At 47.8% G+C, this 70,264-nt stretch overlaps 4 protein-coding genes and 1 long non-coding RNA gene across 6 annotated transcripts; 3 read left to right on the forward strand and 2 right to left on the reverse strand.

Moving 5' to 3' along the window:
* The first annotated feature begins 39,649 nt into the window (after positions 1–39,649).
* Positions 39,650–43,142, forward strand: LOC100285199 (uncharacterized). Its single transcript, NM_001158093.2, has 9 exons — positions 39,650–39,911; positions 40,116–40,796; positions 40,870–41,019; positions 41,224–41,494; positions 41,587–41,697; positions 41,789–41,963; positions 42,055–42,327; positions 42,398–42,592; positions 42,665–43,142. Exons 2-9 carry the CDS (start codon positions 40,173–40,175, stop codon positions 42,879–42,881), a joined length of 2,016 nt encoding a protein of 671 aa, NP_001151565.1. The 5' UTR covers positions 39,650–39,911; positions 40,116–40,172; the 3' UTR covers positions 42,882–43,142.
* On the reverse strand, positions 39,821–40,458 carry LOC118476293 (uncharacterized). Its single transcript, XR_004856161.1, has 2 exons — positions 40,096–40,458; positions 39,821–40,024 (listed from the first exon to the last, which is right to left on the reverse strand). It is a non-coding gene; the product is annotated as an uncharacterized lncRNA (long non-coding RNA).
* Position 43,143: 1 nt separating the features above from the next.
* LOC100281164 (uncharacterized) lies at positions 43,144–46,245 on the forward strand. Its single transcript, NM_001154083.2, has 6 exons — positions 43,144–44,308; positions 44,401–44,490; positions 44,861–45,042; positions 45,227–45,347; positions 45,614–45,682; positions 45,773–46,245. Exons 1-6 carry the CDS (start codon positions 43,208–43,210, stop codon positions 45,869–45,871), a joined length of 1,662 nt encoding a protein of 553 aa, NP_001147555.1. The 5' UTR covers positions 43,144–43,207; the 3' UTR covers positions 45,872–46,245.
* Positions 46,246–46,556: 311 nt separating this feature from the next.
* On the forward strand, positions 46,557–49,013 carry LOC100281579 (uncharacterized). Of its 2 annotated transcripts, none has more exons than NM_001411830.1 (2): positions 46,557–47,123; positions 47,196–49,013. In NM_001411830.1, exon 2 carries the CDS (start codon positions 47,480–47,482, stop codon positions 48,830–48,832), a length of 1,353 nt encoding a protein of 450 aa, NP_001398759.1. In that variant the 5' UTR covers positions 46,557–47,123; positions 47,196–47,479; the 3' UTR covers positions 48,833–49,013. The 2 variants fall into 2 exon arrangements, with proteins under 2 accessions (NP_001398759.1, NP_001147970.1); NM_001154498.3 differs by having other exon boundaries at positions 47,340–49,013.
* A 105-nt stretch (positions 49,014–49,118) lies between these two features.
* LOC100282884 (Dolichyl-diphosphooligosaccharide--protein glycosyltransferase 67 kDa subunit) lies at positions 49,119–52,662 on the reverse strand. The gene is made up of 8 exons (NM_001155790.3): positions 52,360–52,662; positions 52,098–52,142; positions 51,379–52,016; positions 50,660–50,807; positions 50,350–50,529; positions 50,150–50,218; positions 49,701–49,790; positions 49,119–49,563 (listed from the first exon to the last, which is right to left on the reverse strand). Exons 1-8 carry the CDS (start codon positions 52,504–52,506, stop codon positions 49,435–49,437), a joined length of 1,446 nt encoding a protein of 481 aa, NP_001149262.1. The 5' UTR covers positions 52,507–52,662; the 3' UTR covers positions 49,119–49,434.
* Between the last annotated feature and the right edge of the window lie 17,602 nt (positions 52,663–70,264).

The following is a 70,264-nucleotide window of genomic DNA, read 5'->3' on the forward strand; positions in this document are numbered from 1 at the left end:
CAAGGTTAGGCTTCTACTACACTATTAGCCTAAGTATGTGGTATATAGGATTTGACCCCTATCTAGGATTATTTGGCAATAAATTTATTGGATATGTAGGATTAGACTTCTGTCAAGGAATATTCAGGAGTAAATTTATGACGGGTCTAGGATTTGAAGGATGTGTATTTAAAATTATTAAGGGATAAAAAGAATTTGGTATGTCTAATATCGTATAAAGTCTAACTATTAGATATATATATATATAATACCCCAATATATTACATATTTACATAGCATACACATGATAAATATATCAAACAAAATGAAGTCTTAGACGAGCATAAGATCGATAAAAATGAAATTATTCATAGTGATAAGAGCCAATATTTAAAATATATACATGCTCATAATCTTGTTTTAGCTGAATTAATTTTTATTTTTTTGCGGAAGTGATATCGAACTTATAAGAAAAAAAGTTATGGAATGCTCTACTGATAAAGTTTATACTTTGGAGCCGAAGAGCGGGTGAGGGTCATTTTCAAAGTGCATCATCTCTCAAAGGAGCAGGAAGTTTTTCAAAATAGAATCAAATCCCCTGGACTAAACCATCTAGAAATCTTGGTAGTTTCCCACTGGTTTTTGAAAGTCGCATAGAGGGGGTGAATAGGCGAAACCTGAAAATTATGAACTTTGAACGTGCACTTTACCCGAGGTTAGAGTTAGAAATAAATACTAGTGAATTCGGAGTGTGGAAGATAGTTCCTCTTGCTATGAGTTGCTCAATCTATGCAGATAACTTTGGGATCAAACTTAAAACGATGTGAGCAAGAGAACTTTAGAGAGAGAGAAGAGGGGAGAAACAAATCGAGTGGTGAAGATCAACACAAGTGAACATGACGATTTGTTTCCCGAGGTTCGGTTCCAAAGAACCTACTCCCCGTTGAGGACCACAAAGGCCGGGTCTATTCCAACCCTTTCCCTCTCTCAATCGGTCACTTAGACTGGTCGAGTGCTTCTTCTTAATCACACGGGTCACTAAGACCCCGCAAGGATCACCACACAATTAGGTGTCTCTCGCTTGCTTTACAAAACACTTGGAAAGTTTAGTATGAGAATAACAAAGCAACCAAGCAACAAGATCAACAAAAGAAACACAAATCACCCTCTCTCAAGTCACTAAGGACATTTGATTACTTGACTTGATTTTAGAACTTGGAATGATTTGATGCTTTGATTGTGTCTTTGGAGTCTATTCTTTTGCTCTAGTATTGAATGAGGAAGTTGAAATACTTGGATGGCTTGAATGGTGGTGGTCGGGGGTATTTATAACCTCAACCACTATTCATGTCGTTGCTGTCGATGGTCACACCGGACAGTCCGGTGGTGCACCAGACACTCCACTATTCACTATCCGGTGAGTGCCACGTCAGCTGACCGTTAGGGCTTGGAGCTGTTGACCATTGAAGTCTTCTGTCTTCTTGTGGCACCGGACAGTCCGGTGCGACCTATCATCGCAGACTGACATCTGACTTCTGCGCTGCAAACTGCGCCACAGTCAGCGCAGTCGACCGTTGGGCAAAGTTGACCGTTGCTTCGTTGTCTCACTGGACAGTCCGGTGGTGCACCGGATAGTCTGATGAATTTTAGTGGATGAGCGCTGAGAAACCCCGAGAGCATCCAGTTAGCGGAGGGCTCCCGCTTGGGCACCAGACAGTGTCCGATGCGCCATAGGCTGCGCCAATTCTGTTTTGCTCCAACCATGTAGAATTCTCAACGCCGAACCTTTCAAAACTATTTTCTAATATTTTAGAAAACAAAAGACTAATTGTCAAATCCATGCTATAACTCATCTATATCTGTAGACACAAAATATTCGAATAGATTTTTGAACTCTGAGAAGAGGTGTACACTTTACCCACTAGTCTGGTTTCTGCAATCCCACCATCATGAGATCCGAATACTAACACTCTCTCCTCCCCTGCACGACTTTACCCAGTTATACCGAAAGGAACAAGGCCACCTCCTCGCCCAAACCAGGATAGAATTATTCCCCCTCCTTGTCCTTTTGGTGCTCCCCAGCCACCATAACCATGGGGTACAGACCATGCAAGGTCAGATCAAGCGACTGCCCATACAGTCTCGAGTGGTTGTACTTACTAAGAGTATAGGTAAGGAGTGATGACAAACCGATCCTTATGCGAGAGGGACAATCCTGCATGCTCACACCTAACATGGCTGAGCCAACACCTTAAGGCCCTCCCAAACCAGGGAGTCCCTAATCATCCCGCTCAAAGGTGATAAGGATGATAACCTTTCATCATACCCATTTTGATAAACATTGTCTTTTGAAAAACTCACTCATTTTGTCAAATCATTTTGTAATAAAAATGTCAAGGAGTATAAAGATGAATTACAACAAAGTTCTAAGATGGGTGGCCATATTACCATGTCTCTTAGCAAAAATCATATAATGCATAAAATAACCGATTGAGGGATGTGTTTAAAAACATAGGTAATTTATGCTTCAAAGGGATCCAATGAGCTTTTCGTGCTTTAACTAGCGAAAGGGTGAGAGCTCGTGAAACCGTCTGACGTAGGCTCGTGGATCTGGTGCCTGGGTTATATGGAAGCATAGGAATGTGTGTTTTTGATGGTTGTATTCCTAGTTTACTTGTCACCCTCTGGGTGGCCAGGGAGTAGGCTTTGTATTGGTCCTTGGCAGCTGCAAAAGCCCTGTCCTCCCTTCAGGTTGGAGTGTTGTTTGTGTAATAGAGCTCTAGGTCATTGTTTGTTTTCTATAGTCGGTGAACAATCCACTATGTAATCCTAGGTGGGATGTGTGCTGCCGTACCGGGAATCTATTCCTGTCACACCCGGTTCTGGGATAATCATTCACCATTACATACACATTCATACATCACAGATTTACACTCATAAATACGTCTTAAAGCGTAAATACTTAATAATTCATTATAACTACTATTGCGGGTCATTATTGATGAGTTATGAGTAGGTGGCTATAATAACATGTATTTACATTATTTATGAAAATAAATGCTAATTATTTTCTTTATTACTAACAATAGACTTATAAGTTTTATTCCTTTTATTTCTAAATAGAATTTATGTGTATAGCTAAAAATGGTTTATCTATGATTCTTCTAACATTAATATTCCAAAAATTAAGGTAAATCACGAATTGGACTTTTAATAATATATTCATGGTTATTATGACATTTCTAAATAGAATTTATGCGTATAGCTAAAAATGGTTTATCTATGATTCTTCTAACATTAATATTCCAAAAATTAAGGTAAATCACGAATTGAACTTTTAATAATATATTCATGGTTATTATGACATAAACAAGTGTTTTACTAAATTTAAGAAATTAAGTGCTATACTCATGAACACATTTATTTTGGCTAGTAAAAACCTATTTTCATTACGACTAGTGATATTCTTTTAGTTTTATATTTTTTTCTAAAAGAAAGTATCAATAATAATCAGAGGTCAAAACATCCAATAAATAACTTAGACCGATGATTAACCTATAATTCTAGCACCAAGATAAATTCTACACCACATACTAATTCCGTGCTCAAGAATTTCTATTATTTATTTAGTGAGCCTAAATGAACCTTTTGATTATAACTTCTAAATAAACATTAAAATTCATCCTAAACAGAGTTAGTTATAAAATCACTTATTTAGTATTTTTACCACATGTCTACCGAATTTCGTCATTCTTTCTAATCCAAAAAACCATTGCGAACAAATAACATGTCTAATAATAATTCATACACATATACTCAATGATTCACATACACATGAATCGCCAAATCACATCATCCCAATATTACAACGATAAATTCACAACATTCATAAATTAATTCAAACATGATTTCAAAAATACATTCAAATTGTTTTGGGTTGTCTTCAACCTTAGACGCACGGACGATGGCGGACGGTGGCGAGGCACGGGGGCACTCGGCGAGGCTAGCCAAGCAGGGAAGGGGCGCGGGGTTGGCGACCCTCGATCTCGGCAAGGTGGTGTGTCCCGGCTTTTATAGAGAGAGGGAGGGGAGAGGAAGAGGTGCCGAGGGGAGGAAGAACGGCCGGCGGCGGCATTACTTGGCCATTAATGGCGTAGTTACCTCCATTAACGGGGAGAGGGAATGGTGGGAGGAGAAGAGGCGTTAGCGGTTCAGCTCCGGGTAACGGTCGGGCGCGGTGGCGTGGGGGCAGGCGCGGTGGCGGGGTGCGCAGCACGCGCGCGCGCGTGCCCTTACGGCGACACGGGGAGGGAGAAGGGGCCGGGGCCGGGTGGGCCCAACCTGCAAGTGAGAGGCGGCGGGAGGGTTAGTGCGCGGTGGTTGTTGGGCCGCTGGTGGGCTGAAGTAGTTAGGGTTTCAGTTTCCTTTATGTTTTTTATTTTTTGTTTTTTTCTATTTCTTTTCTATTTCAAAATATATTTTAAATAACCCTAAAATCATAATAATTATACCAAAACTATTTATAAATAAAATATTTATTTTTGGACCAATAATTATTATATTATTTAACTAGATTTTCATTAAGAAGGAGATTATACTAAATAACCAAAATCAAACATGAATAAAACAAAAAAAATATTCTCTATGCAAAATAAAAATCAAACATTAGAAAGAAAATTTATTACCCTAATTATCATTAATAATCTTAAATGTACTATTTTAGTTGATGGTTTTTATAGTGTTACAAACCTACCCCTCTTAAAAGAATCTCGTCCTCGAGATTAAGGAACTTCTGAGAATAACTGGGGAAATTCTGCCCTGAGTTCATCTTCTCTTTCCCGAGTGGCCTCATCTTCTGAATGATGACTCCACTGAACTTTACACATGTTAATAACTTTACTCTGTGTAATTCTACGAGATGTTTCAAGGATTCTGACAGGGTACTCTGAATAAGTTAAATCCTCATTAACATTCAGTTCTTCCATGGGTAATTGTTCCTCCGGTACTCTTAAGCACTTCTTGAGTTGTGACACGTGAAATACATCATGCACATTCGTCAAACTTTTGGGTAGCTCTAACTAGTACGCTACTTCACCTTTTCTTTCCAAAATCTTAAATGGGCCAATGTAGCGCGGAGATAATTTCCCCTTAACCTTAAATCTTTTCATTCCTCTCATTGGTGAAACCTTAAGGTACACAAAGTCTCCTACTTCGAATATCAACTCTCTTCTTCTATTGTTAGCATAGGTTTTCTGTCTTGACTGTGTCGTCTTCAGATTCTCTCTGATAATCTACACTTGCTTTTCCGCTTCTTGGAGAATTTCTGGACCAAACACTTGAGTTCCTCCGGTCTGATTCCAATAAAGCGGTGTTCTACACTTTCGTCCGTAAAGTGCTTCAAATGGTGCCATTTTTAGACTTGCTTGATAACGATTGTTATATGAAAATTCTGCATAAGGCAAACTTTTATCCTAGCTTCTACCATGCTTTAGAGCGCAAGCTCTTAGCATATCTTCTAACACTTGGTTTGTTCTTTCCGTTTGCCCATCCGTTTGCGGATGATAAGCTGAACTAAAGTTTAGCTTGGTATCCATGGACTCATGTAGTCTTTTCCAAAAGCGCGAGTTAAACTGGGTCCTCGATCTGATACGATCTTCTTCGGTACTCCATGCAGACAAACAATCCTCGACATGTACAATTCTGCTAATTGGGCTCCTGAGTAAGTTGTCTTCACAGGTATAAAATGTGCCACTTTAGTCAATTTGTCTACTATGACCCATATTGAATCATAGCCATCCCGAGTACGGGGTAGTCCAACTATGAAATCCATACTGATTTCTTCCCATTTCCATTCAGGTACCTTGAGAGGTTGTAATAATCTTGTTGGCCTTTGGTGCTCGGCTTTAACTCGTTGACACACATCACATAGTGCAACATGAGTGGCAACATCTCTCTTAAACCATACCACCAATATTTTTTCCTTTAGATCCTAGTACATCTTTGTGCTTCCAGGGTGAATAGAGTAAGTCGAATCATGAGCTTCTCTCAAAATAAGTTGGTGTAGGTGTTCGATTTCCGGTACACATATTCTCTTTTTAAACCATATCATGTCTTGATCATCTTCCGTGAAATATGGGGCTTTACCCAACCCAATCAAAGTTTTAATTTCCTTAATTTTCTCATCAGCTTCCTATCCTTTACAAATCTCTTGTTCCAAAGTAGATTCAACTTCCATAACCGTTGCTTCCATATTATTGAGCATACCAAGGTTGAGTTGTTCCATTTCCCAACACAATTCCTGTGACATCAAATGAGTAGTGATGTTGTTCACTTGACCCTTACGACTCAAAGCATCAGCCACTACATTTGCTTTTCCTGGGTGATATTGTATTTCCAAATCATAGTCTTTGATCAACTCAAGGCATCTTCTTTGTCTTAGGTTGAGTTCTTTCTGAGTGAATATATATTTCAAGCTTTTGTGATCCGTGAAGATTTTGTACTTGTTTCCAATCATATAGTGTCGGCGTTTCGGACCCCGGGGGACCGTCAACCGGGCCGACCAGTGAATTTATTGCTGCGTGCCCCTGCCCAGATGGGTTGGCGCAAGATGGAACACAAGAGGGAAAATTTGGCTCGTGTTATCTCGCACCGGGGTGCTTGTAGTAGGGGTTACAAGCGTTGCAAGAGAGAGAGAGAGAGAGTGAGCCTATTCGTTTGCTCGTCCCCCACGCGACCCCCTCGCAGGAAGGCCATGGACCTCCCTTTTATAGATGCAAGGAGAGGGTCCAGGTGTACAATGGGGGGTGTAGCTATGTGCTAACGTGTCTGGCAGAGAAATGCCTGAGCCCTGTGTACATGCCAACGTGGCTGTCGGAGAAGTGCTTGAGCCCTGTGTACGTGATAACGTGGTCGTCGGAGAAGTGCTTGAGCCCCATAGAAGCACAGCTGGCGGTGCTGTGCGGCTGGGATCCTGCTGACGTCTCCTTGCTTCCGTAGGGGGCTGAGAACCACCAACGTCATGGACGCACGCGGGGAACCATCATTACCTATTATCGGGACGAGCCAGATGGTCCACCGATCTTGTTCCCTTGTAGCCTGGGCTAGCTAGGGGTAGGGTAATGATGTATCCCCTGTGGCGCGGTCGGTCCGAGCCCAAGGTCGGGCGAGGCGGAGACTTCTCCCGAGGCTGAGGCCGGGGTCAGGCGAGGACGCGATTCCTCCCAAGGCCGGGGCTGAGGCCGAGTCTTGGGGTCGGGCGAGGCGGAGACCTCCTCCGAGGCCGAGGCCTAAGGTCGGGCGAGGCAGAGCTTCCTGTTGCGCCCGAGGCTGAACTTGGCTGTTGTCAGCCTTACCCGGGTGGGTGGCACAGCAGTCGGAGCGGGGTGAGCGGCGCTGTTTTCCTGTCAGATCGGTCAGTGAAAGGGCGAAGTGACTGCGGTCACTTTGACCTTGCCGACTGAGGCGCGCGTGTCAGAATAAGGTGCCAGGCGATCTTCGCATTGAATGCGCCTGCGATATGGTCGGTTGGTAAGGCGATTTGGGCAAGGTTGCTTCACGGCGAAGCCTGCCCGAGCTGGGCTTTGTGCGAGCTGAGGGTGCGCCCACTGCCTGAGTAGGCCCTCGGGCGAGGCATGAATTCGTCCGGGACTACTGTTCCCGCCCGAGGCCGGGCTCGGGCGAGGCGAGATTGCGTCCCTTGGTAGACGAGGTCTTGACCTGAACCTTGCCCATCAGTCTTCGCAGTTTGTGCTGAGGGTGGTTACCAGTTGTGTTTAGGAGTGTTGGGGGTACCCCTAATTACGGTACCCGACAGTAGCCCCCAAGCCTCGAAGGGAGTGTTGGTACTCGCTTGGAGGCTTTGCCGCACTTTTTTGCGAGGGGACCGGCCTTTCTCGGTTATACTTTGTTCTGGTGGGTGCACGCAAGCGCACCCGCCGGGTGTAGCCCCCGAGGCCTCGGAGGAGTGGTTTGACTCCTCTGAGGTCTTAATGCTTTTCGTGATGCCTCGGCCAACTTTGTTGTTTCCTCATGCGGCCTGGCCGTAGCCCGGGTGCATGGTCAGGTTCCGAGTTTTTAGGCTGGTTTGTTGACGCTGTCAACAGTTTGGCTGTAGCCGAGTTGCGAGAGTAGCCCCCGAGCCTCTGCACGGAGCGAGAGGACGATCAAGGACTGTCTCGACTATTATTATACGCCCCTTCGTCGCCTTTCCGCAAGGAGGAAGGGGGGGAAGCGCCATGTTGCCCTCGGGGGGGGGGGGGGGGCGCCGAACATGGTGTTTCCAGTGAGTTGCTAATGGGTGATCCGAGTGGATGCTCGTGCCCCGTTCGATAAGGGTTGGCTAGTGGCCCAGAGGCATGCTCCAAAAGTACCTGCAGGTGATTTGCCGGACCCGGTCCCATTCGATAGGGTCCGAGGGCTCGATGCCTCCCTCCGATGGGATTCCATTACAAAATCATTCCCGCTGGTCTCGGAAATGTCCTAGGGTACCTCGGGAGCATAGCCCGAGCCTCGGCCATGTAACAGACGTACCCAGAGTCATCCCTCACTCTACGTGCTCTGGGGCGGCTATCGAACCCTTCCGAGGGGCCAGCCTTCGAACCCCTAATCAGTAAAGGGCGTGGAGCCCGTGTGCTCTAGGGCGGCTGTCGAACCCTTCCGAGGGGCCAGCCTTCGAACCCCTGATCAGTAATGAGCTCGGAGCCCGAGTGCTCTGGGGCGGCTGTCGAACCCTTCCGAGGGGCCAGCCTTCGTACAACCCTGATCAGTAGGAGGGCTCGGGGGCTCGTTTCCTTCGCTAAGAAGGATCCTTTTCGAAATATCCCCTTTCCCGGTCCTTGTAGCAAGAGAGAGAAAGAGGAAGAGGAAAAGGATATGAATTTAAATAGCGTGGCGCACCTTTTCTGACACGGTCATCATGGCAGAGGTGAAACGACGCCCGCTTCGCCTGCCAGAGGTGTCGCCTGCCCTGCCGAGGAGTTAATGCGACGGGACGGGCGATTCACGGGGCGGCTGTTGCGCGTGCGCGAGCCGTTCAGGAACGGAACACGGGCACGTCGTCTTTACTCCGTGGGAGAGGGCTCCCCTGTCGCTTCAGGAGGGGACGCGAGCCTGCAGGCGATTGGACCGCTGCTTCCGCCCGTCAGCTGCTGCAATTACTGCCGGTCCGCTTTTGGCCATGTCGACCGTCGCGCCTCTTCCCGCGGCTGACTGACCCATGATCGTTGCACTCCATTGGCACTGTTGGGTCACGCACAGGGCTGCCTCGAGTCACGGCACTGGCTCCGCAGTCGAGAAGACGCGACATTGGCGCGAGTGGTGGTGCGGTTTCCTTGCACGCAGTAACCGTTGTGCCGGTTGCATAACATGCGGGCCCGGGCCTTCACGCTGACCCACCAGATGCGACGAAGCCGAAAGGGTGCACAACCGTGGTACGGTTGCATGCCTCTTGCATAGCGGCCCACCCTTTCGCCCGCTGGTTTCTGCGAGGATGGGGTAACGCTTATAACCGTGGGGCGGTTACCTGCTTCGCGTGCAGCGGTTTGGCTTCTTCTGTTTCTGGTCCACTCGCATGACATGTGGGACCCAGCCCCCGCGTCGGAGGGTGGGAACCCTGGAGCTCGTCGGTCGAGACTTTGCTCGTGATGCTTGGAATGCGAGTGGGGAGAGCCGCCTTTAAAAAGGGATCGATCCCCCGGGCAGTGGACATGCCTCTGCACTCCCCTCATGCATGGCGCCCTTCCACCTTCCGAGCCCCCAGATGGGGTGCACCCGTGTTGTCTTCATCTTGCTGTTGTTGGAGGAGCGCGACCTCGTGGGGGTTGGCGCTCTTCGAACATCGCTCGGCTTCAAGGATTTTCATCATGCAGCCCGGCTGCAGTCCCTCACCAATGGTCATCCGTAGGGATGATCACCAGCCTTGTGGTGGGGAGAAGCAAGCCGGGCTGCAGCCTCTGCCCCGCCCTCAGCTTCAAGGATGTTCATCATCCGGGCTGGGGAGGAGGGCGCACCGAGTTGGGGCCTGCCTCTGCGTGGGCCGACGACCCATTTCTTCCTCCGGCATTCGGGGGAGAAGGGCATCCTTGAAAGGGAAATGTGCCCTTGGGCCATTTCTAAGTATTTTGGTGATTGAGTGCCAACACAAGTGCTTAAATGTGAATTTATGCTCATGGATGGACAAAGTGCAAATCAAGAGTAAAGGTATGTTTCTAAGCCTTAGTACATTGGTTTTGTGTACTAATATACTTGTCTAAGTGTTAGAAACAGAAAAGAAAAGAGGTGAAAAAGGTTTGGCTATGTACAGCCAAGACTCAGCTCAGTCTGGCAAATTGGACTGTCCGGTGGTGCACCGGACAGTGTCCGGTGCGCCAGGCTGACTCGGCGCGAAGTGGCCGCTCTCAGGAATTCGCCGACGGCGTACGGCTAAAATTCACCGGACTGTCCGGTGTGCACCGGACTGTCCGGTGAGCCAACGGTCGACCGGGCCAACGGTCGGCCGCGGAATCCGCGCGCGACACGTGGCCGAGCCAACGGTCGGAAGGGGGCACCGGACTGTCCGGTGTGCACCGGACATGTCCGGTGCGCCAACGGCTCCCAGATCTGCAACGGTCGGCTGCGCCATTTTAGGAAGGAGATCGGGCACCGGACAGTGTCCGGTGTGCACCGGACTGTCCGGTGCGCCCGATGACAGAAGGCAAGAATGGCCTTCCAGATTTGCTCTCAACGGCTCCTAGCTGCCTTGGGGCTATAAAAGGGACCCCTAGGCGCATGGAGGAGTACACCAAGCAACCTTAGAGCATTCTTGATCATCCACACTCAGTCTTTGCGCATTCGTTTGTCATTCTCAGTGATTCGAGCTCCGTTCTAGTGAGAACTTTGAGATAGTCTTTTGAGCTCGATTCTTGGCCGTGTGTGTGCGCATTTTGCTGTGGATTTGTGTGTGTTGCTTCCCTCCCTTACTCCGTGCTTCTTTGTGAACTTCAAGTGTAAGGGCGAGAGACTCCAATCTGTGGAGATTCCTCGCAAGTGGGATAAAGATAAGCAAAGCAAAACACCGTGGTATTCAAGTGGGTCTTTGGACCGCTTGAGAGGGGTTGATTGCAACCCTCATCCGTTGGGACGCCACAACGTGGAGTAGGCAAGCGTTGGTCTTGGCCGAACCACGGGATAACCACTGTGCCATCTCTGTGATTGATTTATTGTGGTTATTGTGTTTTGACCCTTCTCTAGCCACTTGGCAATTATTGTGCTAACACTTAACAAGTTTTTGTGGCTATAAGTTTAAGTTTTACAGGATCACCTATTCACCCCCCCCCCCTCTAGGTGCTCTCAATTGGTATCAGAGCCGTTCTCTTCAAGAAAAGGGACTAATCGCCCGAAGAGATGGATCCTAAGGGGAAGGGAATCGTGATCAACGACAAGGAGAAGGAGTCCTTCGTCAACGAGCCGAAAGACGACAAGCCTACCGACTCCGGCTCGAGCCATAGACGGAAGGAAGGGAAGAAGACGAGGCGCATCAAGGAGATCGTCTATTACGACGACAGCGATGAGTCTACTGCTTCCCAAAAGGATGACGACCACAACAACTACGAGAAAAGAAAATCGGTTAACTCGAACTTTTCTTTTGACTACTCTCGTATTCCGCATAGTTCAAGTTCACATTTGCTCTCCATTCCACTCGGCAAGCCCCCACACTTTGATGGGGAGGACTACGGATTTTGGAGCCACAAAATGCGTAGTCACCTATTCTCTCTCCATCCTAGTATATGGGAGATTGTAGATAGTGGAATGCACTTTGATAGTTCGGATAGTCCTATATTCATTAATGAGCAAATCCATAAGAATGCACAAGCTACCACTGTTCTTCTAGCCTCATTGTGCAGGGATGAATATAACAAAGTGAGCGGCTTGGATAACGCCAAGCAGATCTGGGACACCCTCAAGATTTCTCATGAGGGGAATGACGTTACCTTGCTCACCAAAATGGAGTTGGTGGAGGGCGAGCTTGGACGGTTCGCGATGATAAGGGGCGAGGAGCCAACTCAAACATATAACCGGCTCAAGACCCTTATCAACAAAATAAGGAGCTACGGAAGCACGCGATGGACGGACCACGACGTCGTCCGACTGATGCTAAGGTCCTTTACCGTTCTTGATCCTCATTTGGTGAATAATATTCGTGAGAATCCCAGGTACACCAAAATGTCGCCCGAAGAAGTCCTAGGAAAATTCGTCAGCGGGCGAATGATGATCAAGGAGGCAAGGTATGTGGACGACGCCTTGAATGGACCGATCAACGAGCCGCAACCTCTTGCTCTCAAAGCCACAAGAAGCAAGGAGGCGCTATCTAGCAAAGTGGCACAAATTGAGGCGGCCGGACTCAATGATGAAGAGATGGCCCTCATCATCAAAAGATTCAAGACGGCGCTTAAAGGTCGCAAGGGACAGCCAAGCAAGACCAAAACCAAGGGGAAGCGCTCATGCTTCAAATGCGGTAAGCTTGGTCATTTTATTGCTAACTGTCCCGACAATGATAGTGATCAGGACCAAGGGAACAAGAGGGAGAAGAAGAAGAATTATAAGAAGGCAAAGGGCGAGGCTCATCTTGGCAAGGAGTGGGATACGGACTGCTCTTCGTCTGACTCCGACAATGAAGGACTCGCCGCCACTGCCTTCAACAAGTCATCCCTCTTCCCAAACGAGCGTCACACATGCCTTATGGCGAGGGAGAAGAAGGTATGTACTCGAGACAATACTACTTATTCTTCTAGTAATGATGATTCTAGTGACGATGATGAAATAGACTATTCTAGTTTATTTAAAGGTCTAGATAGAATTAAAATTAGCAAAATTAATGAGTTAATTGATGCCTTGAATGACAAGAATAGGTTGCTAGAAAAGCAAGAGGATTTGTTATATGAAGAACATGATAAGTTTGTAGAGGCACAAAAATCTCTTGCATTAGAAGTTAAAAGAAATGAAATGCTTTCTTATGAATTATCTTCTTGTCATAAAACCATTGCTACTTTAAAGAGTGTTAATGATGATTTAAATGCTAAACTAGAAGTAGCTAGTAAATCTAATTCTTGTGAAGAACATGTTACAATCTGTAAGAGGTGTAAAGATTTCGATGTTGATGCTTGTAGTGATCATTTAGTTTCAATTTCCAAATTAAATGAGGAATTGGCTAGTCTTAATGCCCAACTTAAGACTAGCAAGAATGAATTTGATAAGCTGAAATTTGCAAGGGATGCCTACACGATTGGTAGACACCCCTCAATTAAGGATGGACTTGGCTACAAGAGGGAAGCCAAGGACTTGACAAGCCATAAGGCTCCTATCTCCGCCAAGGAGAAAGGGAAGGCTCCTATGGCTAGTAGTACTAAAAGGAACCATGCTTTTATGTATCATGAGAGGAGACAAACTAGAAATACTTATAGGAGTTACAATGCTTATGATTTTAACTCTCATGCCATGGTTGCTTCTAGTTCTTCCTATATGCATGGTAGAAATATGTCTAGGAGAAATACTATTCATCATGTGCCTAGAAAGAATATTATTCATGCTCCTAGGAAAGTAGTAAATGAATCTTCTACAATCTATTGTGCTTTAAATGCTTCCTTTGCTATTTGTAGAAAGGATAGGAAAATAGTTGCTAGGAAGTTAGGGGCAAAATGCAAGGGAGACAAAACTTGCATTTGGGTCCCTAAGGATATTTGCACTAACCTTGTAGGACCCAACATGAGTTGGGTACCTAAGACCCAAGCCTAAATTTGCCTTGCAGGTTTATGCATCCGAGGGTTCAAACTGGATTATCGACAGCGGATGCACAAACCATATGACGGGGGAGAAGAAGATGTTCACCTCCTACGTCAAGAATAAAGATTCCCAAGATTCAATTATATTCGGTGATGGGAATCAAGGCAAGGTAAAAGGGTTAGGTAAAATTGCAATTTCTAATGAGCACTCCATATCTAATGTGTTTTTAGTTGAGTCTCTTGGTTACAATTTGCTATCTGTTAGTCAACTATGCAACATGGGATATAATTGTCTTTTTACAAATGTAGATGTGTCTGTCTTTAGAAGATGTGATGGTTCACTAGCATTTAAGGGTGTATTAGACGGCAAACTTTACTTAGTTGATTTTGCAAAAGAGGAGGCCGGTCTAGATGCATGCTTAATTGCTAAGACTAGCATGGGCTGGCTGTGGCATCGCCGCTTAGCACATGTGGGGATGAAGAACCTTCACAAGCTTCTAAAGGGAGAACACGTGATAGGTTTGACTAACGTTCAATTCGAAAAAGATAGACCTTGTGCAACTTGTCAGGCAGGTAAACAGGTGGGAGGAGCGCATCACAGCAAGAATGTGATGACCACTTCAAGACCCCTGGAGCTGCTGCATATGGACCTCTTCGGACCCGTCGCCTATCTGAGCATAGGGGGAAGTAAGTATGGTCTAGTTATTGTGGATGACTTTTCCCGCTTCACTTGGGTATTCTTTGTACAGGATAAGTCTGAGACCCAAGGAACCCTCAAGCGCTTCCTAAGGAGAGCTCAAAACGAGTTTGAGCTCAAGGTGAAGAAGATAAGGAGCGACAACGGGTCCGAGTTCAAGAACCTTCAAGTGGAGGAGTTCCTTGAGGAGGAAGGGATCAAGCACGAGTTCTCCGCTCCCTACACACCACAGCAAAATGGTGTGGTAGAGAGGAAGAACAGGACGCTAATCGATATGGCGAGGACGATGCTTGGAGAATTCAAGACCCCCGAGCGTTTTTGGTCGGAAGCTGTGAACACGGCTTGCCACGCCATCAACAGGGTCTACCTTCACCGCCTCCTCAAGAAGACGTCATATGAGCTACTAACCGGTAACAAACCCAATGTATCTTACTTTCGTGTATTTGGGAGCAAGTGCTACATTCTAGTGAAGAAGGGTAGAAATTCTAAGTTTGCTCCCAAAGCTGTAGAAGGGTTTTTGCTAGGTTATGACTCAAATACAAAGGCGTATAGAGTCTTCAACAAATCATCGGGTTTGGTTGAAGTCTCTAGCGATGTCGTATTTGATGAGACTAATGGCTCTCCAAGAGAGCAAGTTGTTGATCTTGATGATCTAGATGAAGAAGATGTTCCAACGGCCGCTATGCGCACCATGGCGATTGGTGATGTGCGACCACAGGAACAATTGGAGCAAGATCAACCTTCTTCCTCAACCATGGTGCATCCCCCAACTCAAGACGATGAACAGGTTCATCAAAAGGAGGCGTGTGATCAAGGGGGAGCACAAGATGATCATGAAATGGAGGAAGAAGCGCAACCGGCACCTCCAACCCAAGTTCGTGCGATGATTCAAAGGGATCATCCCGTCGACCAAATTCTGGGTGACATCAGCAAGGGAGTAACTACTCGATCTCGATTAGTTAATTTTTGTGAGCATTACTCCTTTGTCTCTTCTATTGAGCCTTTCAGGGTAGAGGAGGCCTTGCTAGATCCAGACTGGGTATTGGCCATGCAGGAGGAACTCAACAACTTCAAGCGCAATGAAGTTTGGACACTGGTGCCTCGTCCCAAGCAAAATGTTGTGGGAACCAAGTGGGTGTTCCGCAACAAACAGGACGAGCACGGGGTGGTGACGAGAAACAAGGCTCGACTTGTGGCAAAAGGTTATGCCCAAGTCGCAGGTTTGGACTTTGAGGAGACATTTGCTCCTGTGGCTAGGCTAGAATCAATTCGCATCTTGCTAGCATATGCCGCTCACCATTCTTTCAGGTTGTACCAAATGGATGTGAAGAGCGCTTTCCTCAACGGGCCGATCAAAGAGGAGGTGTACGTAGAGCAACCCCCTGGCTTTGAGGATGAACGGTACCCCGACCACGTGTGTAAGCTCTCTAAGGCGCTCTATGGACTTAAGCAAGCCCCAAGAGCATGGTATGAATGCCTTAGAGACTTTCTAATTGTTAATGCCTTCAAGGTTGGGAAAGCCGATCCAACTCTTTTTACAAAGACATGTGATGGTGATTTGTTTGTGTGCCAAATTTATGTTGATGACATAATATTTGGTTCTACTAACCAAAAGTCTTGTGAAGAGTTTAGCAGGGTGATGACGCAGAAATTCGAGATGTCGATGATGGGTGAGTTGAACTACTTCCTTGGGTTCCAAGTGAAGCAACTCAAGGACGGCACCTTCATCTCCCAAACGAAGTACACGCAAGATCTGCTAAAGCGGTTTGGGATGAAGGACGCCAAGCCCGCAAAGACTCCGATGGGGACCGACGGACACACCGACCTCAACAAAGGAGGTAAGTCCGTTGATCAAAAAGCATACCGGTCAATGATAGGGTCTTTACTTTATTTATGTGCTAGTAGACCGGATATTATGCTTAGCGTATGCATGTGTGCTAGATATCAATCCGATCCTAAGGAGTGTCACTTAGTGGCGGTGAAGCGAATTCTTAGATATTTGGTTGCTACGCCTTGCTTCGGGCTCTGGTATCCAAAGGGGTCTACCTTTGACTTGGTTGGATACTCAGACTCCGACTATGCTGGATGTAAGGTCAATAGGAAGAGTACATCAGGGACGTGCCAATTCTTAGGAAGGTCCCTGGTGTCGTGGAACTCTAAGAAACAAACTTCCGTTGCCCTATCCAACGCTGAGGCCGAGTATGTTGCCGCAGGACAGTGTTGCGCGCAACTACTTTGGATGAGGCAAACCCTCAGGGACTTTGGCTACAATCTGAGCAAAGTCCCACTCCTATGTGATAATGAGAGTGCTATCCGCATGGCGGAAAATCCTGTTGAACACAGCCGCACAAAGCACATTGACATCCGGCATCACTTTTTGAGAGACCACCAGCAAAAGGGAGATATCGAAGTGTTTCATGTTAGCACCGAGAACCAGCTAGCCGATATCTTTACCAAGCCTTTAAATGAGAAGACCTTTTGCAGGCTGCGTAGTGAGCTAAATGTCTTAGATTCGCGGAACTTGGATTGATTTATAGCATACATGTGTTTATGCATTTGATCATGTTCCTTATGCATTTTTGTTGCTTAGTTATGGTGCTCAAGTTGTACAAACACTCCCTGGGCCTCACAAGTCCGTTGCAAAGTGATGCACATGTTTAGGGGGAGATGTGTTACAACTTGACCCTTTGAGACTAACCATGTGTTTGAGTTTGATGCTTTAGTCTCAAAGAAGGATTGAAAGGGAAAAGGTGGACTTGGACCATGAAAGACTTCCACTGCACTCCGATGAGAGGGTAACTTATTCCAAGTTCATCCTTAACTTCTTATTGCCTATTTGCTCTTAATTGAAGATTTTGGTGAGGCAATGGGGTTAAAGGGCCAAGATTGATCCCGTTTTGGTGCTTGATGCCAAAGGGGGAGAAAATAAAGGCCAAAGTGATAAATGGATCAGCTACCACTTGAGAGATTTTGAAAATAGTAAAATAGAGCTTTTTGTTTTGTCAAAACTCTTTTATTGTCTCTTTTGTCAAAAGTTGGCTTCTTGTGGGGAGAAGTGTTGATTATGGGAAAAAGGGGGAGTTTTTGAAATCTTTGATCAATCTCTTTTGGAATGACTCTCTTTATGCTTCAACATGTGTGTTTGACTTAGAGATAGAGATTTGAGTTTGATTTGCAAAAACAAACCAAGTGGTGGCAAAGGATGATCCATATATGCCAAAATTGAATCAAAATAATTTTAAGTTTTATTTGAAGTGATTTTGCACTTGTTCTAGTTGCTTTATGTTGTGTTGGCATAAATCACCAAAAAGGGGGAGATTGAAAGGGAAATGTGCCCTTGGGCCATTTCTAAGTATTTTGGTGATTGAGTGCCAACACAAGTGCTTAAATGTGAATTTATGCTCATGGATGGACAAAGTGCAAATCAAGAGTAAAGGTATGTTTCTAAGCCTTAGTACATTGGTTTTGTGTACTAATATACTTGTCTAAGTGTTAGAAACAGAAAAGAAAAGAGGTGAAAAAGGTTTGGCTGTGTACAGCCAAGACTCAGCTCAGTCTGGCACACCGGACTGTCCGGTGGTGCACCGGACAGTGTCCGGTGCGCCAGGCTGACTCGGCGCGAAGTGGCCGCTCTCGGGAATTCGCCGACGGCGTACGGCTAAAATTCACCGGACTGTCCGGTGTGCACCGGACTGTCCGGTGAGCCAACGGTCGACCGGGCCAACGGTCGGCCGTGGAATCCACGCGCGACACGTGGCCGAGCCAACGGTCGGAAGGGGGCACCGGACTGTCCGGTGTGCACCGGACATGTCCGGTGCGCCAACGGCTCCCAGATCTGCAACGGTCGGTTGTGCCATTTTAGGAAGGAGATCGGGCACCGGACAGTGTCCGGTGTGCACCGGACTGTCCGGTGCGCCCGATGACAGAAGGCAAGAATGGCCTTCCAGATTTGCTCTCAACGGCTCCTAGCTGCCTTGGGGCTATAAAAGGGACCCCTAGGCGCATGGAGGAGTACACCAAGCAACCTTAGAGCATTCTTGATCATCCACACTCAGTCTTTGCGCATTCGTTTGTCATTCTCAGTGATTCGAGCTTCGTTCTAGTGAGAACTTTGAGATAGTCTTTTGAGCTCGATTCTTGGCCGTGTGTGTGCGCATTTTGCTGTGGATTTGTGTGTGTTGCTTCCCTCCCTTACTCCGTGCTTCTTTGTGAACTTCAAGTGTAAGGGCGAGAGACTCCAATCTGTGGAGATTCCTCGCAAGTGGGATAAAGATAAGCAAAGCAAAACACCGTGGTATTCAAGTGGGTCTTTGGACCGCTTGAGAGGGGTTGATTGCAACCCTCGTCCGTTAGGACGCCACAACGTGGAGTAGGCAAGCGTTGGTCTTGGCTGAATCACGGGATAACCACCGTGCCATCTCTGTGATTGATTTATTGTGGTTATTGTGTTTTGACCCTTCTCTAGCCACTTGGCAATTATTGTGCTAACACTTAACAAGTTTTTGTGGCTATAAGTTTAAGTTTTACAGGATCACCTATTCACCCTCCCTCTAGGTGCTCTCAATCCTCTAGCTCTACGGAGGAGGCGTCCTCCAGCTATGCGGGGGAAGGCGAACTGCTGCTGCCAGGACAGGGTGCAGCTGTCCGTCTTCCACCCGGGCGACGGTCGCCGGCTGCACCGGGGGGTCGCACAACACGTCGTACGCCGCGAGGGCGGTACTCGTGTTCTGGGACGGTCCCGTTCTCGTTCTTGTGGCGGGAGCGGGAGTGAGGACCTACCGGTGCACTTTGGGGCGACCGCCGCTCGCTGGTGCGGTGTCGGTGGGTAGGTGGCCGCTGTCGTCGGTGCTGAGGTGGTGGTCGCCATAGGTGAGGCTGCCTCTGCCGAAGCGGTTGCTTCCGCCGACGAAACCGTCAGTGCCACCTGCGCTCCGGACCTCCGGCTCTTTGGCTTTAATGGCTGGTTCTCGTCCCCCGTGAGGGGACGTGAACGAGGGCCTTTCAGCAGCAGCGTTCGCCCTGAGGCCATCGCTACAGCTGTCTTGCCGCCCGAGACGGAGGTCGTTGCCGCGCTGTTGGTGCAGCGGTCGTCGGCGACCCACCTAGAGTTTGTTATCCCGTAGGCCTTCCGGTGTGGAGGTTGTTCATACCTGCGGGAATGGAACCGGAGTCCTGTTTGTAATGGTACCCTGAGTATGGGTGTTTGTTCTTTGCGGCTGCTGAGGCCTGAATATTTGGGCATTTGAGCGTGAAGCCATGTTTCTTCCTCATTTCGGGCACTAGGGCTTGCCTGTCGACTAGCGGAACCACTTAACCGAGCGTGAGTTGCCTTGCGCGAAAGGGTGACGAGTGAGGTATCCGTATCCCGGAGGCGTAGGAGTCCCTCGGCTCGGTCGGCCTTGCCGCTCAAGGCTTCTCTTGCTTAGTTTTAGAACCTTTGGCCGCTCTGTGATGAGCTGAAGCCGGAGGCAGTGGTGTCGGCGTGGACATAAGCAGAGTCGGCTCGAAAAGAGGCTTCGTCGACCAGGGAGCATAGGGCTTCCCAGGCCGAGGAGGTGCAGCAGCGGCGGCTGGAGCTTGGCCAGGTTGTCCGCGAGCGGGACCAATCTCGCAGTCACGTCGCCGAGGCCGTGAGCCGGGCTGAGGTCCTCGGGGGACAGCTGGCTGAGGCTACGGAGCGGCTAGCCGGGGTGTCTGCTCGGGCCGGAACCCTTGCGGAGAACCTGGCCGTGAGGGCCCAAGCGCGGTGCTGGCGTCCTCCTTCGAGGTGGAGATCCTTCCGCCCGTGTCGCCGTATGAGGCCGGGCCAGATTCCGCCGAAGGTGGAAATGACGCCGAGGGTGCTGCTCCTCCCCCTGCCGATGTCTGAACCTGCAGGAACAGTTTGTCTGAAGCACGCGTATGTTTTTCGCGGCCGCTGAGGCCTAAACATTTTAATGCCAGATTATAAAGTTGTGTTTTCTTTCCTCTCGTTTCGTGTGTTAGGACTTGTTTGGTAGCAGAATCCCTCGTCCGAGCGTGAGTTACTTTTCGCGGAAGGTGATGAGTGAGGTATCCGTATCCCGGAGGCGTAGGAGTCCCTCGGCTCGGTCGGCCTTGCCGCTTACGTGTACTCTCATCGTTTTTAGGGTTCTGCTATCGAAGCAGTCGAAAAGCGCGAAAGACGTTCTGGCAAAAGACTTCTCCGAGGAAAATTTTGACGCAGAGGGGGTTCCCCCCTACTAGCCCTTGAGGGAGGGTCGGGCTTTGCCAAGGCAAGGCTGATCCTTCCTTGACGGTTAGACTTTATTTATGTATGTAAAGAAAGCGAGGTATATGAATGACTTGAAACATCTTAAGGGTAGAAGCGACGTAGATGTTGGATGTTCCAAGCGTTGTTGTAGACCTCGCCTTGATCGTTGGCCAGCTTGTATGTTCCGAGCTTCAAAATCTTAGCGATGATGAACGGCCCTTCCCAGGGAGGAGTAAGCTTGTGGCGCCCTCGGGCGTCTTGTCGCAGTCAAAGTACCAGGTCTCCCACCTGGAAGCCTCGGGACCGAACCCTTCGGGCGTGGTAGCGTCGCAGAGACTGCTGATACCGCGCCGAGTGTAGTAAGGCCACGTCCCGAGCTTCTTCGAGTTGGTCCAGTGAGTCTTCTCGGCTGGTCTGGTTGCTTCGGTCGTCGTACGCCTTTGTCCTCGGGGAACCGTATTCTAAGTCCGTGGGTAGGACGGCCTCGGCCCCATAGACTAGAAAGAACTGCGAAAAACCCGTGGCTCAACTTGGCGTCGTCCTCAGACTCCAGACCACCGAGGGTAGCTCTTTCATCCACCGCTTGCCAAACTTGTTGAGGTCGTTGTAGATTCTTGGTTTTAGTCCCTGCAAAATCATACTGTTGGCACGCTCCACCTGCCCATTCGTCATGGGGTGAGCTACGGCGGCCTAGTCCACACGGATGTGGTGGTCCTCGCAGAAGTCCAGGAACTTCTTCCCAGTGAACTGCGTGCCATTGTCGGTGATGATGGAGTTCGGGACCCCAAAGCGATGGATGTTGTTTGTGAAGAACGCCACCGCCTGCTCGGACCTGATGCTGGTTAAGGGTCGGACCTCGATCCACTTGGAGAATTTGTCGATGGCGACCAGCAGGTGCGAGAAGCCCCCGGGTGCCTTCTGCAAGGGACCGACGAGGTCCAGACCCCACACGGCAAACGCCCAGGTGATGGGTATTGTCTGCAGGGCCTGAGCGGGCAGGTGCGTCTGTCTTGCATAGAATTGACACCCTTGGCAGGAGCGTACAATCCTAGTGGCATCGGCCACCGCGGTTGGCCAGTAGAAACCTTGTCGAAAAGCATTTCCGACGAGGGCCCGAGGTGCTGTGTGATGATCGCAAGCCCCCGAGTGTATCTCTTGCAACAGCTCTTGTCCTTCGGCAACGAATATGCATCATTGGAGAATGCACGAGGGGCTGCGGTGGTAGAGCTCCTTTTCATCACCCAGTAAAACGAACGACTTGGTGCACCGAGCCAGTCGCCGAGCTTCGGCCTTGTCGAGGGGTAGCTCTCCTCGGTGGAGATATTGCAGGTACGGGGTCTGCCAGTTCGGGTTTGGCGTGGCCCCATTCCGCTCCCCCTCGATGCGCAAGGCCTCACCCTCGGCGGCCGAGGGTACCTCGGGCTAGGCCGAGGTCTCGTCGGGCTCGGACGCGTCATCGAGTTTCACGGATGGTTGATGTATGTCCCTGCAGAAGACGTTCGGGGGAACCGTAGTCCGCCCCAAGGCTATTTTAGCCAGCTCATCCGCGGTCTCGTTGTACCGTCGAGCGATATAGTTGAGCTCCAGCCCGTAGAACTTGTCTTCCAGGCGCCGAACTTCGTCGCAGTAGGCCTCCATCTTCCGGCCGCGGTAGTGGGAGTTCTTCATGACTTGGTCAATGACAAGCCGCGAGTCACCGAACCCCTAGCTCGACGGCGATGCGCAGCCCATTAACCAAAGCCTCGTACTTGGCCACGTTGTTTGATGCCGGAAAATGGAGGCGCAGCACGTAGCGCACATGTTTCCCGAGGGGTGAGATGAAGAGCAAGCCAGCACCTGCTCCTGTTTTCATCAGCGACCCATCGAAGTACATGGTCCAAAGTTCGGGTTGGATCGGAGCTGTTGGCAATTGGGTGTCAACCCATTCAGCCAGGAAGTCCGCCAAGGCTTGAGATTTTATGGCCTTCCGAGGAGCGAATGAAATTGTCTCGCCCATGAGTTCCACTGCCCACTTTGCTATCCTACCCGAGGCTTCTCGGCACTGGATGATCTCCCCCAGGGGGAAGGATGACACCACAGTCACCGGATGAGACTCGAAGTAGTGTCGCAATTTTCGTCGCATCAGAATTACTGCGTATAGTAGCCTCTGGATTTGTGGGTAGCGGATCTTGGTCTTGGATAAAACCTCACTGATGAAGTAGACTGACCTCTAGACGAGCAGTGCATGCCCTTCTTCTCGTCTCTCGACTACGATCACGGCGCTGACCACCTGAGTGGTTGCGGCTACGTAGATCAAGAGGGCTTCTCCCGCAGCGGGGGGCACCAAGATGGGCGCATTAGTAAGGAGCGCCTTTAAGTTCCCGAGGGCTTCCTCGGCCTCGGGGGTCCAAGTGAAGCGCTCGGCCTTCCTTAAGAGGCGGTACAAGGGTAATCCTTTCTCGCCGAGGCGCGAGATGAAGCGGCTCAGAGCCGCAAGGCATCCCATGACCCTTTGTACTCCTTTCAAATCTTTGATCGGCCCCATGTTGGTGATGGCTGCGATTTTCTCCGGGTTGGCCTCGATGCCCCGCTCGGAGACGATGAACCCCAGGAGCATGCCTCAGGGGACTCCGAAGACACACTTCTCGGGATTGAGTTTCACGCCTTTCGCTCTCAGACACTTGAATGTCGTCTCAAGGTCGGAGAGGAGGTCAGAGGCTTTCCTCGTCTTGACAACGATGTCATCGACGTAAGCCTCGACCGTTCGACCGATGTGCTCTCCGAACACGTGGTTCATGCACCTTTGGTATGTTGCACCTGCATTCCTCAAACCAAATGGCATAGTAGTATAACAATACATGCCAAAAGGTGTGATGAAAGAAGTCGCGAGCTGGTCGGACTCTTTCATCTTAATTTGGTGATAACCTGAATAGGCGTCGAGGAATGACAGGGTTTCGCACCCAGCAGTTGAGTCCACAATTTGATCGATGCGAGGCAGAGGGTAGGGAACCTTCGGACATGCTTTGTTTAGACTAGTGTAGTCTACGCACATCCTCCACTTCCCACCTTTTTTTCTTTACAAGCACAGGGTTAGCTAACCATTCGGGATGGAATACCTCTTTGATGAACCCTGCAGCCATCAGCTTGTGGACCTCCTCGCCTATGGACCTGCGCTTCTCTTCATCAAAGCGGCGCAGGTGCTACTTCACGGGTCGGGCGCCGACTCGGATATCCAATGAGTGCTCGGCGACATCCCTCGGTATGCCGGGCATGTCCGAGGGACTCCGCGCACCCGCCGGAATGAAATGTAAACGAGAAAGGCCGGTCCCCTTGCTAAAAAGCGCGACAAAGCCTCCAAGCGAGTACCAACACTCCCTTTGAGGCTCGAGGGCTACTGTCGGGTACCATAATTAGGGGTACCCCCAACACTCCTAAACTCGGTTGGTAATCCCCATCAGCGTAAACTGCAGAGGCCGACGCAATTCAGGTCAAGGCTTCCTCTACTCAAGGGACGCAATCTCACCTCACCCGAGCCCAGCCTCGGGCAGGAACAGTAGTCCCAGACGGATTCACGCCTCGCCCGAGGGCCTCCTCAAGCAACGGGCGCACCCTCGACTCGCCCGAGGCCCAGCTCGGGCAGGCTTCGCAGTGAAGCAACCTTGGCTGGATCGCCCCGCCAACCGACCGTATCGCAGGAGCATTCAATGCGAGGATCGCCTGACACCTTATCCTGACGCGTGGTCCTCAGTCGACAGGGCCGAAGTGATCGCAGTCACTTCGCCCTTCCACTGACCGACCTGACAGGAAAGCAGCGCCGCCTGCCCCGCTATGACTGTTGTGCCACCCGCCAGGGTGAGGCTGACAGCAGTTGAGTCCAGCCTCAAGCGCCACAGGAAGCTCCGCCTCGCCCGACCTTGGGCCTCGGCCTCAGGAGAAGTCTCCGCCTCGCCCGACCCCAGGGCTCGGCCCCTGCCTCGGCCTCGGAAGATGGACTTCGCCTCGTCCGACCCCAGGGCTAGGCCTCGACCTCGACCTCAGAAGGTGGTCTCCGCCTCGCCCGACCCTAGGGCCCAGCCTCAACCTCGACCTCGGAAGGTGGTCTCCACCTCGCCCGACCCTAGGGCCCAGCCTCAACCTCGACCTCGGGACAAATCGCGTCCTCACCCGACCCCGGCCTCGGCCTCAGGAGGAGTCTCCGCCTCGCCCAACCTTGGGCTCGGACCGACCACGCCGCAAGGGGTACATCATTACCCTACCCCTAGCCAGCTCAGGCTACGGGGGAACGAGACCGGCGTCCCATCTAGGCTCGCCCCGGTAACAAGTAATGATGGCTCCACGCGTGCGTCCATGACGACGGTGGCTCTCAGCCCCTTTCGGAAGCAAGGAGACGTCAGCAAGGTCCCGACAGCCCCGACAGCTGTGCTTCTACAGGGCTCAAACGCTCCTTTGACGGCCACGACACCATGTACATAGGGCCCTAGCACCTCTCCGACAACCACGTTGGCATGTACATAGGGCTTCGGCTCCTCTCTGCCGGACACGTTAGCATAACTGCTACACCCCCATTGTACGCCTGGACCCTCTCCTTGCAACTATAAAAGGAAGGGCCTGGGCCCTCATACGGGGGGTGGTCGCGCGAGACTCTCTCTCTCTCCCCCGCGAACGCTTGTAACCCCTACTGCAAGCGCACCCGCTCTGGCGCAGGATAACACGAAGCCGCGGTTTTCCCCCTTTGTGTTCCGTCTCGCGCCAACCCATCTGGGCTGGGGCACGCAACGACAATTTACTCGTCGGTCCAGGGACCCCCCGGGGTCGAAACGCCGACACCTATCTCGAACATTGATGTGTAATGTTCGATGACAGGCCCAAACCCCATGAAGTAGTCCTGTTGAGCATCGTTGGCCTCCTTGTTGACGTTTTCCTCGTCATCTTCGTTGTCGTCGTCATCTTCATCATCATCTCTAGAGTCGTCTAGGTCGTCACCTCCGGGTGCAGGAGCTTGAACTACGGTGCTGAGGTTGATGACCTAGTTGCGAAGGCCAGTGACTCTGCCAACGGGGTGGGCGTTGGCAGAAGTTCCTCCGAGCTGTCCTCCAAGATGACTCCATGCTCCACTCGAATGCGAGGGAGATCTACCGGAACTTCCTCAACTACCACTGGGTAGACAGGAACTTGCTGAGGCGGAGGGGCGTAGTTGGTGTTAACTCGGGTGGTTTGAAGGGCATGAACCATCTACAAGAGAAATGTCAACTCAGTTGAATTTTAAAAAGGTAAGCCTAATAAAATAATTTTATAAGAATGAAATTAGCAAGTTTTGAACAAACTAGGCTTTCCATTTCTAACTAGTCTAACGACCTAGGGTCAGCATAGCTTTGATACCACTTCTGTTACACCTAGTTCCGGGGGCAAAACTGAATGCATAGCATATGTGTGCCAAGAACCATTTTCCACACATATGTTGACGTCACAAGTGTAATATATCAAAATACAATGCAATAAAGGCGTAAAGAGAGTAGTATAGTCTTTATTACAACATCCAGATAATAGTATCTTAAAATGTATCATCAAAGTAAAGTGAAAATAACATGGGTAATCTCCCACAGGAAGATGCCCGGCGCATCGTTAGACTCAATATTCATCAAAATCTCCATCAAGGTCTTCTTCATCGCCCTCTGATCAAAATATTAGCAAAGGTGATCTCACTTATGATCGGGGCTCAGCAAATGGGGGAAAATTAATGCAAGTTTAACAAGGTAAGGCAAAGGTTAAGCGGTAAGCATTTTATTTGGTCAATATTTTATTAGAACATCTGTCTTACTAATAAGTGTATATCCCAAGTATCCCAATTAAACAAAGGTATAAGAGTATATCAAAAACAGTTCAGTGAAACCACTTAAGCAAACCATTGGCAGATCATCAGATCTCGATTTGTTGTCCATCTTTATGTTCAATTATCATGTGAGGGTCCAGGTTGCTCTTAACCGTGAGCACGACTGACATATCAGTTTTACACTCTGCAGAGGTGGTACAACTTTACCCACAAGCCATGTATCCCATCTAGCCTGGGTTGATCGGACCCGTAAATATTAATTTGTGTATCGTACATACAAAAGAATACATACACCAAATAAATAAACATACACCATTACATACACATTCATACATCACACATTTACACTTCTAAATACGTCTTAAAGCGTAAATACTTATTGATTCATTATAACTACTACTGCGGATCATTATTGATGAGATTATGAGTAGGTGGCTATAGTAACATGTATTAACATTCTTTATGAAAATAAATGTTAATTATTTTCTTTATTACTAACAAAAGACTTATAAGTTTTATTCCTTTTATTTCTAAATAGAATTTATGCGTATAGCTAAAAATGGTTTATCTATGATTCTTCTAACATTAGTATTCCAAAAATTAAGGTAAATCACTAATTGGAGTTTTAATAATATATTCATGGTTATTATGACATAAACAAGTGTTTTACTAATTTTAAGAAATTAAGTGTTATACTCATGAACACATTTATTTTGGCTAGTAAAAACCTATTTTCATTATGACTAGTGGTATTCTTTTAGTTTTATATTTTCTTTCTAAAAGAAAGTATCAATAATAATCAGAGGTCAAAACATCCAATAAATAAGTTAGACCGATGATTAACCTATAATTCTGGCACCAAGGTAAATTCTACACCACTTTACTAATTCTGTGCTCAAGAATTTTCATTATTTATTTAGTGAGCCTAAATGAACCTTTTGATTATAACTTCTAAATAAACATTAAAATTCATCCTAAACAAAGTTAGTTATAAAATCACTTATTTAGTATTTTTACCACATGTCTACCGAATTTCGTCATTCTTTCTAATCCAAAAAAACCATTGCGAACAAATAACATGTCTAATAATAATTTATACACATATACTCAATGATTCACATACACATGAATCGCCAAATCACATCATCCCAATATTACAACGATAAATTCACAACATTCATAAATTAATTCAATCATGGTTTCAAAAATAAATTCAAATTGTTTTGGGTTGTCTTCAACCTTAGACGCACGGACGATGGCGGACGGTGGCGAGGCACGGGGGCACTCGACGAGGCTAGCCGAGCAGGGAAGGGGCGCGGGGTTGGCGAGGCTCGAGCTCGGCAAGGTGGCGCGGCTCCGGCGATGAACGACAAGCTCCGGCGACGAACGACGAGCTCCGGCGACGAACTCACAGCGAGGGAGAGAGAGGGCGCGAGGAGTGAGGGAGAGGGCTCGGGTAGGAGAGGGAGAGCTCCATGGCGCGACCTGGCTTTTATAGAGAGAGGGAGGGGAGAGGAAGAGGCGCCGAGGGGAGGGAAGAACGGCCGGCGGCGGCATTACTCGGCCATTAATGGCGACGTTACCTCCATTAACGGGGAGAGGGAATGGGGGAGGAGAAGAAGCATTGGAGGTTCGGCTCTGGGTAACGGTCGGGCGCGACCGATCGCCTCAGTCGCGGCTGAGAGCACCTAGAGGGGGGGTGAATAGGTGATCCTGTAAAACTTAAACTTATAGCCACAAAAACTTGTTAAGTGTTAGCACAATAATTGCCAAGTGGCTAGAGAAGGGTCAAAACACAATAACCACAATAAATCAATCACAGAGATGGCACGGTGGTTATCCCGTGGTTCGGCCAAGACCAACGCTTGCCTACTCCACGTTGTGGCGTCCCAACGGACGAGGGTTGCAATCAACCCCTCTCAAGCGGTCCAAAGACCCACTTGAATACCACGGTGTTTTGCTTTGCTTATCTTTATCCCACTTGCGAGGAATCTCCACAGATTGGAGTCTCTCGCCCTTACACTTGAAGTTCACAAAGAAGCACGGAGTAAGGGAGGGAAGCAACACACACAAATCCACAGCAAAATGTGCACACACACGGCCAAGAATCGAGCTCAAAAGACTATCTCAAAGTTCTCACTAGAACGGAGCTCGAATCACTGAGAATGACAAACGAATGCGCAAAGACTGAGTGTGGATGATCAAGAATGCTCTAAGGTTGCTTGGTGTACTCCTTCATGCGTCTAGGGGTCCCTTTTATAGCCCCAAGGCAGCTAGGAGCCGTTGAGAGCAAATCTGGAAGGCCATTCTTGCCTTCTGTCATCGGGCGCACCGGACAGTCCGGTGCACACCGGACACTGTCCGGTGCCCGATCTCCTTCCTAAAATGGCGCAGCCGACCGTTGCAGATCTGGGAGCCGTTGGCGCACCGGACATGTCCGGTGCACACCGGACAGTCCGATGCCCCCTTCCGACCGTTGGCTCGGCCACGTGTCGCGCGCGGATTCCGCGGCCGACCGTTGGCCCGGCCGACCGTTGGCTCACCGGACAGTCCGGTGCACACCGGACAGTCCGGTGCACACCGGACAGTCCGGTGAATTTTAGCCGTACGCCGTCGGCGAATTCCCGAGAGCGGCCACTTCGCGCCGAGTCAGCCTGGCGCACCGGACACTGTCCGGTGCACCACCGGACAGTCCGGTGTGTCAGACTGAGCTGAGTCTTGGCTGTACACAGCCAAACCTTTTTCACCTCTTTTCTTTTCTTCTTCTTTTCTGTTTCTAACACTTAGACAAGTATATTAGTACACAAAACCAATGTACTAAGGCTTAGAAACATACCTTTACTCTTGATTTGCACTTTGTCCATCCATGAGCATAAATTCACATTTAAGCACTTGTGTTGGCACTCAATCACCAAAATACTTAGAAATGGCCCAAGGGCACATTTCCCTTTCAATCTCCCCCTTTTTGGTGATTTATGCCAACACAACATAAAGCAACTAGAACAAGTGCAAAATCACTTCAAATAAAACTCAAAATTATTTTGATTCAATTTTGGCATATATGGATCATCCTTTGCCACCACTTGGTTTGTTTTTGCAAATCAAACTCAAATCTCTATCTCTAAGTCAAACACACATGTTGAAGCATAAAGAGAGTCATTCCAAAAGGGATTGATCAAAGATTTCAAAAACTCCCCCTTCTTCCCATAATCAACACTTCTCCCCACAAGAAGCCAACTTTTGACAAGAGAGACAATAAAAGAGTTTTGACAAAACAAAAGGCTCTATTTTACTATTTTCAAAATCTCTCAAGTGGTAGCTGATCCATTTATCACTTTGGCCTTTATTTTCTCCCCCTTTGGCATCAAGCACCAAAACGGGAACAATCTTGGCCCTTTAACCCCATTGCCTCACCAAAATCTTCAATTAAGAGCAAATAGGCAATAAGAGTTTAAAGATGAACTTGGAAAGGTTACTCTTTTCATCGGAGTGCAGTGGAAGTCTTTCATGGTCTAAGTCCACCTTTTCCCTTTCAAACCTCCTTTGAGACTAAAACAAGCAAACTCAAGCATATGGTTAGTCTCAAAGAGTCAAGTTGAACACATCTCCCCCTAAAACTGTGCATCACTTTGCAACGGACTTGTGAGGTCCAGGGAGTGTTTGTACAACTTGAGCACCATAACAAGCAACAAAATGCAGAATTAGGGATGGCAATGGGTCGGGTTCGGGTCGGGTATTCTAAATACCCGCCCGCGATCATACCCGCGGGTATTACTTATACCCGCCCGTGACTATACCCGCGGGTAAAATTTTGTACCCGTGCCCATACCCATCGGGTATCGGGCGGGTATCGGGTACCCGTGGGTACAATTTTGCATTTACAACATATACATGTGCAATTGTAGTTTTAGCTAAAAATATCAATAAATACTTTGATTCCCTTTTCAGCGACTAAAAAATATGAGCATGTACCTCAATTCTCTGCATCTCGAAGATGCAAATTACTTTACCTCAATCCTTAGGCCTCAATGTCGGCTGCTTGCTTGTATAGAGGCAACACGGAGCAGGCAGTTGATGCCGTTGAACTTGATCCAGGCTTGCTGGACGGCTAGACGAGGGCTCCGGCAGCAGGTGCCGCAACGCATGTGGGTGCAGTCCTTCTTGGCGTTGTTGCCGCAGTCCTGGCAGCTAGCCCTGCCGCCGCTAGTGCCACCCGCGCTGCCAATCTCGCTGGCCCCACCCGCGCCGCCGATCCTGTCGGCCCTGTCATGCAAGAAGAAGCCGAGCACGACGCCCGTGGCAACAGCGCCGGAGGAGAAGAACTGCGACGTGTGCAGCATCGCCGCCGTCGTCGCCTGCTGGTGCGGATGCTAGAGCTGGAACCCTATGTTTAGATTGATGATGGGCCAGCCGTGGGCCATGATCTTGATGGCACATTAGGCTAGGAATAAAAACCAGATTTATTCATTTTCGGGTATCCGTCGGAGACCCGCGGGTAAGAGATAATATCCGTACCCGACCCGAGTTTGTCACGGGTCGGGTATGGGCGAGACCCGCGGGTCATATTTTATACCCGAATCCGACCCGATGGATCGGATATCCAACGGATATCCGAACCCGCGGGTAAAATTGCCATCCCTATGCAGAATGAACATGATCAAAGGCATAAGCACATGTATGCTACAATTCAATCCAAGTTCCGCGAATCTAAGATATTGAGCTCACTACGCAGCCTGCAAAAGGTCTTCTCATCTAGAGGCTTGGTAAAGATATCAGCTAGCTGGTTCTCGGTGCTAACATGAAACACTTCGATATCCCCCTTTTGCTGGTGGTCTCTCAAAAAGTGATGCCGGATGTCAATGTGCTTTGTGCGGCTGTGTTCAACAGGATTTTCCGCCATGCGGATAGCACTCTCATTGTCACATAGGAGTGGGACTTTGCTCAGATTGTAGCCAAAGTCCCGGAGGGTTTGCCTCATCTAAAGTAGTTGCGCGCAACACTGTCCTGCGGCAACATACTCGGCCTCAGCGGTGGATAGGGCAACGGAGGTTTGTTTCTTAGAGTTCCAGGACACCAGGGACCTTCCTAAGAATTGGCACGTCCCTGATGTACTCTTCCTATCGACCTTACATCCAGCATAGTCGGAATCTGAGTATCCAACCAAATCAAAGGTAGACCCCTTTGGATACCAGAGCCCGAAGCAAGGCGTAGCAACCAAATATCTAAGAATTCACTTCACCGCCACTAAGTGACACTCCTTAGGATCGGATTGAAATCTAGCACACGTGCATACGCTAAGCATAATATCCGGTCTACTAGCACATAAATAAAGTAAAGACCCTATCATTGACCGGTATGCTTTTTGATCAATGGACTTACCTCCTTTGTTGAGGTCGGTGTGTCCATCGGTTCCCATCGGAGTCTTTGCGGGCTTGGCGTCCTTCATCCCAAACCGCTTTAGCAGATCTTGCGTGTACTTCGTTTGGGAGATGAAGGTGCCGTCCTTGAGTTGCTTCACTTGGAACCCAAGGAAGTAGTTCAACTCGCCCATCATCGACATCTCGAATTTTTGCGTCATCACCCTGCTAAACTCTTCACAAGACTTTTGGTTAGTAGAACCAAATATTATGTCATCGACATAAATTTGGCACACAAACAAATCACCATCACATGTCTTTGTAAAAAGAGTTGGATCGGCTTTCCCAACCTTGAAAGCATTAACAATTAGAAAGTCTCTAAGGCATTCATACCATGCTCTTGGGGCTTGCTTAAGTCCATAGAGCGCCTTAGAGAGCTTACACACGTGGTCGGGGTACCGTTCATCCTCAAAGCCAGGGGGTTGCTCTACGTACACCTCCTCCTTGATCGGCCCGTTGAGGAAAGCGCTCTTCACATCCATTTGGTACAACCTGAAAGAATGGTGAGCGGCATATGCTAGCAAGATGCGAATTGATTCTAGCCTAGCCACAGGAGCAAATGTCTCCTCAAAGTCCAAACCTGCGACTTGGGCATAACCTTTTGCCACAAGTCGAGCCTTGTTTCTCGTCAGCACCCCGTGCTCGTCCTGTTTGTTGCGGAACACCCACTTGGTTCCCACAACATTTTGCTTGGGACGAGGCACCAGTGTCCAAACTTCATTGAGCTTGAAGTTGTTGAGTTCCTCCTGCATGGCCAATACCCAGTCCGGATCTAGCAAGGCCTCCTCTACCCTGAAAGGCTCAATAGAAGAGACAAAGGAGTAATGCTCACAGAAATTAACTAATCGAGATCGAGTAGTTACTCCCTTGCTGATGTCACCCAGAATTTGGTCGACGGGATGATCCCTTTGAATCATCGCACGAACTTGGGTTGGAGGTGCCGGTTGCGCTTCTTCCTCCATTTCATGATCATCTTGTGCTCCCCCTTGATCACACGCCTCCTTTTGATGAACCTGTTCATCATCTTGAGTTGGGGGATGCACCATGGTTGAGGAAGAAGGTTGATCTTGCTCCAATTGTTCCTGTGGTCGCACATCACCAATCGCCATGGTGCGCATAGCGGCCGTTGGAACATCTTCTTCATCTAGATCATCAAGATCAACAACTTGCTCTCTTGGAGAGCCATTAGTCTCATCAAATACGACGTCGCTAGAGACTTCAACCAAACCCGATGATTTGTTGAAGACTCTATACGCCTTTGTATTTGAGTCATAACCTAGCAAAAACCCTTCTACAGCTTTGGGAGCAAACTTAGAATTTCTACCCTTCTTCACTAGAATGTAGCACTTGCTCCCAAATACACGAAAGTAAGATACATTGGGTTTCTTACCGGTTAGTAGCTCATATGACGTCTTCTTGAGGAGGCGGTGAAGGTAGACCCTGTTGATGGCGTGGCAAGCCGTGTTCACAGCTTCCGACCAAAAACGCTCGGGGGTCTTGAATTCTCCAAGCATCGTCCTCGCCATATCGATTAGCGTCTTGTTCTTCCTCTCTACCACACCATTTTGCTGTGGTGTGTAGGGAGCGGAGAACTCGTGTTTGATCCCTTCCTCCTCAAGGAACTCCTCCACTTGAAGGTTCTTGAACTCGGACCCGTTGTTGCTCCTTATCTTCTTCACCTTGAGCTCAAACTCATTTTGAGCTCTCCTGAGGAAGCGTTTGAGGGTCCCTTGGGTTTCAGACTTATCCTGCAAAAAGAACACCCAAGTGAAGTGGGAAAAGTCATCAACAATAACTAGACCATACTTACTTCCTCCTATGCTCAGATAGGCGACGGGTCCGAAGAGGTCCATATGCAGCAGCTCCAGAGGTCTTGAAGTGGTCATTACATTCTTGCTGTGATGTGCTCCTCCCACTTGTTTACCTGCTTGACAAGCTGCACAAGGTCTATCTTTTTCGAATTGTACGTTAGTCAAACCTATCACATGTTCTCCCTTTAGAAGCTTGTGAAGGTTCTTCATCCCCACATGTGCTAAGCGGCGATGCCACAGCCAGCCCATGCTAGTCTTAGCTATTAAGCATGCATCTAGACCGGCCTCCTCTTTTGCAAAATCAACTAGGTAAAGTTTGTCGTCTAATACACCCTTAAAAGCTAGTGAACCATCACTTCTTCTAAAGACAGACACATCTACATTTGTAAAAAGACAATTATATCCCATATTGCATAGTTGACTAACAGATAGCAAATTGTAACCAAGAGCTCAACTAAAAACACATTAGAAATAGAGTGCTCATTGGAAATTGCAATTTTACCTAACCCTTTTACCTTGCCTTGATTCCCATCACCGAATATAATTGAATCTTGGGAATCTTTATTCTTGACATAGGAGGTGAACATCTTCTTCTCCCCCGTCATATGGTTTGTGCATCCGCTGTCGATAATCCAGCTTGAACCCCCGGATGCATAAACCTGCAAGGCAAATTTAGGCTTGGGTCTTAGGTACCCAACTCATGTTGGGTCCTACAAGGTTAGTGCAAATATCCTTAGGGACCCAAATGCAAGTTTTGTCTCCCTTGCATTTTGCCCCTAACTTCCTAGCAACTATTTTCCTATCCTTTCTACAAATAGCAAAGGAAGCATTTAAAGCACAATAAATTGTAGAAGGTTCATTTACTACTTTCCTAGGAGCATGAATAATATTCTTTCTAGGCATATTTCTACCATGCATATAGGAAGAACTAGAAGCAACCATGGCATGAGAGTTAAAATCATCATAAGCATTGTAACTCCTATAAGCATTTCTAGTTTGTCTCCTATCATGATACATAAAAGCATGGTTCCTTTTAGTACTACTAGCCATAGGAGCCTTCCCTTTCTCCTTGGCGGAGATAGGAGCCTTATGGCTTGTCAAGTCCTTGGCTTCCCTCTTGTAGCCAAGTCCATCCTTAATTGAGGGGTGTCTACCAATCGTGTAGGCATCCCTTGCAAATTTCAGCTTATTAAATTCATTCTTGCTAGTCTTAAGTTGGGCATTAAGACTAGCCAATTCCTCATTTAATTTGGAAATTGAAACTAAATGATCACTACAAGCATCAACATCGAAATCTTTACACCTCTTACAGATTGTAACATGTTCTACACAAGAATTAGATTTACTAGCTACTTCTAGTTTAGCATTTAAATCATCATTAACACTCTTTAAAGTAGCAATGGTTTCATGACAAGAAGATAATTCATAAGAAAGCATTTCATTTCTTTTAACTTCTAATGCAAGAGATTTTTGTGCCTCTACAAACTTATCATGTTCTTCATACAACAAATCCTCTTGCTTTTCTAGCAACCTATTCTTGTCATTCAAGGCATCAATTAACTCATTAATTTTGCCAATTTTAATTCTATCTAGACCTTTAAATAAACTAGAATAGTCTATTTCATCATCGTCACTAGAATCATCATCACTAGAAGAATAAGTAGTACTGTCTCGAGTACATACCTTCTTCTCCCTTGCCATAAGGCATGTGTGACGCTCGTTTGGGAAGAGGGATGACTTGTTGAAGGCAGTGGCGGCGAGTCCTTCATTGTCGGAGTTAGACGAAGAGCAGTCCGAATCCCACTCCTTGCCAAGATGAGCCTCGCCCTTTGCCTTCTTATAATTCTTCTTCTTCTCCCTCTTGTTCCCTTGGTCCTGATCACTATCATTGTCGGGACAGTTAGCAATAAAATGACCAAGCTTACCGCATTTGAAGCATGAGCGCTTCCCCTTGGTTTTGGTCTTGCTTGGCTGTCCCTTGCGACCTTTAAGCGCCGTCTTGAATCTTTTGATGATGAGGGCCATCTCTTCATCATTGAGTCCGACCGCCTCAATTTGTGCCACTTTGCTAGGTAGCGCCTCCTTGCTTCTTGTGGCTTTGAGAGCAAGAGGTTGCGGCTCGTTGATCGGTCCATTCAAGGCGTCGTCCACATACCTTGCCTCCTTGATCATCATTCGCCCGCTAACGAATTTTCCTAGGACTTCTTCGGGCGACATTTTGGTGTACCTGGGATTCTCACGAATATTATTCACCAAATGAGGATCAAGAACGGTAAAGGACCTTAGCATCAGTCGGACGACGTCGTGGTCCGTCCATCGCGTGCTTCCGTAGCTCCTTATTTTGTTGATAAGGGTCTTGAGCCGGTTGTATGTTTGAGTTGGCTCCTCGCCCCTTATCATCGCGAACCGTCCAAGCTCGCCCTCCACCAACTCCATTTTGGTGAGCAAGGTAACGTCATTCCCCTCATGAGAAATCTTGAGGGTGTCCCAGATCTGCTTGGCGTTATCCAAGCCGCTCACTTTGTTATATTCATCCCTGCACAATGAAGCTAGAAGAACAGTGGTAGCTTGTGCATTCTTATGGATTTGCTCATTAATGAATATAGGACTATCCGAACTATCAAAGTGCATTCCACTATCTACAATCTCCCATATACTAGGATGGAGAGAGAATAGGTGACTACGCATTTTGTGGCTCCAAAATCCGTAGTCCTCCCCATCAAAGTGTGGGGGCTTGTCGAGTGGAATGGAGAGCAAATGTGAACTTGAACTATGCGGAATACGAGAGTAGTCAAAAGAAAAGTTCGAGTTAACCGGTTTTCTTTTCTCGTAGTCGTTGTGGTCGTCATCCTTTTGGGAAGAAGTAGACTCATCGCTGTCGTCGTAATAGACGATCTCCTTGATGCGCCTCGTCTTCTTCTTCTTCCCTTCCTTCCGTCTATGGCCCGAGCCGGAGTCGGTAGGCTTGTCGTCTTTCGGCTCGTTGACGAAGGACTCCTTCTCCTTGTCGTTGATCACGATTCCCTTCCCCTTAGGATCCATCTCTTCGGGCGATTAGTCCCTTTCTTGAAGAGAACCGCTCCGATACCAATTGAGAGCACCTAGAGGGGGGGTGAATAGGTGATCCTGTAAAACTTAAACTTATAGCCACAAAAACTTGTTAAGTGTTAGCACAATAATTGCCAAGTGGCTAGAGAAGGGTCAAAACACAATAACCACAATAAATCAATCACAGAGATGGCACGGTGGTTATCCCGTGGTTCGGCCAAGACCAACGCTTGCCTACTCCACGTTGTGGCGTCCCAACGGACGAGGGTTGCAATCAACCCCTCTCAAGCGGTCCAAAGACCCACTTGAATACCACGGTGTTTTGCTTTGCTTATCTTTATCCCACTTGCGAGGAATCTCCACAGATTGGAGTCTCTCGCCCTTACACTTGAAGTTCACAAAGAAGCACGGAGTAAGGGAGGGAAGCAACACACACAAATCCACAGCAAAATGCGCACACACACGGCCAAGAATCGAGCTCAAAAGACTATCTCAAAGTTCTCACTAGAACGGAGCTCGAATCACTGAGAATGACAAACGAATGCGCAAAGACTGAGTGTGGATGATCAAGAATGCTCTAAGGTTGCTTGGTGTACTCCTTCATGCGCCTAGGGGTCCCTTTTATAGCCCCAAGGCAGCTAGGAGCCGTTGAGAGCAAATCTGGAAGGCCATTCTTGCCTTCTGTCATCGGGCGCACCGGACAGTCCGGTGCACACCGGACACTGTCCGGTGCCTGATCTCCTTCCTAAAATGGCGCAGCCGACCGTTGCAGATCTGGGAGCCGTTGGCGCACCGGACAGTCCGGTGCCCCCTTCCGACCGTTGGCTCGGCCACGTGTCGCGCGCGGATTCCGCGGCCGACCGTTGGCCCGGCCGACCGTTGGCTCACTGGACAGTCCGGTGCACACCGGACAGTCCAGTGAATTTTAGCCGTATGCCGTCGGCGAATTCCCGAGAGCGGCCACTTCGCGCCGAGTCAGCCTGGCGCACCGGACACTGTCCGGTGCACCACCGGACAGTCCGGTGTGTCAGACTGAGCTGAGTCTTGGCTGTACACAGCCAAACCTTTTTCACCTCTTTTCTTCTTCTTTTCTGTTTCTAACACTTAGACAAGTATATTAGTACACAAAACCAATGTACTAAGGCTTAGAAACATACCTTTACTCTTGATTTGCACTTTGTCCATCCATGAGCATAAATTCACATTTAAGCACTTGTGTTGGCACTCAATCACCAAAATACTTAGAAATGGCCCAAGGGCACATTTCCCTTTCAGCGGCGACGCGGGGGCAGGCGCGGTGCGACCGGACGCCGAGCGCGCGGTGGCGGGGCGCGCAACACGCGCACACACGTGCCCTGATGGCGGCGCGGGAGGGAGAAGGGCCCGGGGTCGGGTGGGCCCCGCCTGCAAGTGAGAGGCGGTGGGAGGGTTAGGGCGCGACGGTTGTTGGGTCGCTGGTGGGATGAAGTAGTTAGGGTTTCGGTTTCCTTTTTGTTTTTTCTATTTCTTTTCTATTTCAAAATATATTTTAAATAACCCTAAAAATCATAATAATTATACCAAAATTATTTATAGCTAAAATATTTATTTTTAGACCAATAATTATTATATTATTTAATTGGATTTTCATTAAGAAGGAGATTCTACTAAATATCCAAAATCAAACATGAATAAAACAAAAAATTATTCTCTATGCAAAATAAAAATCAAATGTTTGAAAGAAAATTTATTACCCTAATTATCATTAATAATCTTAAATGTATTATTTTAGTTGATGGTTTTTATAATGTTTCAATTCCCCCTTTTCCTCTTTTTTTATATATTAATGCGCAGCTCTACTGCATATTTGAGAAAAAAAGTCAAAACAACAACAACCATGTTGCTCGAAGTTGTGTATAGTACTCGACAATGGATGTCATGGGAGTTGAGTGGATCGTACATAAGCGGTTGTACGAACCAAGTACACATGAGGCAGAGCGATGATGGAAGAAGTTGGTGGAGGCATCCCAATATATGGTGGCAGTGGCAAATCAACAATGTAGCGAAAAGGCATCCCCAAGATGCTAATGTAGTTGTTGTGAATGTCTATGTAGTATGTGTGAGGTCAACAGGCGGTGGACGACACAATCCCCATCAATGATCAGAAAAACTAAAAATTGTACAACAACAGTGGGATCTACCATGTACAACTCATGGGTGCATCGAACAATATCTCACATGCAGACACGGCGAGTGCACAACACTCGGAGAGGCGAGCTACTACAACCAATGATGGCACAACGGGTACCAACGACATTGATGGATATGATCACTTTTGCCCATCAACAACACTCATGATCTATCTGCCTTCATGGCCGCTTAGGGTCGGGGTATGCCTCCACGTGATAGGAATGTGGCTCAATGATGAGCCCGGAACGAGGCAGTAACGACCTAGCGATGATGACCACATGAGGAGATCCCGATCTTCTGTGCAACAGCTACGACAAAAAAAATCATTTGGATCGATACGATCGAGTGTTAAATGGTAGCGCTACCCCCACACATATAGATAGATCTCTCTCTCACCCACGATTGTGAAAGCTCATTGCGTCTAGAATTAAAATCTAAACCTAGACTCACGATATCATAAAAAATAGAATTAATGTAATTAAATAGATGTATTACATTAAACACTTGATCGATTTATATATAATATAGGACTTAGGATATAAAGCAACCTATAAATGCATATACATAATATATGAACTAACAAATATACTTTAACTAATACTATAGTCAGCACAGAAAGCATTGAAGAGCGATGTCAAACACGTCCTAAAGCAAAGTTTGTGCCTCTAGCTATTTAAATAATATAAATAAATAGATATCTACCTAACAAATGCGTAAAATACTGCCTGGAGGAAAACGAAGGAAAATAGAGCGAAGAAGAGTTGGTGGTCGGTAGCTACTGCTCCGTTGCCCAATTCTTCCCTCCTCCTCCCTACTGATTCCAGCTATCAGTCCTCTCCGCCAAAAGACAAGACCATAAAGATTACTCATAGATTAAAGTAGGGTTTGGACGTCTGCCTGTCCATTTCGGCGTCTGTTCTTAGCGGCCGACAAGCGGAATCTGGATCAAGTCCCCTGCTTCAACCCATCCCCTCTCATCGATTCATTGCCACAAGGTACGTACCAGATCACTTCTCCTCTCTCCTGATGCTCCTGCAATTCGATTTCAATTTCCTTCTGGGACTCGTTGCCAATTTCGCTAGTTCCCCTCCTGTCCTCGATTCTTACCCTGCATTCGAACCCCAACGATTAAGCTACTTTTGTTACCGAGAATGCCAACGATGTATGCAATCCGCTTACCTTGAACTGTTTTGGTCCAGGCAGCTGATTGCTCACAGCGTTGGATGTGAGAATTGGATTCGGACCCACCGATCGATATGCCGTTCGGCCACACGCGGCTCGATGTCCGGCGTCCGCCGCAGTCGTCCTACCTCTGCTGCTCCACAACCACCGTCGCCGTATTCGTCGCGCTCTGCCTGGTGGCTGTGTGGATGGCGTCGTCCATGCTCGTCACCCCTGCCGAGTTCCCTCCATTTCAGTCCAAAGTGCGTCCACTGAGGCCTCATGACTCTCCTCCTGCCACCGGAAGCTTAACCAGTGCTGATCAGGGCGATGGCATCACCACCCATGATGATCCACCACCTGCTACACAACAATTGCCTCCTGTAACAGACAGCATGGATGGTGAAAATCAGCAACAAGAACTTTTCACTACAGAGCGCGGACCATGGTCAACCAAGGCTGAACAATCTAACAAGGACGCTAAAGAGCAAACCTTGACGTCCAGTAGCCCACTGAGCTTCCGTTGGGCGTTATGCAACGTCGATGCTGGAGCAGATTATATTCCATGCCTCGACAACGTAGCAGCTATCAAGAAGCTCCGTTCCACCAAGCACTACGAACACCGAGAAAGGCATTGCCCCGAGAAATCTCCTACCTGCCTTGTTCCTCTACCAGAGGGCTACAGGAATCCAATTAGGTGGCCAAAGAGCAGAGATCAGGTTTGTGCTGTGCCTTAATAATGATGCTATATCTGCCAAGTCGATTTACTTACTCAATGTTTTATCGCTACAGATATGGTACAATAACGTTCCTCATACTAAGCTGGTTGAATACAAGGGACACCAAAACTGGGTTAAGGTTTCTGGAGAATACCTCACCTTCCCCGGAGGCGGGACTCAGTTTAAACATGGTGCGTTGCGCTACATTGATTTTATTCAGGAGGTAATACGCTTTCCATGTTGTCGGCTGCTAGTGTGCACTATAATATTTTCTTACCTATTTATTGAAAATATCTGCTAAGTTGATAGACAGAATGCTCATGATTCATTGAGTAGGCGCCCTGAACGTTTTTCCTTGGATTGAGTTCATGCATATATGTAGTAGTTATGCTTGTTTACTGGCATTTTTTATTGCTATACTACACAGGCAAAGAAGGATGTAGCATGGGGAAAACGAAGCCGTGTAGTGTTAGATGTTGGTTGTGGAGTAGCTAGCTTTGGAGGATATCTATTTGACAGAGATGTGATTACTATGTCATTTGCACCTAAAGATGAGCACGAAGCTCAGGTTCAGTTTGCTCTTGAAAGAGGAATACCTGCTATATCAGCTGTCATGGGTACAAAAAGGCTCCCATTTCCCAGTAGGGTGTTTGATGTTGTTCATTGTGCACGATGTAGGGTACCGTGGCATATTGAAGGTACTTTCTATCATGAGAATCCTGCTCTAGCACAATACAGTCCCTTTGTGTTAGCTGCTTCTGTGACACTATGCCTGTTAGTTATTTGGCAGGCGGTAAACTCTTGCTTGAACTGGACAGACTGTTACGTCCTGGTGGTTACTTTGTGTGGTCTGCTACACCCGTATACCAGAAGCTGCCTGAAGATGTTGAGATATGGCAAGGTATTCCATGCTTTAATTTCTTCTCTACAGTTATTACAGTGAATTACGAATTTCATGCCCCAAGAGTTATCTTTGTTCTGCCTTGCTGTAGCCATGTCTGCTCTAACCAGTTCAATGTGCTGGAAAATGGTCAACAAAGTAAAGGATAGGGTGAATAGAGTGGGTATAGCAATTTACAGAAAGCCAACAGACAACAGCTGCTACGAAGCAAGATCTGAAACAAACCCTCCACTCTGTGGAGAGTACGACGATCCTGATGCTGCCTGGTAACTGTTCTCAACAGGCTGTACCTTTGGTGGTGATCACCTAATTATAAACCTAATAATATTCTTGGGTTCATCCCTTATCACTGTTTAGGAACATATCGTTGGGGGCTTGTATGCATAAGTTGCCTGTAGATCCTACCGTTCGTGGTTCACAGTGGCCTGAGTTATGGCCATTGAGACTGGAGAAACCACCTTATTGGCTGAGAGGTTCTGAGGCTGGAGTATATGGGAAACCTGCCCCGGAGGATTTTCAAGCAGACTATGAACACTGGAAGCGAGTCGTGAGCAATTCATACATGAATGGTTTGGGTATTGACTGGTCTACTGTTAGAAATGTTATGGATATGAAAGCCGTATATGCAGGGTAAGGAGTCTAACCTTCGGAGCATGTGGAGTTCCTCTTTCACTGGGACTCATTTTTTTTTCTGTTGTAGGTTCGCAGCAGCTTTGCGCGATCTCAAGGTGTGGGTCATGAATGTGGTTCCAATTGATTCACCTGACACGCTTCCAATTATATATGAGCGCGGGCTGTTTGGACTGTACCATGACTGGTGTGAGTCGTTTAGCACCTATCCGAGAACTTATGATCTTGTGCACGCCAACCATCTGTTCTCCAAGGTTAAGAAGAGGTAATGCCGTCGTCCTTGGGTAGGGTACTGCTAAATTGCCTGGGGTGGGGGGCTGATCGTCTCCTTGTGCAGGTGCGAGCTATTACCTGTTATCGTGGAGGTGGACCGGGTGTTGAGGCCACAAGGCCGGCTAATTGTCAGAGACAACATTGAAACAACAAGTGAGGTGGAGAACATTCTGAAATCTCTCCACTGGGAGGTCCGCATGTCTTACTTCCAGGAGAAAGAAGGCTTGCTGTTGGTGCAGAAGACGACATGGCGGCCAAATGAAACTGAAGCTAAGCTATGATGCAGAGCCCTTGCCCCTTGGAAGGAGGAAAGGAAGATCTAGTGTTTGCAAGGTCCTCTACTTTTGTGAGGCATCTTTTATTTATGTAGAATTTGTAGAGCTATATGATTGGTAGATGTGGAGGAATCTGGTGGTTTCCAGCATATCCATATTCATCTGTGGAAGTGGAACTGGTTATCTGATTCCCTTTTTTTTTTTGATTCATCCATTCGGAAGGGGAAGGTAACGATAAATAGAAAAGGAATTGAGAATTGGCGGAGGTCAAAGGCCCAACACAACCCAATCCGGAACCCCAACCCCACCCCCACCACCAAGGGTCCAAAGCCATGCGTGCCGCCATGGCGGCGGCGGTCCTCCGACCCACGGCCGCCACCCTCCGCTTCCTCTCCACCCCACCACACCAGCGCCGCCGCGTCTTGGTCGGACACCTCCCCTTTGCTCGCCGACGCCGCCACTCCTCCACCGCTACGGCCCCAGCGCTGGAGGACTCCAGCCCCCGCAGTGGCGAAGGCAAGGCCGTGCGCCGCCGCCGCGCCCGTGAATCTCCCCAGGGCCTCCTCCGCCACCAGCTCGACATGTGCTCCCGCAACGCCGACCTCACCACCGCGCTCCGCCTCTACGACGACGCCCTCTCCCCGGACAACCCCATCCCGCTCTCCCTCCACCACTACAACTGCCTGCTCTACCTCTGCTCCAACGCCGCCGCTACCGACTCTGACAGCCATATCTCCGCCACCGCCGCTCAGCGCGGCTTCGACATCTTCGCCAGGATGGAGGCCGACGGCGTCCAGCCCAACGAGGCCACCCTCACCAGCGTCGCGCGCCTCGCCGCCGCCACCCGCGACCCTGCCATGGCCTTCTCCGTCGTCCGCCGCATGGCCGCTGCGGGCACCCCGCCGCGCCTCCGCACCTACGGCCCCGCCCTCTTCGCCTACTGCGATGCCAAAGATGCCGACGGCGCCAAGCAGGTCGAGGCTCACATGGACGCATCTGGCGTCGTGCCCGAGGAGCCCGAGCTCGCAGCGTTGCTCCGCGTCAACGCGGACACGGGCAAGGCCGATGAGGTTTACAGGCTCCTGCACAGGACGCGCGTCCTCGTCAGGCAGGTCTGCGACACCACTGCCCAGGTCGTCGAGGCCTGGTTCCGGTCGGACGCAGCGTCCCAGGCGGGGGTGGACAGCTGGGATCCCACCAAGGTAAAGGAGGGCGTCGTCAAGGGCGGCGGCGGCTGGCATGGCCAGGGATGGCTTGGCAAGGGCGCATGGAGCGTTGGCTGGACCGAGATGGGCAAGGATGGGACATGCCAACGCTGTGGGGAGAGGCTTGTCTGCATTGACATTGATCCAGCCGAGACTGACAACTTTGCAAATTCGCTCACCGAACTGGCCATTAAGCTTGAGGCCAGGGAAGATTTCCTCAGTTTTCAGGTCTGTCTCCCCTCCATATATGATATATATTCATTCTAATTCTGAGCTTGTATTTGTAACCCAATTAAGGACCTCCCTCATCATCTCTGCAGAGCTGGCTACGCCGCCATGGACCATTCGATGCTGTTATAGACGCTGCTAATGTAGGCCTTTACAAAAGTAAAGATTTCTGTTTTTCACAGGTAGGAGGAGGCTTTTCTTCAGCCAAGCAGTAAAATTATGATCCGATACTTGTTTGACACAAAGGCGAGGACATATCCTGTGCAATCACTCATTTTGGTGCAAGCGTGCAATCAAACTATCCAGAGCATCCAATCTAGATCCAACGGTTTTATATGGAAGGGGTTAAAAGTAAAATAGGTACTATGTTTTAGGTGGAAGGGGTTAAATATAAAATAACAGTCATCATTAGATCTAGATCGGATGCACCAGATCGCTTGATTGCATGCTTGCACCAGGATAAGTGATTGCATAGGATATTTTCCCCACAAAGGCAGGCAGGCAGACAGACAGAGCTAATACGACCAAGTTTGGGTCGCTCTCTCCTTGTAGGTTAACTCTGTTGTAAATGCTATACAGAGAGTAACTAAATCAAAGAAGTTGCCACTGATCGTTTTGCATAGGAGCCGTGTAAATGTTGGTCCTGCAAAAGCCCCATACAACCAGAAGATTCTGGACAGTTGGAGGAATGCTGGAGCTCTGTATGCAACCCCTCCTGGCTCCAATGACGATTGGTGAGCCCCTTTTCCTTGCTTAACATAGCAGCAGATTCATTTATATTTACCAAAAGGTTGTAGGGATGATTTAGGGCATGCTAATGTTTTGCTTTCCCCATTTGAAGGATCGGTTGTATACATTGTTTGAGCGCACGATCGATCTTTTATATTCCACAAATCATCTCTTCCTGTCCTGCTGCAGGTATTGGCTGTATGCAGCTGTCAGTTGCCGATCGTTGCTTGTTACAAATGATGAGATGCGAGACCACTTGTTCCAACTGCTTGGCACTAGTTTTTTCCCTAGGTGGAAAGAAAAACATCAGGTATATATATACATCTCTTACATTATACGGCCATGAAATCTGCATTGTCTAGAGCCTTGATGCTGCTCCACTTTGCGCTGAGGCATCAAGGCTCCTGGCTCTAGACAATTTAGGAGGCTTTGCTCGTAAATTCAGCCACCACACACTATGCGCTGAGGCCCAAGCCATTTTGTAGTTTTATGAACCCAATACTAAGACTTTCTCTGGATCTCGTGCTGTGCTTTGTTCTTTCCCTCTCAACGTTTCAATGTGGATAACCTATGCAGGTCAGACTAACTTTCTCCGGGCATGGCCCTACCCTTCACTTGCCGCCTCCTTATTCAATTGTTATTCAGGTGATAGAAACTAAAGTTTATATCCTATAAAGAAGCAATCATATGCGTTAAAAAAACTGAATCGATGCTGTTACCATCGTTGGGATGTAGGAATCTGAAGATGGAAGCTGGCATGTACCAACAACAACAGGCGATGATATTGAAAAGCCACGGCAGTGGTTGTGCACTACTAGAAAATCTTTGAGGTAGATGTGATTTAATTTTGGCCCAGTCAAGTTGACACAGAATGGTGCCAAGTTGCCAACCTTGGTGGGAACTGGGAAGGGTGGTGGCGTGACAAACCCTGAAACCAGCAAAGCTTAAATGCAGCAACTTGTTGGCCCGAACGAAAGAAAGCTGATTGGAGTACAAGTGATGAATATGAGCAGGCCATGGATATGGAAAGCCTTTTGTTGTAACATCGTGAGCTGTTTATTGCTAGCCCAGGTTATTCTAGAGTAGTTTGAGAACCGTGGTAAGGTAATTTGCTTCATGTGAGTTTTACTTTTATTAAATGACGTGCCATGCCAGTGATTTGAAGGATGTGGCAGGCAAGTAATCAAAGAAAGAGATGAATGTTATCTAATTTGTCATTAGCACACATACCTAACCTCTGGCGCCCCAATGGTTTCTGACGGACTGGTGAATGGTGATTGATGAGGGACTGCGTTGCACCGTGAGTTTTGGTGTTAAATTTTCTTAAAAGTTTAATTAAATTTAGTATATTTATAGTAATACTAATACGTAGTCGTTAGACTAAACATGGAATATAGTTTACAACTTTACATCGCATAGGATATGTTTCTTTGTTTGATTATTAGTGGAGGCAGCTGGCCACGTGGGTGACAATTAAACTACAAAACTCGCAAAACCGACAGATCGGCAAGCATGCTACGTTGCATTGCATTTGCACGGAAAAGAGACGCTTTTTAATTCGGCACCGACAGTGCCAGCTGCCCCTCCACGGGAAGGCCAGCACCGTCGGCGGGTCAACCACCCACCCCCGCCTGGCCGCCTCCTCTTGAAAACTCCCTACCCCGGTGGCCCGGTCACCTCACCTTCACCCACCGCCCGGCGCCCGCCATGTATTCGGCCAACCACTGGGGCGGCTCGTTCGAGATCGCCGATGGGGCGGCGGAGGATGACCACAGCCGCAACATGGACCTGGACCGCGGCGCGCTGTCGGCGCGGCAGCACCACGAGCTGGACGAGACGCAGCAGAGCTGGCTGCTAGGCCCGCCGGAGGCCAAGAAGAAGGACAAGTACGTGGACCTCGGTTGTGTCGTCGTCAAGCGCAAGCTCCTCTGGTGGGCCTTGTGGTGCGTCGTCGCCGCTTTCGTCCTCATCGGCCTCCCCATCATCATCGCCAAGTCCATCCCGCACAAGAAGCCAGGCCCGCCGCCGCCAGATCAGTACACAGAGGCGCTGCACAAGGCGCTCCTCTTCTTCAACGCCCAGAAATGTACGTATTTGTTTTTCTAATTGCTTTCGGTAGGGATGGATCTCAATCAAGCTGCTAACTGCGTGCCTGTAGATCTTGCTGAATTCATTCCTGTACTGTAATCTCTTGCACGGAGCACACACCTGTAGATCTGTATTCTCTGTACGTGATCGCTCAAATTGCAAAGGTCCGTCTCTCCGATCCCTTCTCTGATAAAATCGAAGAGAATTCTTGCAGCCGGCCACCTTCCCAAGAACAATGGCATCAAGTGGCGCGGGAACTCTGGCCTGTCAGACGGCTCCGACGCCAAGGACGTCAAGGGTGGCCTCGTCGGCGGCTACTACGACGCTGGCGACAACATCAAGTTCCACTTCCCGATGGCCTTCTCCATGACGCTGCTGAGCTGGTCGGTGATCGAGTACAGCGCCAAGTACAAGGCCATGGGGGAGTATGACCATGTCAGGGAGCTCATCAAGTGGGGCACCGACTATCTGCTACTCACCTTCAACTCCTCTGCTTCCACCATCGACAAGTTATACGCCCAGGTGGGTGCTGCTAAGATCAACGGCAGCCGGCCGGACGACCATTACTGCTGGAACCGGCCGGAGGACATGGCGTACCCTCGCCCTTCACTGTCCGTGAGCTCCGCCCCTGATCTGGGTGGCGAGGTCGCCGCTGCACTTGCGGCTGCCTCCATCGTGTTCCGTGACAACGCCGCCTACTCCAAGAAGCTCAGCCAGGGCGCGGCCACCGTGTACAAGTTCGCGCGGCAGTCGGGGCGGCGCACCCCCTACTCGCTCCGGCAGCCGGACATCGAGTACTACTACAACTCCACCAGCTACTGGGACGAGTACATGTGGAGCGCGGGGTGGATGTACTACGCCACTGGCAACAGCAGCTACATCACCTTCGCCACCGACCCGCGGCTGCCCAAGAACGCCAAGGCCTTCTTCAGCATCCTCGACTTCTCCGTGTTCAGCTGGGACAACAAGCTCCCGGGCGCCCAGCTGCTGCTGTCGCGCCTGCGCATGTTCCTCAACCCCGGCTACCCGTACGAGGAGTCGCTAGCCGGCTACCACAACGCCACCAGCCTCAACATGTGCATGTACTTCCCGCGCTTCGCCGCCTTCAACTTCACCAAGGGCGGGATGGCGCTCTTCAACCACGGCAGGGGGCAGCCGCTGCAGTACGTCGTCGCCAACTCCTTCATCGCCGCGCTCTACGCCGACTACATGGAGGCCGTCAACGTCCCCGGCTGGTACTGCGGCCCAAACTTCATGACCACCAACGACCTCCGGGAGTTCGCCAGGTCTCAGGTCAACTACATTCTCGGTGACAACCCCAAGAAGATGAGCTACGTGGTTGGGTTCGGCAGCAAGTACCCGCGGCACGTGCACCACCGTGGCGCGTCCACGCCGCACAACGGCGTCAAGTACTCGTGCACCGGCGGCTACAAGTGGCGCGACAGCAAGAAGGCGGACCCCAACCTGCTGGCGGGCGCCATGGTCGGCGGGCCTGACAAGAACGACGGCTTCAAGGACTCGCGCAACACCTTCGGGCAGAACGAGCCGACGCTGGTGGGCAACGCCGGCCTCGTCGCGGCCCTGGTGGCTCTCACCAACAGCGGTAGGGGAGCCGGCGTCACCACCGTCGACAAGAACACCATGTTCTCCGCCGTGCCGCCAATGTTCCCGGCCACGCCGCCGCCGCCGTCATCATGGAAGCCGTGACCACATACGATTTTTGGTACAATACAACGTCAGCAGTGAATTCTTGATGCCACGTTAACGGTGGCATCCATCATGCGTCACCTGTAGATGTATGTTTTCATGGATACAAGTGGATTACAGTTAATGAACAGATGGATACATACCTTCGCTATCATTCAATGTTCAGTTCGTGGTTCATCTCATTCTTATTCCTGCACGAAGCTAAACCGTAACTAATAAGCTAAAACCGTAACTGAGGGCTCGTAATAATCATATCATTTCTATAAAGACAATAACGTTTACTGTATTTAAAATTTGAATTTCAAACATATATCAATATCGTATTGTAGTCACCACGTTGATTAATTATGAAACCAGCTAAATTTCTAGGCAATCGTTTTCCTATAGATGATATCGTTTCTGATCGTTGTGAGCCCTACATGAAGCAATCATATTCCACCCACACACACACAAAAAAAAAAACATCGTCCTTCTCCATTGAGGATGGTGCACTGATAAACAGTTCAACTAGTGCGCTAGAACAAGGATTGTTACTTCATCAATCACAGTTAGCAGAACATGTGCCTCAAAAAATACTGTGGTGGACAGAATTGCCAACAGGCCTATGATGATTTTCTGATGGAAAGATCCATGTGAAGATACGCAATGAAGGCAACGAAAAACAGCAACACTGCAGATATCAGCATCAATGGTTCCGCCAGCATGAAGATCGGATTGAATTCATAGTACACCTAAAGGCACCATAATGTTCCACATGTTAGAATCATGGTATGAACGACGGCTTAGGTTGCTGCCTGGCCAGACAATCTGGTGCTGAAAACAAACACGCCTACATGGCTTCCCCAGAATGTGAGGGGGAAAAAAGTACCTGGAAAGGAACGTTGTGCTCCCCTACAACATTTTTCTTCTTCAGTACAACCGTCGTCCTTCCAACAACGTCAAGGTATGAATAACTAGTCTGCATCAGTAAAGAACACAGTAATCACAAAATAATCTCTCATCAGCAAAGTTTGAGAAAGGCACTGCTCCTTTGCAAGATAGGAAACTACAGGGCTGACATAGGCCATGACATCCCCCGGCCTAAGTTGAAATACAATGCTCTGGGACTCTGCACTATGCACACCTCACAGATACAAACTAAACCAGGACAGCAAGTGTTGCAACGGCCCTACCAGATGTTAGCTGGTTCCATAGCGTAAACTAATAGTTATCCATTGTAGTTTGTAGTCCTTGTGAATCAACACTAGCGTGCTCCAGAAAGAAAGTTGGACATACGAGGGGAGTGTAGTTAATGTTAGGAAGGAAAGATGGAATTACCTCAAGATGTTTCTCTGTCACAAAAGGAACTACATGCTCTGGATTTTTTGATCCTTCAGGAAGCACAACCTGCAACGTTAAACGATTTGAGAAGATTCTGCTAGATGTGAATACCAAAAGGTTCATATCTCATCAACATTCCTAACAACCAGTAGTACAAAAGATGCTCATCAGAAAATATAAAGCTTGTCCAGACTTACTTTAACTGTAAGATCGTCAACCACAGTATCCAATAGAGGGCAACCAAAAGTAAGGTTGATGTAGCGCCGGCCATCAACTGACTCAAAGACAAAATCTTGCAATGGAAGACCATAGCCAATGGTGAACGTGCAGTGCCACCCACCAAATAACGGATATCTGGGCTCAATTTCTAGATCGGACTGAATTTAAAACAACAACATGCTTTAGTTTGCCATTTTACATTGAAGTAAAATAAAAGGGCATCTTTGACTCCACTAACTAGAATAGCAATTCATTAAAGTCTAATGCTTGTGGAAATATATCTTGTACCTTGTGTGAATCAGTGCGCAGATGGGATGAGGAGATGTTACCAATCTCATCACGATAGTAAACTGAATGAACCCGAGGTGGCAGCCTTGCAAGAAGATTCTTAAAGGACGAAGCTCCACTGATAGATGGCCTAGATTGATACTCAAGCCTGGCAAGAAAGTACTCAATGAGTAACTGTGAAGCATTTGACAAAAGCTAGAAAAGCTGCTCGAAACATGGTTTTCAGCTTTTAGTTTATTCCCTCATAAGCCAGCTCAACAGAAGCCAGCAAAAAGCTAAAACAAACAGGCCATTAGTTGAACTGATGATGAGTTGCTTATACTTCACTTCATACTACAGTTTCAGATCAAGAGATCCAGATATCCATTTCCATACCACATTATTTACTTAACAAACAGAAACACGCCTATGTAGATTTAACATGGCGTGTGCTACATATCCAAAGGCAAAGCAATGCTGGAAGGTATCAGCCCATGTATTATTATCAGATCTATATCACTGAAAAAGGTGAACAAGCCGGGAAGAGTTGACTAGATGATGTACGGGAAAGCATCCCCAACTCACAAATGCCACTGGTTCTTGCTGACATGGGACACTGTGGTCCACATGTCAGTCTAACAAACAGCACAGAAGATAATTTCATAGTCGCATTTGTCTCGTACCCAATGCTATGTTTAGAACCAGATAAACTATAGAGCTGGAAGTGTAAAGACTATAACCTGGAAAAGACTCCTTTGTGACGAGCACCACCGTGTTTCAGTTTATACTGCTCGGTGATTTGGATGTTTCCCCAGTGAGAAATCTCCACCTTGCGTACAAGCTCCTCAACAACAGCAAATGGGCGGTTATTCTCATAATGCACAAGAACTGGCAAATAGGAGTTTGGCATCTGGTTACTGTATGTGCCATATTTCACTTCAGAACCAGCTCGTGTGGTAGGATCGACCCTTGTGAAGGATTCGATCCTATTGCTTGGCATTTTGATGTAGGTAACCTGCTCCAGGACATGGTAGGGCGAGAGAAGCACCGCACTGTCACGGTAGTAAACCAACTGGGACTCTGACTGGCTAATCTCAGCGGGGAAGGGCTCTAAAGAGTGAGTGAGCATGTATAGCACTTCTAGAGTGGTTGCATCGCCCGGTTTCAGAGGAGTGCTGAGCAGAACAGAGTAGAGGCGAGGGGCGTCGGGAGCGGTGGTGGCGAGCTCAGAGGCTTGGACCGAGAGGGGTACGAATGCCTTCTTCTTGCGCTTCCCCTCCGCTCTTGTGGCCTTGACAATAGAGAGATGTTGAAACTCTGTGGGCGTGAAGGCGAGGAGAACTCGTGATGCTTCAGAGGCCGTGGGAGCATTCTCAACCTGGCACAAAGGGGTTGAAAAGTTGTGGGAGATGCCTATGCTGGAGGAAGCAACAGGATGCCCATCTGAGCAAGACATTACCTTCAATGTTAGGAAGACTTTGACGATGGGACCCGTGAGGTCGATCTGCAGGCAATCGAAATTTGTAGATGAAGAAAATGGCATACATAACAATTAACGACGATTTGGGAGGAAGAGATTTGGCGCGGATAAAGGGGGCTTTAGCAAGGGATTCTCAAGAGAAGCTTCCGCCACCGATACAAGTGAATAAGAGCGGATCGCAGGAGTAATCGGGTCTTTCAAAGAAATATATAGTGACAGGAGAAGATGAGAGCATACATACTCTTTTCTCTGCAGAGACGACCCGGATGCCGTCCTCCGGCGGCAAGGAAGAGCAGGAAACGGCGGACGCGATGACGAGCAGGAGGAGGGCACGGGTGGCTATGTATTGGAGGGACAAGGGCAACATCACGTCGCGGTGGTCCGTCATCGCCGGCGGTCTGGCTGGATGGGGATTGGGGACTGGCCTTGGCGACTTCGCAAGAGAAGAAGAGAGAGATCTGGGGGAGAAGAGGAGCGGAGGGGAGAGGGAGGGGAGCGGAAAGGGGCCCACCCGGGTGCGTCGCGTACTCGCGTGCCTGACCTGTTGACTGACTCTAGGCCAGTGCGCACGTCGCTAGTCAAGTAATAAGGCATCCCCCAGCCGTCCATCATGGATCCAACGGTCCTCGTCGACCTGATGGCATCCTGAATGGATTCATTTTTTTTATTTTGGAAAAAAATAGTCTGTGTACATATCGTTCGAGGGTTTTGAGGATTTTCCGTATCAAAGTGCTGTGGCCTTGTGCTGCATTTCGGCACTCAAAATAGTTTAAGTCGGTCTAGTTTAAAATGGTTTCCAAATAACAACTTGTGTAGTTTAAGGAGAAAGTATTGTTGTTTTCTCCCATAAAGACTGGTTTGGTGGATAGAGAAATTGAGGGTAGAAGATGAATCCCGTCACTATTCAATTAGTTTGGTGGACAGGCAAATTAAGTAGATCCATGAGAAATAAATCCCCTCGCTACTTTGACTAACCTAAAAGCATATCCAACAGACTTTTTATATCTTTACTAATTTAAAGAATAGAGATTTAATGAAAAATATCATCCAACAACCTCTTTAATTGGATATGCAAATATATACACCCTCTATTTCGGATTTCTCGCTAACCAAATATGAAGAACGATAGTAGCTCTCTAGACTGCGAAAAAGATATAGAAAAACTGTTGGATGAGTTAAAGATATAGAAAGAGATCTTTACTAAAACTGCTCTCTAAGTGGTAATTTAGAGAATATATTTTAGAAAGGCTCTTGTAGACGCTCTAAGGGTGCGTTTGGTTGGAGAGTCAAATAGAATGGAGTGGTTCCATTCCAGTATTTGAGAAGGGAGTCGTTCTATTCTGCGTTTGGCAAGAAGAACATAGCCGCTCGATTTTTTTTGTTTGGTTGAATAGTAAATTATAGCAGAGCCGCTCCATTCTTTGATTGGTTGGAGAGTTGTATGAGTGTAGAGGGGAGGAGAGGGGAGAGCGCTCGCATCCGATCGTTTTTGTGGAGCGGGAACGTTCCAACTATTTATGGTAAATTTTTCATATGAAGATACATGAACCGCTTAGCTCTTAATTTATTAAAACTAAACTAGGTATATGCATGTGCGTTGCAACAGGTAATACTTATGCAGGCATATGTCATTGTTTAGTGAGGTAATCAACCAGCAGGGTGACACTTTTGTATGTATAGATCATTGTTTAGTGATGTTGTCAACCAAACTTCACGCGTCGGGTCGACATGCGAGGGAGGTGACATTGGGAGGCAGGCTCGGGGCGGGGCGTCGGGTGTGTGGGACCGCGAATTGCATCGGGATCGGGAGGCAGATTGGAGGGCGTTAGGTGGATGGAGGTCGCGACATGTGGAACGTGGTGCGGTTAGAGCAAGAGGCGGGAGGAGGTGGAGAAGGCCGGGGTGCAGACAATTCTGCCAAAGTGGCCTTAGGCGAGTCGTGACTGCGTCTGCCACCCGGGCTTGGCCTTGGATGAGTCGTGACTACGTCTGCTGCCCGGGCTTGGCCTCGGATGAGTTGTGGTTGCCTGTCCCACCCGGGCTTGGCCTCAGACGAGTCGTGATTATGTCTCCCGGTCGAAGGTGGCCTCGGGCGAGTCGTGACTGCGTCTCCCGCCGAGCTTGGCCTTGGGTGATTCTTGACAGCCTCTCCCGTCCGAGAGTGGTCTCGAGCGAGTCATGACTGCGTATCCCACCGGAGGATGGCCTCGAGCGAGTCGTGACTGCCTGTCTTGCCGGAAGTTGGCCTCGGGCCAGTCGTGACTGTCTATCCCATCCGCGGATGGCCTCGGGCGAGTCATTACTGCATGCCCCGCCCGCGGATGGCCTCAGACGAGTTGTGACTGCCTGTCCTACCTGAGGATGGCCACGGGCGAGTCGTAACTACGTCTCCCGCCCGGGGTTGCCCTCGGGCGAGTCATGACTTTTGTCCCACCCGAGGGTGCCCTCAAGTAAGTCGTGACTGACTATCCAGCCAGGGCTTGGCCTCGGTTCAGTCGTGACTGTGTCTTGATAGTCGCCTAGAGGGGGGTGAGTAGGGCGAAACTGAAATTTACAAATATAAACACAACTACAAGCCGGGTTAGCGTTAGAAATAAAAACAAGTCCGCGAGAGAGGGTGCAAAACAAATCACAAGCAAATAAGGAGCGTGACACAAGGATTTGTTTTACCGAGGTTCGGTTCTCGCAAACCTACTCTCCGTTGAGGTGGTCACAAAGACCGGGTCTCTTTCAACCCTTTCCCTCTCTCAAACGGTCCCTCGGACCGAGTGAGCTTCTCTTCTCAAATCACTTGGGAATCAAACTTCCCGCAAGGACCACCACACAATTGGTGTCTCTTGCCTCAATTACAAGTGAGTATGATCTCAAGAAAAAATGCGAAAGAAAAGAAGTGATCCAAGCGCAAGAGCTCAAATGAACACTACAAATCACTCTCTCTAGTCACTAAAGCTTTGTGTGGAGTTGGGAGAGGATTTGATCTCTTTTGGTGTGCTTTGCAATGAATGCTAGCTCTTGTATAGTTGTTGGAAGCTGGAAAACTGGGATGCCATGAATGGTGGGGTGGTTGGGGTATTTATAGCCCCAACCACCAAACATGACCGTTGGTGGAGGCTGTCTGTCGTATGGTGCACCGGACAGTCCGGTGCACACCGGACATGTCCGGTGCACCAGCCATGTCACCAAAGCCGTTGGATGCCGACCGTTGGAGTTCTGACTTCTGGGCCCGCCTGGATGTCCGGTGGTGCACCGGACATGTACTGTAGAGTGTCCGGTGCGCCAGCATGGGCGTGCCTGACGCCTGCGCGCTCTGGCGCGCATTAATTGTTGTTGCAGGCGACCGTTGGCGCGAAGTAGTTGTTGCCCCGCTGTTACACCGGACAGTCCGGTGTACACCGGACATGTCCGGTGAATTATAGCGGAGCAGCCTTCGCGAATTCCCGAGGCTGCGAAGTTTCAGAGCCGCGTCCTCTAGGAGCACCGGACAGTCCGGTGAATTATAGCGCGCCGGCTTCTGAAAAATTTCGAGGCTGAGGTGTTCTGCGCGAGGTCCCCTGGTGCACCGGACACTGTCCGGTGCGCCACACCAGGGAGCCTTTTGGGATGCCTTTAGCTCTCTATTTTGAACCCAACATTGGTCTTTTTAATTGGCTTGTTATGAACCTTTGACACCTGTATAACTTATACACTAGAGCAAACTAGTTAGTCCAATTTGTTTGTGTTGGGTAATTCAACCACCAAAATTAATTAGGGACTAGGTGTAAGCCTAATTCCCTTTCAATCTCCCCCTTTTTGGTGATTGATGCCAACACAAACCAAAGCAAATATAGAAGTGCATAATTGAACTAGTTTGCATAACGTAAGTGCAAAGGTTGCTTGGAATTGAGCCAATATAAATACTTACAAGATATGCATGGATTGTTTCTTCATTTTTGACATTTTGGACCATGCTTGCACCACATGTTTTGTTTTTGCAAATTCTTTTGTAAATCCTTTTAAAGTTCTTTTGCAAATAGTCAAAGGTAAATGAATAGGACTTGCAAAGCATTTTCAAGATTTGAAATTTTCTCCCCCTGTTTCAAATGCTTTTCCTTTGACTAAACAAAATTCCCCCTTAAATGAGATCCTACTCTTAGTGTTCAAGAGGGTTTTGATATATCATTTTTGAAATACTACTTACTCCCCTTTTTTAACACAATAAGATACCAATTGAAAATACTCTTTTGAAAAACTAAGTTTTTGTACCAATTGAAAAATCTCTAATTTTTGAAATTGGTGGTGGTGCGGTCCTTTTGCTTTGGGCTCATACTCTCTCCCCCTTTGGCATGAATCGCCAAAAACGGAATCATTAGAGCCTTTGAAGTACGTTCTTCCCCTTTGGTCATAAATAAATGAGTTAAGATTATACCAAAGACGAAGTCCTTTTGCTTTCTCCCCCAAAGATGGAGAGTGATTCGGAGCGACGACGAAGGATGAGTTACGGAGTGGAAGCCTTTGTCTTCGCCGAAGACTCCAATTCCCTTTCAATACACCTATGACTTGGTTTGAAATAGACTTGAAAAACATAGTCATAGCATATGAAAGAGACATGATCAAAGGTATACAAATGAGCTATGTGTGCAAGTTTAGCAAAAGAAATTGCGCGAATCAAGAATATTGAGCTCATGCCTAAGTTTGTTAAAAGTTTGTTCATCAAGAGGCTTGGTAAAGATATCGACTAATTGATCTTTAGTATTAATGTAGGAAATCTCGATATCTCCCTTTTGTTGGTGATCCCTAAGAAAATGGTATCGAATGACTATGTGTTTAGTGCGGCTATGTTCGACGGGATTGAAAGCATCTAGGCCCCTGGTTGGTTTTAGTGATTAATGACAACGTAATATTATATGTGACTAACGTGTGTTTTGCAGAGACAAATGGTAAGTTAGGTCGCATGACAGGTAGAAGTACTACAACGGTGAAAACAATCCCGGAGATAAGAACTCGAAGCGACGGCTAAAACGACGGAACAAAAGATGAAGGTCTACGGAGTCCGAGTGTCAAGGAGATGTGGACACTCGCGATTTAGTTAGGTCTTTTATTCTCTTTTAGCCGTACTATAAAGAGGGGTTGTCGATGAGTAGTTTGACCAAGAGAGTTCTAGTGTAGTGTTGGTGCACAATCACACTCATATACAGTGCTAGGTGTCACTCTAGAACTCACACACAAGTTAGAACGAAAACCGATTTGAAAATCAGCTGAAAAACAAGACTTAGTGTTTCTGGCTTAGGGGCACCGGACTGTCCGGTGTGCACCGGACTGTCCGGTGCACCCTCTGCCAGGTGGGGCCAGGCTGGTCCACGGCAGAGTTTTCCCCGTCGCAGAAACCCGAGAGCGCAGCCTTCGGAGATGAATTTTAGTGGCACACCGGACACCGCACCGGACTGTCCGGTGTGCACCGGACAGTGGACTGTTCACTGTCCGGTGCGCCATGAGTCCAACGGCTCTCTATCAGAACTAGCCGTTGGAAGTGACCGTTGGCGCACCGGTGGCGCACCGTTGGCGCACCGGTGGCGCACCGGACTGTCCGGTGCGCCATCGCGCAGTAAATTGCCTGTAACGGCTAGTTGGTGGGTGAGGGCTATTTATACCCCCTCCACCCACCATATTCAAGGTCTTGCACTCCACATTTATTCCAGCACATTGGTAGAGCATTGCAAGCACCAAAAGCCTAGTGAAGAGATTAGAGAATCATAATCCGCGTTTGTTCCTCATTAGCGCTAGTGAGAGCCACCTAGAGCACACACCACTTGCATTAGGCTTCTCTTGGTCAAGCGAAAGTCTACGGCTTGTTACTCTTGGTGATCGGCATCACCTAGACGGCTTGGTGGCGTTGGGAGCTCGGTGATCACCGTGAAGATCTTGTTGGTGACCGACTCAAGTTTGTAAGCGGTCTCGAGGGATCCACCGCGCCGGAGTGGCAAAGGATCATCTCGTAGTGAGCACTTGGTTCTTGCGAGGACCAAGGGGGAGCGATACCCTTGCGCGGGTGCTCCAACGAGGACTAGTGGAGAGTGCCGACTCTTCGATACCTCGGGAAAAATTGGAGGAGTCTTCTAAACTTTGCTTTACATTCCGCACTTAATTCAAGCACTTTACATTGTGTATTTGTTTAGCAAGTATTTGAAGTATTATCTTAGCTTTGTTACATTTCTAGTATTATATTCTTAGTGCTAGTTGTTGGGGTGAAGTTGGGCTCTTGTTTAGCTCTTGCTTAGGTTTTAATTAGTGTTGATTTTTAGAAAAGCCCAATTCACCCCCCCTCTTGGGCATCGTGATCCTTTCAATTGGTATCAAAGCCTTGTTGCTCATAGATTAGCTTAACCGCTAGAGTTACAATGTCCGGTGGGGATGGACCTCCTCCCGTTTTTGATGGTGACTATTTTCCTTATTGGAAAATTCGTATGGAAGCATACTTAGAGGCTATAGACATTGGTGTCTATAAAGCCGCCACACAAGGGTTCCCCGAACCTAGAGATCCCACAAATCTTGTAGGTGATGAGTTCAATTATGAGAAATGGAATGCTAAGGCCAAAAACACCCTTTTTAGAGGCCTTTGCAAAGATGTGTTCAATAGAGTAAGGAATCATAAAAATGCTCATGATTTGTGGATGGACATTTGTGCTCTACACGAAGGAACTAGAAGTGAACGTGAGGAAAGATATCACATAGCCATGCGAAAGTTAAATTCTTTTGAAATGCTTACTAATGAAAATGCAAATGCTATGTACTCACGACTTAATATTCTTGTAGAGGAAGTCAATGGATTGGGGCTTACTCAAATCTCACAACCGGATGTTGTGAGGAAGATTCTCAATGTCCTCCCAATAGACAAATATGGACACATTGTCACTGTGCTACATCAAATGGATCTTTCAGTTACCACACCTACACAAATTTTGGGAAAGATCAATGCCCATGAAATGTACATGCACATCAACAAAGAAGAATCATCTTCCAAAAGAAAGGATTTGGCTCTCAAAGCAAATCATGAAAGAAAAGGAAAAGCAAAAATACAAGTTGAGGAAGAATCCTCAAGTGATGATGACCTTGATGCAAACATTGCCTTGATGGTAAGGAAGACCACCAAGATGTTGAAGAAGCTAAATAGAGAAGGCATCAAATTTGATTCAAGAAAGAAGAAGTTCTTTTCCAACAAAAGAAAGCCCATTTCTGAGATGGACTGCTACAACTGTGGTGAGCTTGGTCATCTTGCTCATCAATGCAACAAGCCCAAGAAGAACAAGTTCAAGGGCAAGAAAGAAGATGACAGCTATGATGAAAAGAAGGAAAAGAAATTCTTCAAGAGGAAGGATGGAAAGCAAAAGAGGTTTCACAAGAAGAAGAATGGAAAGGCATATATTGTTGGCGACTGGCTCACCGACATCGAATCATCAAGTGGGTCTTCTTCAAGTGAAGAAGAGAATGATGAAAAAGTTGCTGCCATCGCCGGGGACTTCTCTTCACCACCACCATCGCCATCATCCACTTCTCACCTATGCCTCATGGCTAGGGGTGAACGGAAGGTACAAAATGATATTAATATTGATGATGATAGTGATAGTGATAGTGATGAAGAATTTGCTTCACCTTCATATGATGAGTTAGCTGACTTACTTAAAGAATATACTCAAATCATTAGAAAGTCAAAAGCTAAATGTGATAGGTTGAAAAATGAAAATGAATCTTTAAATGCCAAGTATGACATAGTTATAAAGGCTAGTGATGAAATAAAAGAAGAAAATAAAACTATGTCATCAACTGTAAATGAGCTCACAAACTCCCTAAAAGATGCTAAGGAAAAATATGACAAATTAAATGAAGCTAATAGGGAGTTGCAAAATAGACTAGTAAAGATCAAGGAAGACTATACTCAAATTAAATTTGATCATGACAATCTTCTTGTTGAAAATGAACTTTTATCTTGCAAAACACATGAGGCTATTAACCCTGTTGTTAAGCTTGATGTAGCAACCTCATGTGATGACTTGATTCAAGAAGAGCAAACTAGTCTACATGCTGAATTGACTGAAAAAGTTGAAGTCCTGACTTTAGACAACCAAAAATTGAAGAATTACTTGACTGATGCAACTACTAGAGGAAAAGTTGCTATTGAGAACAATGATTTCAACAATGAGTTGGCAGTGGATAATCAAAGGCTTAAGAATGAGGTCAAGAAACTAAAAAGTGAAAATGAACATCTTGCAACAAGTGTGCAAAAGTTCAACAAGGGTCAATACCTCCAAAATGAGCTGCTTATGAACACTGTTATGAAAAATAACAAGAGTGGTATTGGATACAATGCTTTTGTGCAAAAGAAAGCTATCACTCAATACAAGCCAAAGCAGACTCACAAGCCTATCAAATGCTTTGAGTGTGGAAATGAAGGTCATTTTGCCCACAACTGCAAAGCTAAACCACCAACTCCCTTGCCTAAGCACTCAAGACCATTTGCTTTCAATGCTCACTATGTTCTAAGAAAGGTTGCAAATGGAAAGATTAAGGTTACATTCCTAGGTCCACCAAATAAGAGTAGACCTAGACAAATCTGGGTGGCAAAGTCCTTAATTGAGAGAGTCACTGGTCCTATGCAACATAGGGCCCTCAAAACTCAAGCTTGAATTGTCTGTGAATGTAGGTGAACTACAAGACCGGTGGGAGCCATTGGGTTATTGACAGTGGATGCACACAACATATGACAGGCAACCCACGGATGTTCACCTCACTAGATGAGAATGTTGATGGTCAAGATAAAATCACATTTGGAGACAATTCAAAAGGAAAAGTGCAAGGACTTGGCAAGGTGGCAATCTCAAATGATTTATCAATATCAAATGTTCTTTTAGTTGCACCTTTGAGCTTCAATTTATTATCAGTGGGACAACTCTGTGATCTTGGACTACAATGCTTATTCACTCCATCAGAGGTTATTGTAACAAAAATGGATGATGAATCAATGGTATTCAAGGGATTTAGATACAACAACCTCTACTTAGTGGATTTCACTTCAGAAGATGCAGACTTAAGAACTTGCCTCTTCACCAAAGCTTCTCTTGGATGGCTTTGGCATAGGAGGCTTGCACATGTTGGGATGAGCACACTCAAGAAGGTATTAAAGAAAGATATGGTTAGAGGTTTAAAGGATGTGGTGTTTGAAAAAGACAAGCCATGCAGTGCATGTCAAGCTGGAAAGCAAGTTGCTAATACACATCCTACTAAAGCTTTCATGTCAACATCAAGGCCACTGGAACTACTTCACATGGATTTATTTGGACCTACAAATTATGTCAGTGCCGGTGGCAACCTCTACTGTCTAGTGATTGTTGATGACTTCTCAAGATACACTTGGGTGTTCTTTCTCCATGACAAATCTGAAGTTGCATCTATATTCAAGAAGTTTGCCAAGAAAGCACAAAATGAATTTGATTGCAAGATTAAGAAGATTAGAAGTGACAATGGCAAAGAATTTGACAACACCAACATTCATGAGTACTGTGATGAAATTGGGATCAAGCATGAAGTATCTGCCACATATACACCTCAACAAAATGGAGTTGTTGAAAGGAAAAATAGGACCTTGATCACCCTTGCAAGAACCATGATTGATGAGTATAACACACCAGAGAGGTTTTGGGCCGAAGCTGTCAACACTGCTTGTTATGCATCAAACAGGCTATTTCCTCACCGGCTACTTGCGAAGACTCCTTATGAACTGCTAAATGGGAAAAAGCCAGACGTCTCTTTCTTCCGGGTATTTGGGTGCAAATGCTACATCTACAAGAAACGCCATCACCTAGGGAAGTTTCAAAGACGTTGTGATATTGGTTTTCTTTTGGGTTATTCATTGAAGTCCAAAGCATATCGAGTATTCAACCATGCCACTGGCGTGGTAGAAGAAACATATGATGTGGAATTTGATGAGACTGATGGCTCCCAAGGAGCACTTGAAAATCTTGATGATGTAGGTGATGAGCCACTTAGGGAAGCAATGAAGAACATGCCTATTGGAGCTATCAAACCAAAAGAAGATGAAGAAGAGGTGCAAATCATTGACAGGCCTTCTTCATCAAATGTACCACAAGATGATGAAAAAGATGAGAGGCATGCAAATGAAGATACATTTGTCTCTCATGAACAAGCAAGGGTACAAGCCGAAGATGTTGATGCTCCAGGATCTTCTTCCCAAGTGGTTGACAGGAGAAACTCATCACTACTTCAAGCACATCCTCAAAACCAAATCATCGGGAGTCCTTCACAAGGGGTTATTACTCGATCACATAGACATGCTAATTTTATTGAACATCACTCTTTTGTTTCTTGTGTTGAGCCTACTTGTATAGATGAGGCGCTACAGGATCCGGACTGGGTGAATGCCATGCATGAAGAACTTAACAACTTCACCCGTAACGAAGTTTGGACCCTGGAGAAGCCCCCACAAGATGCAAGAATCATTAGAACAAAGTGGGTGTTCAGAAACAAACAAGATGATCAAGGTGTGATTGTAAGAAACAAGGCAAGACTTGTCGCAAAGGGATTCTCTCAAGTTGAAGGCTTAGATTTTGGAGAGACCTTTGCCCCGGTTGCTCGACTGGAAGCCATCCGTATCCTACTTGCATATGCATCATGTTATGATATAAAACTTTATCAAATGGATGTAAAAAGTGCATTTTTAAATGGCTTCATAAATGAACTTGTATATGTTGAGCAACCGCCTGGATTTGAAGACCCTAGATATCCTAACCATGCTTACAGGTTGTCCAAGGCGCTATATGGGCTAAAGCAAGCTCCAAGGGCTTGGTATGAGCGTCTTCGCGACTTCCTCATCGAAAAGGGCTTCAAAATCGGGACCGTCGACACAACTCTCTTCACAAAGAAACATAACGGTGATATTTTCATTTGTCAAGTATATGTTGATGATATAATCTTTGGCTCGACAAATGACTATCATTGCAAGGAATTTGGTGAGTTGATGTCGAAGGAGTTCGAGATGTCAATGATTGGTGAGCTAACATACTTCCTCGGCTTTCAAGTCAAACAAATGAAAGATGGTAACTTTCTCTCACAAGAGAAGTATACCAAAGACTTGTTGAAAAGATTCAACATGGAGAAGTGCAAACCAATCAAGACCCCCATGCCTACAAATGGACATCTCGACTTAGATGAGGGAGGTAACCCGGTTAATCAAACTCTCTACCGTTCTATGATTGGTAGTTTATTATACCTTACCGCATCTAGGCCCGATATTATGTTTAGTGTCTGCATGTGTGCTAGATTTCAATCTAATCCTAAGAAAGCTCACCTTCGCGCTGTTAAGAGAATTCTTAGGTATCTCAGGCACACCACAAGCGTTGGTCTGTGGTATCCCAAAGGAGCTACTTTTGATTTAATTGGTTATTCCGATTCGGATTATGCCGGTTGCAAAATTGATAGGAAAAGTACTTCTGGGGGATGCCATCTGCTTGGTAGATCACTAGTTTCATGGACATCCAAAAAGCAAAATAGTGTTGCCTTGTCAACTGCCGAAGCGGAATACATTGCCGCAGGTGCTTGTTGCACACAGATTTTATATATGAAACAAACTCTTTTAGACTATGGCGTAGTTCTAGAAAAAGTACCTTTGTTGTGTGATAATGAGAGTGCTGTTAAAATTGCTAATAATCCTGTACAACACTCTCGCACCAAGCACATTGATATCCGTCATCACTTCCTTAGAGATCATGTTGCTAAAGGAGATATCATTTTAGAAGGAGTGAGGTCGGAAGATCAATTAGCGGATATTTTCACTAAGCCACTTGATAAGACCCGCTTTTGCATGTTGAGGAATGAACTAAATATTCTTGATCTCAGAAATTTTATGTGAAATGTCAAATGGTGTTGTCAAGCTTGCATTGCATATTTAAATTCCTTGTATTGCATCTAGGACTTGTCTAACCTAGTTAAGATAACCGCCAACAAAGCGAGTGAAAAAGCTTAACTCGGGTCAAACCTGACAAGTCTTAGTTTTTAAGCTTTTAGCACTTAAATTCTTACTTTTCATGCAATTATTGGTTTTTGAAATATGCATGAGGTACTGCACTTAGGGGGAGTATTCAAAACTCAAATCATTCTTGAAAACCCCTAGTGCAAGCCAAAATGCAAATTTCACCATTTGCCTATTTTCTCTAAAAATTATCTAGCCTATGGCAAAATATTTTGAAAAGTATATGAGGGTGCCAATACCTGTCCCAACAAGTGTTATTTTGTGTGATTATAAGTTGGGATTTGGTTTGGTTAGGAGTTAGATAGAAAAATTCAAAATTTTCCAAACTCCCCTCTGTCTGGGCTCACCGGACAGTCCGGTGTGCACCGGACACTGCACTGTGCAATGTCCGGTGCACCGGCAGCCGCGCACTAAAATCCAAATTTTTCTGTGCGCTGTCCGGTGTGCACCGGACAGGCACTGTAGACTGTCCGGTGCGCCCATCTCGCGTTTTAAAAAAAGGCCTCCAGCCCGCAGAGCCGAGCCAGAGGCTCACTCTTTTCCCCAGCGCCCGCGCCCTCTGTTCTCTGTTTCCCCTGGCGTCTCCCTCTCCCCCCCGCCGGCGATCTCCACCGGCGGCCACCATCTCCGGCGGTGCTCCGGTGACTTTGGGCTCCCCTCTTCTTCCTCCTCGGTGAGCAGATCTGTTTTCCCCTGCCTCTCTTTCTCTCTGTCTCTTAGGCAGTGCTCCACCCTTTGCACCAATTCCAAATCCTTTTGAATTCTTGTCAATTTCTGTGAATCCAATTGGTGGAATGAGTTCAAGTGTCTCTATTGTGTATCCCTGCTAGCTTGTAGCTCCTTCGGGAGGGTATTCCCACCTCAAATGGTCGTTTCACCAAAACCCTAGCTCTCCGCACGCCACATGCTCGGTGAAATGCCCAAACCAGCCAAACTTGCTCCAATTGAACCCAAATTTTTCAGGCACCTTCACAACACTTCCAGCAACATCCTTGCCAAATTTCACGCCAATCCGAGATCCCAGGCTTAAATTTCACCAAAATCCCCGTTTTACGCGATCGTTTCCGAGCCGAGTGCCCAAATCCCTATTTCTTCGCCTAAATTCAAACCAAGCACACACTTCACTCATATTGACCTATATAAACCTATTCGTGAAGTATCGGCTCAATTCCATATCATTTCATGCCTCATTTTGAATTCCAAACCTCCTATGTCACTATTTGTCTGTCAAACGTCGTTTTCACGTCGTTTGACTTCTTGATCGTCCCGTCTCGTGCCATATCTCTCTGTGTATGTATTTATTCACATTTCATATGCTTATGACTATGTGACTAATACGTGCTCACCTCTTCTGTCATTTCAGTGACCTTGTGTGACCGTGTGCCGTCTCCCGTCCTGCCTGGATCGTCACCTCTCGTGTGAGCTTTCCAGGTAGTCATCTCATTCTTTGCTAAATCTATCGGTCATTTTTGCCCTGTGCTTAGTCACTCTCTCTAATATGCAGACATCAGATCAGGATGCCACGCACGAAGAATGTGTCGGCGTCAGGGGGTGGCGATGATGAGGACCCTCGTCGCCCCTTCAGGCAGGTGAAGGGCAAGACTGTCTATTTGGAGCAGCAGGAAGGTCGCAAGAAGCGGCGTACGGACAGAGAGGCCCGTGCAGCGGCAGCAGCTGCAGCAGCCGCTGCGCAGGCCGCACTTGGAGATCAGTCGCATGTTCCATCCGATCAGATTGCATTCTGTGCTCGTCGTCTCGTCTCCCGGCCTCGCTCCTCCACTCACACCTCCGCTTCCACTCCGCCACCCACTCTGCCTGCTCCCGTCACTCCTATTGCTCCATCCACCTCCACAGCCATACCCACTACCTCCACTACGCCAGCTTCCACTGCTTCCCCTGCTCCCGCTCCCGCTTCAGCTCCTCCTGTCCCTCCACCTCGCTTCCGGGAGCGTGATGAGACTGAGGTACGTCCTCTGGTTTCGGATCCTCGTCTGTTTGATCTTCAGCGTGCTAATGCAGCACGGGTACGTCGGTTCAGGTACGTACCCGTGGAGTCCTGGCTACCAGCTCAGAGAGACCCAGCAGCAGGTGTTCTTTTCAGCACACGGATTCAGGAGTCATTCTTCAGGGCTCAGATGTCTGCTCAGATAGCGCTGCGAGTGCACCGCCTTTTGGATCTTCCAGCTTTTCTGCTTGCAGCCGGTGCTGAGTCTGAGGCGCATCTCACCTATCTGCCTGGCCTCCTGACCCTTCTGACTATCAGCGGCAGATATGTTGAGGAGTGGGTCCGCGTCTTCTACGCCTCTGTTTGGATTGACCCGGATCATCACTGGATGAGGTTCCGCTTTGAGCGCGAGGATGTCACGATCACTGCCAGTCAGATCCGACAGCTATTTGGATTCCCTGAGTCGACGACTTGCCTTCACAGCCTCTGCTACGGCACTTCTGATCCTCCTCGTCGCCCTCACGGCAGTGTGGCTCCAGGGACAGCTCACGTCGCGGCTCTGTTCCGCCCGCCTTTCACAGATGGGTCGCGACGTTCACCAGCAGACTTCACTACAGCAGCGAAGTTCTTATATGAGCTCATCAGACAGACACTCCTACCGAGGATGGGATACAGGGAGGCTACCACCCATATTCAGCTTTGGCTCCTTGGTGCCCTGGTATCCCACTCTGAGTTTGATGTTGTGGACTTCCTGATTTGTGAGATTGAGGACACCGTTCTGGATGGGATTCGTGCTCGTCGGCAGTTACCCTATGCTCACTACTTGTGCCACATCTTTGCGCAGCTGATTCAGTCGCCTCGTTTTCAGAGCACCCTTGAGGCCTCACGCCTTGTATTTGGATCTTACCGTCCTGCTCCTGAGATTCTAGTGCCAGCTTCTGCTTCTGTGTTTGAGTCTTAGGCCGAGGATGCAGCTCTTCGTCAGTTTGACACTCAGGGTACAGCAGCTGATGATGATGATGATGATGATGATGATTTTGGGATTCCTCCTCCGCCTCCGCCTCCTATGCCTCCACGCTCACATGATCATGAGGCTGGGAGTTCTAGTGCTGCCCCTGCTACTCCTCAGGCTATGGACCCTGCTCTTGCTTCGATTCTCCAGACTCTCACTCAGCAGCAGGCTCACCTGGCAGCCGAGCAGGCCCGTTTATCCGAGAGGATGCTCTCGATGTTTCAGAACATGCAGGACAGGCAGGATGCACTTCAGCAGCAGCTTATTCAGGATAGGGCAGAGAATAGGGCATTCATGGCTCTCATGCTTCAGCATTCTGGTATCTCAGCACCTCCGGTTCAGTCTGCTCTGCCTCCTCCGCTTCACGCTCCAGTGGTGCCATCGATTTTGTCTGGACCCCCTGTTGATACCTCTCCGCTCCGGCCGGTCACCTTGGCGTTCACTTCTCCGGTTCTCAGCTCTGTTTGTCCGCAGCTGCCAGTGCCACCAGCATCTGCTGTTACCACTACCGCTGTGGCAGTATCTGTGACCGCTTCTGTTCCGGTAGCTCCTGCAGCACGGCCTCCGTCCGAGTCAGTACCAGCTCCAGCTTCTACCGCAGATCCTGGATCCGAGACTGACTCTGACCCTCCGCCAGCGTTCGCTCTGCTACCTCGCCCTCGACCGGATGCGCCCCCGCCGCCTCCTCCTGCTTCAGGTGTTTAGGTTCAGGTCCCTTTTGGTGTTTGACGCCAAAGGGGGAGAGATATAAGTTGTGAGAGCTAGGGGGAGTTAGAGAGTTAGTAGAGAGTCAGAGTCATTTTGATGTAATATATGTGTCTGCTACTCTCTGTACTAGCTTGATGTTTTTGGCTCACAAACTCGTCATATACTCTCGTTGCTTATGATTGACTGTGTGTATTATGTTTTCACCTTATATGTTATCACCAGTCTTCTAGCTCTTGTTTCATTAATTTAACTTCACTTTTATATGAACAAGAATCTGATGATGTGTATGCGCTCACTCTTATTATTATGGTACACATTCTTTCTGTCAAAGATTACTGAGTATAACTAACCATTCTTTCTATTGACAGAATCTTCAAAACAAACTACTCTCACAAAACTTGTAGGGTTGTCATCAATCACCAAAAAGGGGGAGATTGAAAGCATCTAGGCCCCTGGTTGGTTTTAGTGATTAATGACAACACAATATTATATGTGACTAACGTGTGTTTTGCAGAGACAAATGGTAAGTTAGGTCGCATGACAGGTAGAAGTACTACAACGGTGAAAACAATCCCGGAGATAAGAACTCGAAGCGACGGCTAAAACGACGGAACAAAAGATGAAGGTCTACGGAGTCCGAGTGTCAAGGAGATGTGGACACTCGCGATTTAGTTAGGTCTTTTATTCTCTTTTAGCCGTACTATAAAGAGGGGTTGTCGATGAGTAGTTTGACCAAGAGAGTTCTAGTGTAGTGTTGGTGCACAATCACACTCATATACAGTGCTAGGTGTCACTCTAGAACTCACACACAAGTTAGAACGAAAACCGATTTGAAAATCAGCTGAAAAACAAGACTTAGTGTTTCTGGCTTAGGGGCACCGGACTGTCCGGTGTGCACCGGACTGTCTGGTGCACCCTCTGCCAGGTGGGGCCAGGCTGGTCCACGGCAGAGTTTTCCCCGTCGCAGAAACCCGAGAGCGCAGCCTTCGGAGATGAATTTTAGTGGCACACCGGACACCGCACCGGACTGTCCGGTGTGCACCGGACAGTGGACTGTTCACTGTCCGGTGCGCCATGAGTCCAACGGCTCTCTATCAGAACTAGCCGTTGGAAGTGACCGTTGGCGCACCGGTGGCACACCGTTGGCGCACCGGTGGCGCACCGGACTGTCCGGTGCGCCATCGCGCAGTAAATTGCCTGTAACGGCTAGTTGGTGGGTGAGGGCTATTTATACCCCCTCCACCCACCATATTCAAGGTCTTGCACTCCACATTTATTCCAGCACATTGGTAGAGCATTGCAAGCACCAAAAGCCTAGTGAAGAGATTAGAGAATCATAATCCGCGTTTGTTCCTCATTAACGCTAGTGAGAGCCACCTAGAGCACACACCACTTGCATTAGGCTTCTCTTGGTCAAGCGAAAGTCTACGGCTTGTTACTCTTGGTGATCGGCATCACCTAGACGGCTTGGTGGCGTTGGGAGCTCGGTGATCACCGTGAAGATCTTGTTGGTGACCCGACTCAAGTTTGTAAGCGGTCTCGAGGGATCCACCGCGCCGGAGTGGCAAAGGATCATCTCGTAGTGAGCACTTGGTTCTTGCGAGGACCAAGGGGGAGCGATACCCTTGCGCGGGTGCTCCAACGAGGACTAGTGGAGAGTGCCGACTCTTCGATACCTCGGGAAAAATTGGAGGAGTCTTCTAAACTTTGCTTTACATTCCGCACTTAATTCAAGCACTTTACATTGTGTATTTGTTTAGCAAGTATTTGAAGTATTATCTTAGCTTTATTACATTTCTAGTATTATATTCTTAGTGCTAGTTGTTGGGGTGAAGTTGGGCTCTTGTTTAGCTCTTGCTTAGGTTTTAATTAGTGTTGATTTTTAGAAAAGCCCAATTCACCCCCCCCCTCTTGGGCATCGTGATCCTTTCAGGGATTATCCGCCATCTTGATTGCACTTTCATTATCACATAGCAAAGGGACTTTGGTTAATTTGTAACCGTAGTCCCGCAGGGTTTGCCTCATCCAAAGCAATTGCGCGCAACAATGGCCTGCGACAATGTACTCGGCTTCGGCGGTGGAAAGAGCGACCGAATTTTGCTTCTTTGAAGCCCAAGACACCAAGGATCTTCCCAAGAACTGCCAAGTCCCCGATGTGCTCTTTCTATTGATTTTACACCCCGCCCAATCGGCATCCGAATAACCAATCAAATCAAATGTGGATCCCCTAGGATACCAAAGCCCAAACTTAGGAGTATAAGCCAAATATCTCAAGATTCGTTTTACGGCCGTAAGGTGAGCTTCCTTAGGGTCGGCTTGGAATCTTGCACACATGCATACGGAAAGCATAATATCCGGTCGGGATGCACATAAATAGAGTAAAGATCCTATCATCGACCGATACACCTTTTGATCCACGGACTTACCTCCGGAGTCGAGGTCGAGATGCCCATTAGTTCCCATGG

The sequence above is a fragment of the Zea mays genome, chromosome 2 (assembly GCF_902167145.1).
Source record: "Zea mays cultivar B73 chromosome 2, Zm-B73-REFERENCE-NAM-5.0, whole genome shotgun sequence".
In the NCBI taxonomy this organism is placed as follows: domain Eukaryota; kingdom Viridiplantae; phylum Streptophyta; class Magnoliopsida; order Poales; family Poaceae; genus Zea; species Zea mays.

Excerpts from the sequence above, each read along its gene's own strand:
- LOC100285199 (NM_001158093.2), top strand. The coding sequence starts at position 40,173 with ATGCCGTTCGGCCACACGCGGCTCGATGTCCGGCGTCCGCCGCAGTCG. Across the intron at positions 40,797-40,869 it reads GGCCAAAGAGCAGAGATCAG|ATATGGTACAATAACGTTCC; the intron begins GTTTGTGCTGTG and ends TTATCGCTACAG. Across the intron at positions 42,328-42,397 it reads ATGAAAGCCGTATATGCAGG|GTTCGCAGCAGCTTTGCGCG; the intron begins GTAAGGAGTCTA and ends TTTCTGTTGTAG.
- LOC100281164 (NM_001154083.2), top strand. The coding sequence starts at position 43,208 with ATGCGTGCCGCCATGGCGGCGGCGGTCCTCCGACCCACGGCCGCCACC. Across the intron at positions 44,309-44,400 it reads AAGATTTCCTCAGTTTTCAG|AGCTGGCTACGCCGCCATGG; the intron begins GTCTGTCTCCCC and ends TCATCTCTGCAG. Across the intron at positions 44,491-44,860 it reads AAGATTTCTGTTTTTCACAG|GTTAACTCTGTTGTAAATGC; the intron begins GTAGGAGGAGGC and ends CTCTCCTTGTAG.
- LOC100281579 (NM_001154498.3), top strand. The coding sequence starts at position 46,745 with ATGTATTCGGCCAACCACTGGGGCGGCTCGTTCGAGATCGCCGATGGG. Across the intron at positions 47,124-47,339 it reads CTTCTTCAACGCCCAGAAAT|CCGGCCACCTTCCCAAGAAC; the intron begins GTACGTATTTGT and ends GAATTCTTGCAG.
- LOC100282884 (NM_001155790.3), bottom strand. The coding sequence starts at position 52,506 with ATGACGGACCACCGCGACGTGATGTTGCCCTTGTCCCTCCAATACATA. Across the intron at positions 50,808-51,378 it reads CACAAAGGAGTCTTTTCCAG|GCTTGAGTATCAATCTAGGC; the intron begins GTTATAGTCTTT and ends CTTTCTTGCCAG. Across the intron at positions 50,219-50,349 it reads TTGACGATCTTACAGTTAAA|GTTGTGCTTCCTGAAGGATC; the intron begins GTAAGTCTGGAC and ends TTAACGTTGCAG.